The 72,089-nt window shown below is 41.8% G+C and overlaps 1 gene segment (V, D, J or C); it reads left to right on the top strand.

The window, feature by feature from the left end:
• The first annotated feature begins 17,779 nt into the window (after positions 1-17,779).
• On the top strand, positions 17,780-70,638 carry LOC128772890 (immunoglobulin heavy variable 3-74-like). The segment is given in 3 exon segments: positions 17,780-17,889; positions 54,477-54,823; positions 70,474-70,638. Coding segments are annotated over 3 exon segments (558 nt in total).
• The last annotated feature ends 1,451 nt before the right edge of the window (positions 70,639-72,089 follow it).

Raw genomic sequence — 72,089 nt, 5'->3', positions numbered from 1 at the left:
ACCTGGAGGAGATTCCTCTTTCCATGGTCACCATGGACACGTGCTATGGGGGCCTTGAAGGTATCATGAAGTTAGATGACCTTGCCTATGAAATCAGACCCCTCAGCCATTCCCAATGGTTTGAACACGTTGTTTCTCAGATAGTGGCAGACACCAATGCAACGGGACCTACTTATAACCTGGGATATGAGGAGGATAGGAACCCCCTGTTCTCTCAAGCAAATATCAGTGAAGCCCCCAGGATCTCTAGTAAGTTGTATTCATCCCATCATGGGATTTTGAAAGGACTTGTTCTCGGTTCCAAAACAATGTTTAGTGTGTTCAACAACGTGTCAAAATGTGCCCAATTCCTCACAAGGCTTATTAGTTTGACTGACTCAATGCTTCAAGGGATTGATGTAAGGCACTATATTTGATGTAAGGCCCTCTTGCACTGTTGGTGGGAATGCAAACTGGTGCATCCTTCCTGGAAACTAGTGTGGATGTTCCTAAAAAATTGAAAATAGGTCTACCCTATGACCCAGCAATAGCACTGCTAGGAATTTACCCAAAGGATACAGGAGTGCTGATGCATAGGGGTACTTGTACCCCAATGTTTATAGCACCACTTTGAACAATAGCCAAATTATGGAAAGAGTCTAAATGTCCTTCAACTAATGAATGGATAAAGGAATTGTGGTATCTATTCAAAATGGAATACTACCTGACATTGAGAAAGAATGAAATGTGGCCTTTTGTAGCAACATGGATGGATCTGGAGAGTGTTGTGCTGAGTGAAATTAGTCATATGGAGAAAGACAGATACCGTATGTTTTCACTCTTATTTGGATCCTGAGAAACTTGACAGAAGACCATGGGAAGGGGAGAAAAAAAAGTTATAGGGAGGGAGTCAAACCATAACAGACTCTTAATAACTGAATAAACTGAGGGTTGATGGGGGTGGGAGGGTGGGGAGGGTTGGAGATGGGTATTGAGGAGGGCACCTGTTGGGATGATCATTGGGTGTTGTATAGAAACCTATTTGACAATCAATTTCATGTTTACAAAATAATCTTATTTAATTGTCATTACTATGTTTTTTTAGTTGTATGTAAATTTTTTCAAATTCCATTTTATTTCCATCATTTTACTTTAGTCTACTACAGTATATTCACTTTTTCAAATTATCAAATTATTTCTTTTTTTTCTTTTCTTTATCTTTATTCTCTTTTTCATTTCTTTACTTTTTTCTTAAATACAGAACAAAAAATTCATAATTTTTATTAAAAATATTTTTATTTAATTTTTTCTACTGTATACTTTACTTTTGTCTATATTATTTTCAAATTCTATTTTACTCCCATCTACCCATTTTACTCTACATCAGTGTATTCATTTTTTCAAATTCTCAAATGATTTACTTTGCCCCCTTTTTTTTCCCTAATCTGTCAAACCACTTTCAACACCGAAACAAAACACACCTAGGATCAAGCATTAACTATTAGATTTGTGTGTGTGTGTGTTTAATTTTTAATTTTAATATTTTTGTAATTTTATTTGTTTTATCTCAATATTTCTACTTCATTAATTCCTTTTCTCTCTTCAAAATGACAAAACAAAGGAATTCACCCCAAAAGAAAGACCACGAAGAAACGACAGCCAGGAATTTAACCAACACAGGTACAAGCAAGATGTCTGAACCAGAATTTAGAATCACGATAATAAGAACACTATATGGAGTCAAAAATAGATTAGAATCCCTCCTGAAGAGTTAAGAGAAGTAAGAAAAAAAATAGCCATAATGAAATTAAAAATGCTATACCTGAACTGCAATCACGGATGGATGCAGCTGTGGTAAGGATGGATGAGGCAGAACAGAGAATCAGCGATACAGAGGAGAAACTAATAGGAAATAATGAAGCAGAAAAAAAAGAGGGAGATTAAGGCAAAAGGGCATGAATTAAGAATTAGAGAAACCAGTGACTCATTAAAAAGGAACATCAGAATCATAGGAGTCCCAGAAGAGGAAGAAAGAGAAATAGGGGTAGAAGGGTTATGTGAGCCAATCATAGCGGAAAACTTTCCTAACCTGGGCAAAGACACAGACATCAAAATCCAGGAAGCACAGAGGACCCCCATTAGATGCAACAAAAACTGGCCAGCAACAAGGCATATCATAGTCAAATGCACAAAATACTCAGGCAAGGAGAGAATCATGAAAGCAGAAAGGAAAAAAAAGTCCCTAACATACAAGGGAAGACAGATCAGGTTTGCAGCACACCTATCCACAGAATCTCAGCAGGCCAGAAAGGAGTGGCGGAGTCTATTCAGTGTGCTGAATCAGAAAAGTATGCAGACAAGAATTCTTTATCCAGGAAGGCTGTCATTCAAAATATAAGGTGAGATAAAAGTTTCCCAGACAAACAAAAATTAAAAGAGTTTTTGACCACTAAACCAGCCCTGCAAAAAATTTTAAGGGGGACTCTCTGAGGGGACAAAAGATGAAAAAAAATATATATATATATACAAATATATATATATATACATATATATATACATATATATATGTATATATATATATATACATCAAAAGCAAGAAAGATGAGAAACGACCAGAGCACACCATCAGAAACTCCAGATCTACAAGCATCATCATGGCAATAAACTCACATCTTTCAGTACTCACTCTAAACCTCAGTGGACTCAATGCCCCAATCAAAAGACATAGGGTAACGGAATGGATAAGAAAACAAGATCCATCTATATGCTGTTCACAAGAGACCCACTTTAGACCTGAAGACACCTTCAGATTGAACATAAGGGGATGGAGAACCATCTATCATGCTAATGGTCAACAAAAGAAAGCCCGAGTAGCCATACTTATATCAGACAATCTAGACTTAAAAATACTGTATCAAGAGATGCAGAAGGGCATTATATCATGATCAAGGGGTCTATAGATGAAGAAGACCCAATAGTTGTAAACATTTATGTGCCAAATGGGAGAGCACACAAATATATAAATCAATTAATCACAAACATAAAGAAACTCACCGATAGTAATACCATAATATTAGGAGACTTCAACACCCCACTCACAGCAATGGACAGATCATCTCAACAAAAAATTGACAAGGAAAGAATGGCTTTGAATGACACACTGGACCAGATGGACTTAACAGATATATTCAGAATATTTCATCCTAAAGCAGCAGAATATGCATTCTTCTCCAGCGCACATGGAACGTTCTCCAGAATAGACCATATACTGGGACACAAATCAGCCCTAAGTAAGTACAAAAAGATTGAGATCATACTGTGCATATTTACAGAACACAATGCTGTGAAACTCAAAATCAACCACAAGAAGAAATTTCGAAAAGTAAAAAATACTTGGAGACTAAAGAACATCCTACTAAAGAATGAATGGGCTAACCAAGCAGTTAAGAGGAAGTTAAAAAATATATGGAAGTCAATTAAAATGATAATACCACAACCCAAAACCTGTGGGACGCAGCAAAGGTGGTCATAAGATGAAAGTATATAGCATTCCAGGCCTTCCTAAAGAAGGAAGAAAGATCTCAGATACACAACCTAACCTTACACCTTAAGGAGCTGGAAAAAGAACAGCAAATAGAACCCAAAACCAGCAGAAGACAGGAAATAATAAAGATTACAAAAGAAATTAATGCTATCGAAACCAAAAAAACAGTAGACCAAATCAATAAAACCGGAAGCAGGTTCTTTGAAAAATGAACAAAATTGATAAACCACTAGCCAGTTTGATCCAAAAGAAAAAGGAAAGGATGCAAATAAGTAAAATCAAGAATGACAGAGGAAAGATCACAACCAAAACAACAGAAATAAAAACAATAGTAAGAGAATATTATGAGCAATTATATGCCAATAAAATGGGCAATCTGGAAGAAATGGGCAAATTCCTAGAAACATATACACTACCAAACGGAAACAGGAAGAAATATAAAAATTTGAACAGACCCATAACCAGTAAGGAAATAGTATTAGTAAACAAAAATCTGTCAAAAACAGGACTCCAGGGCCAGATGGCTTTCCAGGTGATTCTACCAAACATTTAAGGAAGAGTTAACACCTCTTCTCTTGAAGCTGTTCCAAAATATAGAAAAGGAAGGAAAACTTCCAGACTCTTTCTGAAGCCAGAATTACCTTGATTCCAAAAGCATACAGAGACCACACTAAAAAGAACTATAGACCAATTTCCTTGATGAACATGGATGCAAAAATCCTCAACAAGATATTAGCCTACCAGATACTACAATACATTAAAAAAATTATTCACCACGACCAAGTGGGATTTATACCTGGGATGCAGGGCTGGTTCAATATCTGCAAAGCAATTAACGTGATTCATCACATCAATAAAAGAAAGGACAAGAACCACATGATCCTCTCCATAGATGCAGAGAAAGCATTCGACAAAATACGGCATACTTTCTTGATAAAAACCCTCAAGAAAGTAGGGATAGAAGGAGCATACCTCGAGATCATAAAAGCCATATATGAAGGACCCAACACTAATATCATCCTCAATGGGGAAAAAGTGAGAGCTTCAATGTGCTTAGTGTTACTACAGTAGTGAAGAACTAAGGTTTCTCTGCACAGCATTCTGGGGCCTGAATTCCTTTTTCTGGTGCTAAGGACATTTCTCCCCTCCTGGTACAAAAAGGGTGTATTTCACATAGGAGATTTATATTCTGTTTAGGGAACAAAGGATGGTCAGTGCGTCTCTGCACTGACTGTTTCTCAAGCATGTTTCATTCCAGCGGCATATTTGGGGTGGCATATTCTGCTCCCCTCCACCATGTAATGCTGGAGTAGAGACACTGGAATAAATGTCCTGTGAGTCTTGACAGGAACCTCCCTGCAGGACTGGGCCTAGACTGCAGGGAGCTTTCAGTACTACCCAGCACCAGGCTGCCCCCCCCAGGTGAGTAGGAGCACAAGGGGTGAGGAAGGCTTTCCTGTCGGAAGCCAGTGTTTCCTTTTCCAGAAAGCAATCTAAAATATGAGTAGGATGAGGGATGCTAAAGGGTGTTTAAATATCCTGTTCCATCAGAGCATTTAATGAACTCATGCAGTGAGAATACACTTGACGCTGCTACTCCAGGGCTTTTAGGTATCTTCATCTTAGAGATGGAAGCCAGGACGCATTTATTACCCCATTTTGTGCAGCAGTTCGGAGACACGCTTCTCCAGGAATAAGACGTTCAGATATCAGAGCCAACAACAGGTTCAGGTGGTCTCTGCCTCATTCAATACTGGTCCACAATGGGGAGAATTTCCTGTAAGGTCTTATCACACAGTGGCAGGAGCTCACTCTGCACACAGTTCAGGAACCTGGCCAAGGACCCATGTCCTCAAACAAGGATTAGACTGGTGCTCTCTGAGTCACAATGTACACAGTCTCTGGGACCGTCTCCAGATGGTTCTGGTCCTGTGTATGAAATACTCTGTCTCATGGCTATGCAAATAGTCCTCAGAGCACTAGGTTAAGTATGGGTGTGTCTGTGCCCTGAGAGCATCACCGTACAATGCCATCCTCTACCGGAGACCCTGAGACACATCCCCTCACAATGGACTGGAGCTGGAGAATCCTCTACCTGGTGGCAGTGGCGACAGCTAAGGGTCAGCCAAGTCCCTGGACACAGGAGAGGACCAGGACCAGTCAACACTGATTTCATCCACTCTTGTCCCCTCTCTACAGGTGTGCACTCCCAGGTTTTGCTGGTGCAGTCTGGGGCTGAATTGAGGAAGCCTGGGGCATCAGTGAAGATCTTCTGCAAAGTATCTGGATACAGCTTCACTGATTACTATATTCACTGGGTGCGACAGGCTCCTGCACAAGGGCTTGAGTGGATGGGAAGCATTGACCCTGAAGATGATTCTACAAGCTATGCACAGAAGTTCCAGGGCAGACTCACTCTGACAGCAGACACATCCACAAACACAGCCTACATGGAGCTAAGCAGTCAGAGGTCTGCAGACACGGCCATGTATTACTGTCCAAGGACACAGTGAGGGGTTGTCAGTGTGAGCCCAGACACAAACCGCCCTGTAGAAGAAGATCAGGACCGCCAGGGGGTGCACACTATGCACCATTCTGTTTGTGTTCCCAGGAGCAGGTGCAGGTAGGGGTTGTTGGAAGGTTTTGTGCCATGGCCTGGGGCTTCCTCTCCATACAGCAGTTTCCCCCAGGAAGCCTCTCTGGACACATGATTCTGTGCTTACCTACTCGGGTCTGGTTTACAAAGTTTGTTTTACCAGGAACACTATACTTACATGAACAAGAGATAGAGTCTCTTACAATTGCTTACCCTTGTACTAAATATCAATGGTTTACACGTATCCTGATGCACATCAACTGAACATTTACAGGAGTCCCAGGTGCGCTCACTTTGCATCTAGGACCACAGGATCCCATAGCTCCTCGTTATCCTCACCCTGCTCTTGTCCCAGTCAAACACCATGACACTTCATTCATGTCACCTAGGTTCTCAGAACTTTATATGTGTTACAGTTTTCTTCAAATACTTGAAACTACAAGAGAAAAAGCATCTACATGTATTAGTCAGGATAATCCTGAGGAACAGAACACATAGCACATTGGCTTACATGACTAAATAGGCTGAGAAGTCCCATGATATACTATCACATGCTGGATACCCAGTAAAGTCAAAGGTGTAATTCTCATCTGATTCCAAACTAGTGTCAAGTCTGAGAATGTGGGGATCTGATGGTTTAACTTTCACTCCAAGGGCAAGAGGAAGCCAATGTTACAGCTCAAGCAGGCACACAAGAATAAAAACGAGAGAATCTGCTTCACTTTTATTTTTATTCTATTCATAACCGTAATGGATTGGGTGATGCCCACTTACCAAGACACCAAAACGCAAGAACACAGTGCACACAGCACTCACCGCAAACCCTTCCTGAAGCGCCAGTCTCCGTACAGCATATGAACTCTTCTTAATGTAGCCATGACTCTCAGAAGCAGAAAACATAACAGGTTTTCTAAAACACAGAAGAAGACAGAGACCTAGACAATATGAGAATATGGAGGAATTCATCCCCAAAGAGAGAACAAGAAAGGATCATATCCAGGGATCTAATCAAAACAGATATAAGGAATAGGCCTACAACAGAACTGAAAACAACAATAGTAAGGATAATGGATGGGCTTGAGAACAGCATAGAAGACATCAAGGATATGCATACCACAGATATAAAAGACATAAAAAATTGGTCAACGGTGAAATTTAAAAATTCTATGAAAGAGACATGATGCTTACTGCACATAATAATGGGTGGAAACAGCAGAGGAATGACTAAGTGATATAGAAGATAAAATTATGGAAAATAAGGAATCAGAAAAGAGAGGGTAAACTAACTTCTTGGGTTATGGATGTAGACTTAGAGAACTCAGCCACTCTGTACAGTGTAGTAAAATTCCTTTCTGAGGAGTCCCAAAAGAAGAGAGGGAAAAAGGGACAGAAGGTTTATCTGTGCAAATTGTAGCTGAAAGTTGCCTTAACCCAAGGAAGGAAATGAACATCCAAATCCAGAAGGCACAGAGAACTCCTATCAAAATCAACAAAAGTAGGCCATTACCAAGAGAAATCAGAAAATTGACATAATATAGAGATAAAGGAAAAATCCTAAAAGCAGCAAGAGAAAAGAAGTCCCTAAGAAGGGAAGGCAAATAAGGTTAGTTCCCTTCACAGAAACTTACCAAGAGAGAAGGGAGTGTCATCATACATTCAATGTGCTGAATGGGAAAAAAATGGGCAGGGAAGAATACTTTATCCAGGAAGTTTGTCATTGAGAAGAAGGAGAGATAAAGAGCTTCCCAGACAAACAAAATCTAAAGGAGTCTGTGACCCCTAATCCAACCCTGCAAGAAATACTAAAGGGGACTCTTTGAGTGGGAAAGGAAGACCAAAAGCAACAAACATTAGAAAGGAATAGAATAAATCTCCAGAAAAAAAATTACTTTACAGAAACATTGTGATAACACAATTACACTAATATCATATCTTTCAGTAATCACTGTGAATGTAAATGAACTAAAAAGTCCAGTCAAAAGGCACAGAGTATCAGAATGGATTAAAAAAACAAGATCCATGTATATTCTGCCTGTAAAAGACTCCTTTGAGACCTAGAGATACGTGTTGATTGGAAGTGAGGGGTTGCAGAACAATTTATCATGCTACTGGACATAAAAAGAAAGCTGTAGTACCATATTCATGTCAGGCAACCTGGATTTAAAATACAAAGCCTGCAAAAAGAGATGAAGAAGGGCATTATATCATAAAGTGGTCTATCCAACAAGAAGCACTAACAACTGTAAATATTTATGACCACATATTGGGGCACTGAAATATGTAAAGCAATTAATGACATAAAAAAACTCATTGATAATAATACACTAGGAGTAGGGGACTTTCACTTGTAAGTAGGGGACACCCCACTTACAACAATGAACAGATAGTGTAAGAAGAAAATCAAGAAGGAAACAATGGCTTTGAATGACACAGGTGCAGATGGACTTAACAGATATATTCAAAACATTCCATCTTAAAGCAGCAGAATACATTCTTGTCGAGTGCACATGGAACATTCTCCAGAATAGATCACACACTGGGTCATAAATCAGCCCCTACAAGTACAAAAAGATTGAGACTATGGCATGCATATTTTCAGATCAGAACACTATGAAACTTGGAGTCGACCACAAGGAAAAATTTGGAAACACCACTAATAGTTGGAGTAAAAGACCATTGAAGAATAAAGCGGTTGACCAGGAAATTAAAGAAGAAATAAAAATACATGGAAGCAAATGAAAATGTTAGCGTTGACGGTCCAAATCCTGTGGGATGCAGCAAAAGCAGGTTTAAGATGGAAGTAGATAGCAGTACAGGCCTAACACGATAAAAATAAAATTTTAAACACACAACCACTTTACACCTAAAGAAGCTAGAAAAGGAAGAGCAAATGAAGCCTAAAGTCAGACGAGGAGGGTAAACAATCATAGAGTACCTATAAATGGCATAGAAAGAAACAAAAACAGTAGAAGAAATCTACAAAACTTTTAGGTTGCTTTCTGAAAGAATGAATAAAATTGAACTTCCTGGACCAGATTATTCAAACAGAAAAGAAAAAGGACCCAAACAGACAAAATCATGAATTTCATGGGACAGATCACAACCAACACCAGAAATACAATCAATTATAAGAGAATATTATGAAAAACTATATACCAACCAATTAGGCCATCTGGAAGAAATGAATAAATTCCCAGAAACATGTAAACTACCAAAATTTCAACAGGAAGAATTAGAAAAGGATAATTACAGACCAATTGCCCAGGTGAACATGGATGCAAAAATTATCAACAACATACTTACAAATTGAATCCAACAGTACATTAAAAGAATCATTTACCAGGATGAAGTCGGATTTATTCCTGGGGTCAAGGATGGATCAATATTAACAATCAATCAAAGTTATACACCATATCAATAATAGGAGAAGATCCAAATGATCCTTTCAAAAAATGCAGAGAAGCATTTGATAAACTACACTATCTTTTCTTGATAAAAACCATCGAGCAAGTAAAGATAGATGGAAAATTCTTCAACGACATAAAGGCCATATACAAAACACGCACTGTTAACATCATCCTCAATGGGGAAACACTGAGTGCTCTCCACATATGGTCAGGAACATGACAGGGATATCCACTGTCACTAATTTTGTTCAACGTAGTACTAGAAGGCTTAGTCTCTGCAATCAAACAATGAAAAGAAATAAAAGGCATAGACATTTGAAAGGAGTAAGTCAAACTTTCACTCTTTGCAGATTACATGATACTCTATGTGGAAAATCCAAAAGATTCCACCAAAAGACTTCTAGGGTGGAGACAAAACTCAGAAAAGTTGTAGGATACAAAGACAACATCAAGTTATTGGCACTATATACATACACCAAAAATGAAGCAGAAAAGAGAGACATTAAGGAATCAGACCCATTGACAATTGCACCAAAAATCATAACATACCTAGGAATAAACCTAACCAAACATGTTAGAGATCTGTATGCTAAAAACTATAGAAAGCATATGAAGCAAATTACACAAGACACAAAGGAAGAGCATTCCATGGTCATGGATTGGGAAACAAATATTGTTAAAATATCAATACTACCCAAAGCAATCTACACATTCAATGTGATCCTTACCAAAATAACACCAACATTCTTCACAGAAAAAGAACAAAGAATTTTAAAATTTGTATAAAACCAGAAAACACCGAATTGGCAGAGCAATGTTGAAAAAGAAATCCAAACCTGGAGGCATCACAATTCTAGACTTCAAGCTGTATTACGAAGCTGTAATCATCAAGAAAGTATGGTACTGGCACAAAAATAGACGCATTCATGAATGGGACAGAATAGAGAACCAGATTTGCTGAACAGTCTGTTCAGCAAATGGTGCTGGGAAAACTGGATAGTAACATGCAGAAGAATTAATCTGGCACACTTTCCTACAGCAAACACAAAAATATATTCAAAATGGATGAAAAACCTAAATGTAAGACCAAAAAGCATCAACATCTATAAGAGAAAACAGGCAGAAACCTCTTTGACCTCGACCTCAGCAACTTCTTAATACACACGCCTCTAGAGGCAAGGAAAACAAAAGCAAAAAATGAACTATTGGGACCTCATCAACATAAAAAGCTTCTGCACAGTGGAGGAAACAGTCAACAACACTAAGTGGCAACTGACAGAGGAGTGAAGATATTTGAAAATAACATACATGGTAAGAGTTAGTATCCAAAATCTATAAGAACTTAACAAACACAGAAGAACAAATAAATATCCAGTGAATGGTCAAAAGACATGAGCAGACACTTTTCCAAAGAAAACATCTGGATGGCTAAGAGACACATGAAAAGATGCTCAACATCACTCATCATTGGGGAAAATCAATTCAAAATCATTGTAAGATACCACCTCACACATGTCAGAATGGCTAAAATGAACAATTCAGGAAACAACAGATATGGGCAAGGATGTGGAGACAGAGGAACCTTCCTATACTCTTGGTGGAAATGCAAAGTGGTGTGACCACACTGGAGAAGAGTTTAAAAAGTTAAAATAGAATTACCTTATGTCCCACCAATTTCTCTACAAGGTATTTACACAAAGGACACAAAAATTCTGATTCAAATAGCTAAACGGGTGATGGAGATTGTGTAGGTCACTTGTGATGCGCACTGGGTGTTAATGTATGTGATGAATCACTAAATTTTATTCCCAAAACTAAAACTACACTACATGTTAACTAACAAAGATGTAAATAAATAAAATCTTCATATATTAAAAAACAGGGGGAAAAAAGGAAGGGGACAAATGTTACAAATGGCCATAACCAATGGGATCTAGGGCAGTGAGTCTAACAACTTGCATTTACCCATTTTATCCCTAACTGGTAGTGGACATTAATTAAAAAACATACTCAGGATTCCCAATGTTGGTGCCACGTGAGTGGGAATTCAACCCCAGCTGCCCATCCCTGCTTCTCTGTGACCACATCTCATGGGCAGTCTGTCTAGACAGCTGGCATCTATGTACTGCCTGTGTGTAGACGTCCTTGCTCCTGGACCAGGCTCATTCACCCAGGTCTGCTGGGTACTCAGAAAGCACAGACTAGTGTCACCCGGCATTCCTTGTACTTCACATTCCTCTCTAGGGAACAAGCTCAGCCTTGAGGATGCATGGTTACCATGTGCTGTTCCACTGGTCTACACCACCTGACACCACCCATGTATTCCAGTACTTGCTTCTGAAGGGAATTTCCAAACAGATGACAATTTCACTAGTGATTTACACCAAAAAATTATTGGGTCCAAGTGAGGGCACAATATTGGATTTTAGCTGCATGTTAAGGGGAACTTTGCTTTCATTCTTAGAAGACAGAGAAGAGGTTTATACCAGAGACAAGGTCAGAAGGACGGATCCTCCCAGAACCAGCAGTGGACCATCGCCTTACTGAGAGAGGGTACATTTCACATACAATAGAAGCTGTGAATGTATAACATCTGGAGGGAGTGACCTCAGAGGGTGGAGGGGCCACAGGGTGGCCAGGACACCTCTTTACCCACAGGTGAGGGACCTCCCGAGTCATGTCACTTGTCCACAATACAGTCAGCTTTGCGGGTGGCTATGGTTCTGTTCTTACATCCCAGAGCCCAGTTTGTAGGGCTACCCCCAAACTCCACTGGCTAGTGTCCAACAACGTCCAATCAAGGCTGCAGAAAACAGGATGCATGTCAGCCCCACAAGTCCTCTCTCAATGGCAATGACTCCTTTATGTGACTTTCCTTGCTGTTATCTGTCTTTCTTCATGTTTCTTTCCTTACTGTTTCTCTTCACCTCAGAGCATTTTGGGGACATCCATGCATATCCACCTGGGTTCAGTTAGACACTCAGATCCAGAGGGAGACTTGAACTTCATGCAAGAAAGTGTCTGTGCCTGGTGATGAGGGGTTTCATCCCACAATTCTCAAGGTATTCCCTCCCACAGATGTGCTGTCTTCAGGACCCACTCATCTTCAGTTCCGAGACGGACACTTGGTGACTGCCCATCTGTGTCCTGAACGCCATCCCCAGACTCATACACATGGCAGTAATATCAATGTGTCAAAATTAATCTCATGTGACAAGTCCCTTTGGCCACATAAGTTATTCTACACAGGTTCAAGAATGACATAGATGACCACAGTCCACACTGATGTCAGGGAAAGTTCACCTCCATCCCACATGACACTCACATTACCACACCCCCAAATCCTGCAACATGTCAAATCATTACATATTAAGTCAAGTCCAAAACGTTCCTAAATTTCATTACCTCTAAAACCCCAAATCTAACCATGTAGCTTGGGTAGGGTGAGACCGTGGTGCCTTCCATCCTGGGGTGAAACCCTCTCCATCAGCCGACCTGCATTTCTAGAAAACCATTCATGTTCTTCTGAATGCTTCTGCATGGTAACCATAACATAACAGGTACTGACATTCCTATCCCAGAAGAAATACAGTGTAATTTAGAAGTGCATCACCAACAAGAAACAATTTGATTATTAATCTGGGGAAACCCGTTACGTTCAAAGACAGAATGCTCTGAATCTCAGACTCCAACGTGTCTCTGGGATTGACACTTCCTTTTTTCTTAAAGGTGGTACATGTCTGAAGCTGAGCACATTTATCCCAGTTTCATGAAGGTAGAATTTCTGAGCCCAAAAATCTTTCTTTTGTTCTCTCTATTATCAAATGAAAAGTTCTCCTGACTCTTGCCAGCTGATAAGGATAACTATTCAAGATTGTTCCTCACCAATGATTAAAGGAAATATAACTGTATATTTATAGGCAAGAAGCAGAGTGAAGGGTTCAAAGATGGAAAATATGTAGGAGGAGACATCCTGTGAACAGAAGGGTCTGCAGTGCTCATGATGGAAAGGTCTCACCCTTGCCTGTTGCATAAATGGGGAGGGGAATAAAGGAGTCACTGTATCTCTGCAGGGGTCTGTGAAACAACAGGAGCACGGGGACCACCGGGGGGCAATCACAAACACCAGGGGTAACTCAGAGACCACGGAGATCATGATCCAGGACAAGAGATTGGTTGAGGACTGGTCTCCTCGGAAGGGCTTTCAGATCCAGGCTCTGCACACTTCCTCTGACATGAACACAGCAAAGAGTTTGTAAAAGCTGTGGAAACACACAAGTGTCCTCCCTGTTTAAATAAACCATGATAAGGGGAATACACAATTTTCCCAGGGTCAGACACTGGGATAAATACATCTTTGATCATTCTCACATTAACAAGAGTTTAGAAGAATAATGATCTCCATTTCATAGATGAAGAAATATTTTTAATTAACATCATCCTTCCTGTTCTCAGGTGTTTTGCCTTCAACATATTTTAATAAAATTCAACCATTTTAACGTTATTGAGGCTTTCTTTTTTTAATGTTTATTTATTGTTATGGGAGGGAGAGACAGACTACGAGCGGGCAAGGGGAAGAGAGAGAGAGGAGACACAGTATCAGAATATCAAGCAGTCTCCAGGCTCTGAGCTGTCAGCACAGAGCCCGACACAAGGCTCAGACTCATAAACTGTGAGACCATGACCTGAGTCAAAATCGGACACTTAACCAACTGAGCCACCCAGAGGCTCCATATTGAGGGTTTCCATTGATGTCCACATAGGGTTCATGTGTAAATGACCCCTTGTGTTTGTAGAAAAACCCTGGCATCTCCATCAGCTCTGTGAGTCTCTGTCGAGGCTTCTCACTCTCTCCAATTTGTGACAGAATAGACCTGGCTTCCACCCATCACTCTCCTGGGACTTCTAGAAAGTCAGGAACCTGCAAACCTCACTGGGATGTCCAGCCTTGTCCTGCATGTGGTTCAGGAGGCCGGTGGGTCCCCTGATGGGGAGCACAGGTTCAGATACTGGGACTACTCGCACCTCATACGTGATCTTGGACACGCACACAATCCATATCTGCTGCAGTGTATCTGTTAACCTGTACAATGGTGGTATACTGATTCTTACCTCAAGTGTTTGGGTTCATATGTGAAAATAAGGATTATCATGGGTACTTATAATCACTGCAGCAAAATCACAAATTAATAAATCACAATGTCCTGAAAGATATTGTGACACCAAACACTGCCCCATCCCTTACACCTGCCAAAGGTCACTGGGTTCTTGAGGATTCTGTTGCAAAATTTGCTATATTGTCAAAGGACATCTGTATGCTGATTAAACCCTCCCATCCCTGAAACTGTAGCTGGGTGAAGAGCCCCAGCCCCTAAGTGTTCACATTCAGTGATCAGAACAGAACACAGACATCTCACCATGGAGTTTGGGTTCACTTTGGTTTTCCGTGGTTCTATTTTAAACAGTAATTCCTGATGAACAAGAAACACTGACTATGATAGTGGATATGAGTGAGAGAAACAGTGGGTGTGTGACATTTTCCTGACTTGTATCTGTAGTTGTCTTGTGTGACTTAGAGCTGTTCCAGTCAGGGGGAGACCTGATGATGCCTGGCAGGGGAGGGGGTCCCTGAGAATCTCCTGTGCAGTCTCTAGATTCACCTTCAGTAGCTAATTGATGAGGTGGGTCTGCTAGACTCCAGGGAAGGGGCTGAATGGGAGTCTACATATCTGTATGGTATAAGATAAGGACCAAATGTCATTATTTTACTCACTGGAATTCAAAACCATTTGTGAAAGAGGCCATTTTTTCCCTAATTTTAATTCTATGAAATCTCATGGAGGATTTGCTGACTGCATCCAGACACATTTCACTCTGGTCTCTGTAATCTGCTCCACTGGTCTGTGTGTCTGACTCTGTGCCAGCAGCACAGTGTTATAGACAATGTACCTCTGCAATATACTTAGAAAGGAGGACGTGTGCTGTCTCCAGGTTTGTTCTTCTTTCTCAGGATTGTTTTCTCACTTCTGTGAGCTTTGTGGTACCATATAAATAAGAATTTCCCAGATACATTCATTGGCATTTTTATTAACTCAACTAATATTAGAAATTATTAGAACAGATAAAAGGAATAAAAAGTGTAATAAAACAAAAAATTAACAAATTGAAATTGATATCTGGAAAGCTAAATGCAATTGAAAAAGCATCTCTACTAGGAAATAGGTAAAACTCAAACAGATACAATCAGAATTAAGGAGGGGACATAACTGATACCAAAGAAGTGAAAAACAATAACAGAAAATGCCTAGATAATTATAGACCCATTATTAGATAACTAAGGGGCAACTAGGCAGTTTCTAGAGTTATACAATGCGCAAGACTGTACATGAAGAAACAGAAAATTAACAGAATTAAAGCAAGTAAGATTGAATCTAAAATCTAATCATACACCGCCCCAAAAGAAAAAAGTCAGCTTGGTAACAGAGGACTTTATCTATGAATTATATCAAAATATAAAAGATATTTAATGACAATATCTCTCAGACTCTTACCAAATACTGAAAAGAAAGGAATACGCCCCAACTCATCTACAAGACCAACCTTACTATACTGCAAAATCGAGACACCGTAAGAAGGGAAACTAAAGGCCAATATCTCAGATGGACATACATGCAAAACTCCTAGCATAGTGAATGCAACAACACAATGAAAGGGTCATATGTGACAAGGCAGTCACATCTGTGGATCATCTAGATCATCATCTATTGATACTTATAAAACTAGACAAAATTCAACAAATTGTCATTATTAAAAAATCTCAGCAACTGAGGGAAAGAAAGAAATTACCTCCACAAAATCGTGGCCATAGATGAAAAGGCCACACCTGACAGCATATTTAACAGTGAAAAACTGAAGCTTTTCCTGTCACATTAGGAGCCAGGCAAGGATGCTCATTCCCTACATAGGTATTCCACATGGTAACATGAAGACCAGTAAAATATGGCACCCAATGTATGTCATCTTGTCACATGGCTTATTTGGAGGAAAGTCACTAGAGTACAGCTAGTCTAAGCAATCTGTGACCCTTCTTTGTCCCCCTGAGAGCAGGACATAAATCTCTCCTGGGAAACTTCCTTTCCCTCTACCAGAATGGGAGAACCATCCTTACACCAGAAATGGGAACTTTAGCACCAAGAAGGCTGTGCAAACAAGCCTTGTTAATTCCTCACTAATTGACTTGCCCAAACCCAAATCTCTGTCTTGTTAACTCTTCACAAATCCATTTTTTTTTCCTAAAAGGCACAAGGGCCACCTACTTTCTTCATTCTCTGGGTGTCATATTATTAGGAAGCTTGTGCACATGCAAAATGAGATTTATTCTCTTCTGTAGATCTGTCTTATGTCAATTGAATCCTTAGACCATACAAAGAACACAGAAGCAAAGAAGGAAAAAGCTTGCTGCTCCTATAAGTTGCAGATGTACCCATAAAAATTCGGTAAGAAAATGAAATAAAGACATGTAAATCAGTAAGAAGAAAATTATTTGTTTGAGAATCACATGAACTTACATATAGTGAAACCTTAGAATCTCCACAAAAAAAGTATTAGAACTAATAAACTCAGGAAAAGTTCAGGGTACAAATCAACATACAAAAATATGTTGTATTTCCACACACCTAAAACATAGTATATGAAAAAAATAACAAAATCACACAATTGAAAATGGCACAAAATGGAGCATCTGTGTGGCTCAATCCGTTAAGGGCCTACTGTTGATTTTGGCTCAGGTCATGATCTCCTGGTTCCTGAGTTTAATTCTAAGGCAGGGTCTGCAATGATTGTGCAGAGCCTGCTTGGGATTCTCTGTCCCCTTCTCTCTCTCTGATCTCTCTCTCCTTCCCTCTATCTGTCACACAAAAATAAACACACATTAAAATATATGGCACAAAATAAAGTATTTAGGATTAAATTTCACTAAAAAGTAAAATAGTATACCAAACATGATGTGCTGGGAGAAAGACATGTAAAATGGCAAACACAGATGAAAAGATCACTGTGTTCACAGATCAGAATTATTTATACTGTCACAGTCCCTTCTGCAAGAAGTGATCCAGAAGTGCCTCTCAAACACTGGTTTTTAATTTGAAACAAATCTAAGTCTGGAGCCTGATATAGAGTCAGAGGATATGCAAATAAGGCCCTCCCTGTGCTGATTAAACCAGTCCGGCTCCAACCCTGCAGCTGGGAGAGGAGCCCCAGCCCCGGGAGTCCCAGGTGTTCCCATTCTGTGATCAGCACAGAACACACACACCTCACCATGGAGTTTGTGCTGGGCTGGGTGTTCCTCGTTGCTCTTTTAAAAGGTAATTCATGGTTAATGAGGGACACTGAGTCTGTGAATGGATATGAGTGAAAGAGTGGATGTGTGACAGTTTCCTGACCAAGATGTCTTGCGTCTGCAGGTGTCCAGTGTGACGAGCAGCTGGTGGAGTCTGGGGGAGACCTGGTGAAGCCTGGCGGGTCCCTGAGACTCACCTGTGTGGCCTCTGGATTCACCTTCAGTAGCTATGGAATGCACTGGGTCCGCCAGGCTCCAGGGAAGGGGCTGCAGTGGGTCGCAAGCATTTATAGTGATGGAAGTAGCACATACTACGCAGACTCCGTGAAGGGCCGATTCACCATCTCCAGAGACAACGCCAAGAACACTCTGTATCTGCAGATGAACAGCCTCAAGACCGAGGACACGGCCACATATTACTGTGCAAGTGACACGGTGAGGGGACCTCACTGGGAGCCCAGACACAAACCTCCCTGCAGGGGGGATCAGCACCACCAGGGGGCGCACACTATGCACAATTCTCCTTTGTGTTCCCAGGAGCAGGTGCAGATGGAGGTTAAAGGAAGCTTTCCTGTCAGGGTCCCACAGGTACAGATTGTTCTCTCTGTGGGAGGGCTTCCTGAACAGGGGAGGCTGGGAACTCCAACTCAAGGGACTAGACAGGGAGCTGATGCCAATATTTCCTCCCACCAATCAGCATGGACAGAATTCAGTGAGCAGCACAGAACCTCCCAGTAGAAGCTAAGCCACTGACACCAAGCTATACCCCCCCCCTTGCCTTCCTCAGGTGCTTCCTTACTAGAGAAAGAGGGCCTGGAAACCAGATCAGCACCGCGCCCCTCCCTCAAAAGACGACATATACCCCCAAAGGCACCAAGTCTACTGACCATATAGTGAGGCATAGCTTCACCTCTAGGGGAAATAGGAATTAGCCTCTTTTAACAGGCAGAACAAACTCACCTGGTTAAAACTCACAACATTGTGGACAATGTCTAAACACTCATCGATGGAGAAAAGGAGAAACTCTGCAGAGGACTTAGCTGAGGGACAGAGCAGCCAATACACAACACCACAGTGCACACAGAATATGCAACAAATGCTTCCTAAAGAGTCAAGCCCTCAACAGCAATTGAACACTTTTCAATAAAGACACTACTCTAGAAGCAGAAAACAAAACAGGATTTTCTAAAACACTTAAGAAAGCAGAGACATAGACATACACCATGATGGAGGAATTCATCCCAAAAGAAAAAACGATAAAAGGTCATTGCCAGGGATATTATTAAAGCACATATAACTAATATGCCTCAAACAGAATTTCTAAAAACTCTCACAAGGAAATAGAATTTTTAACAACTATCATACGGATACTTGCTGTGCTTGAGGAAAGCATAGGAGACATGAAGGAAACCCTTACTGCAGATAGAAATGACCTAAAACCTAGCATGCTGAAATTTTAAATGCTGTAACCAAGATGTGAAACTGATGGTATATAATGACCTCAAGGCGTAAAGCAGATGAATGAGCAAGTGACATAGAAGATAACATTGTGGGGGAAATAAAGCAGAAAGGAAGAGGAAAATTAAAGTATTGCCTCACAAACATATACTTAGGGATCTCAGCAACTCCATAATGTGTAATAAAATTCTTTTCAAAGGAGTCCCAGAAGAAGGAGAGGGAGAAAACAAGGGAAGAAGAGTTATCTGAGTGAATTACCATGGGAAATTCCCCAAAATGGGGAAGGAAACAGACATACACATCTAGGAGGCACAGAGAATGCCATTATTTTAAAAAAGCAGGCCAACACTGAGACATATCAGAGAGAAATTGGTAAAATACACAGAAGAAGGAAAACGCTATAAGCACCAAGACAAAAGAGGTCACTAAATAAACAGGGAAGACAAAAGAAAAGATTATGGCAGATGTATCCACAGAAACCTTCAGGCAAGAAGGGAGTAACATGATATCCACAACATGCACAGTTGAAAATTATGCAGCAAGAATACTTTGTCCAGAAAGGGTCATTCGGACACAAGAAGAGATAGAATTTCCCAGAAAAGCAAAGACCAAAGGAGTTCATGGCCTCTAAACAAGCGCCCTGCAAGAATTATCAAAGGGGACTCTTTGAGTGGAAAAGGAAGACTAAAAGAAACAAAGACTAGAAATAAGCAGAGAAAATCTCCAGAAACAGGGACTTTAGAGATAACACAATGGCAAAAGTTTATATCTATCAATAATCACTGTGAATGTAAAAGGGAAAAATGGTCCAATCAAAAGACAAAGGATATCAGAATGGATTAAAAAAATGCAAGACCTTCTGTACACTACCTACGATAGACTCATTTTCAACCTAAAGCAACTGTAGATGGAAAGTGAGGGGAGGGAGAACAATTTATCAGGCTAATGGACATCAAAAGAAAGGTGTAGTACCATACTCATATCACACTAACTAGATTTTAAACCAAAGTCTGTTACAAGAGATGAGGAAGTCAGTACATCATCATGAAGGGGTCTATCCAACAAGAAGATATAAAGCTTTAAATATTTATACACCAAAAGGGTAAGCACTGATATATACATAAATCAATTAATAAGAAACATCAAAAAACTTATTGATAATAATAAAAGAATAATAATAGAGAACTTCAACACTCCACTTACAACAATGGACACATCACCTAAGCCAAAATTAATAAGGAAACAATGGCTTAGAAAGGCACACTGGACCAAATGGACTTAACAGATATATTCAGAACATTCCACCGTATAGCAGCAGAATACTCATTCTTTCTGACTGCACATGCAACATTCTCCACAACAGATCACATACTATGTCATAAATCAGCTCACTACAAGTTCAAAAAGACTGAGATCATACATGTACATTTTCATACCAAACACTATGAAACGTGAAGTCAACCACAAGAACTTTGGCAACACCACTAATACCTAAGGTTAAAGAACATTGTGGTAAAGAATTAATGAGGTTTTCAGGAAATTAGAGAAGCAATAAAAAATACATAGATGCAAATTAAAATGAAAACATGCCAGTGCCCCATCTGGATGCAGCAAAAGTGGTTGGAAGAGGGAAATATATAGCAATACAGGCCAAACTCAAGAAAGAAGAAAAATCTCAAACACACAACCACTTCACAACTAAAGAAGCTAGAAAATGAACAGCAAATGAACCCTAAAGCCAGCAGAAGGTAAATAAAAAACATTAGAGCATACAAATGATAAAGAAACAAACAAAATATTAGACAGATCAATGAAAATATAAGTTGGTTTTTGGAATCATAAATAAAAATGATAAACCCAAGGCCAGGTTTGCCAAAAACAAAAGAGAAAGGACTAAGTAAATATAACCACAAATGTAAGACGAGAGATCACAACTAATAGCACAGAAATACAATTAGAAGAAAATATTTTGGAAATTTATATGCCAACAAACTGGTCAATCTGGAAGAACTGGATAAATTCCTACAGTAATGTAAACTACAGTAACTGAAATAGGAAGAAACAGAAAACCTGAACTGACTGATAATGAACAAAGCAATTGATCCGTAATCAAAACTCTACTGAAACACAAAAGACCAGGGCCTGATGGCTTCACAGGTGAATTCTACCTGATATTTAAAGAAGAGTGTAAATAATCTATTTAAGTAGCATAGAATATTCTAGTCTTCTCAAACTGTTCCAAATAATAGAAATGGAAAGAAAACTTCCAAACTCATTCTATAAGAACAGTATGACCATGGTTCCAAATCAAATAAAACCCAACTAAAAAGGAGACTTAAAAGCCACTAGCCCTAATGAGCATGGATGCAACAATTATCAAGAAAATAATTGCAGCTTGAATCCAAAAATACGTTAAAATTATCATTTACCACGATCAGGTGGGATTCATTCCTTGGTTGTAAGGGTGGTTCAATATTCACAAATGACTCAATGTCATACAACACATCGATAAGATAAAGGATAAAAACTATATGATCCTCTCAATAGATGTGAAAAAGAGCATTTGACAAAGTACAGCAACCTTTCTTAATAAAAACCCTCAACAGGGCATAGAGGAAACACACCTTAACATCATAAAGACCATATATGAAAACCCCACAGGTACTATCCACAGTAGGGAAAAAACCTTTTCCTCTACTGTCAGGAACACAAGAGGGATGCCCACTCCCATCATTCTACTTAACATAGCTGGAAGTCTTATCCTCACAAACAGACAACAAAAAGAAATAAAGGCATTCAAATTGGCAAGAAAGAAGTCAAACGTTCACTCTTCACAATGACATGACACTCTATATAGAAAACCCAAGAATCCACCAAAATATTGCAAGCACTGATACACAAATTCAGCAAAGTAACAAGATACAAAATCAACATGCAAAAATCTATTGCATTTGTATATAGTAATAATGTAGAAACAGAAAGACAAATCCAAAAAAATTCCATCCCCTTTACAATTGCACCAAAAATAATAGGATAACTAAAGGGTTAAAAGATCTATACTCTGAAAAATACAAACACGATGAAAGAACTGAGGATGACACAAAGAAATGGAAACACAGTCAATGTTCAGGATTGAAGGAGCAAGTATTGTTGACATGTCTATTCTACACAAAGAAACAGGAGACTTTATGATTGCAGACTTCATGGTATATATTACAAAGCAGTAGTCATCAAGACAGTATGCTACAAGCACAAAAGAGACACACAGATCAATAGAACAGACTAGTAAGCCCAGATATGGACTCACACATGTATGGTCACCTCATCTTGAATGAAGTAGGAAAGACTATGTAAATGGAAAAAAAAAAAGACAGTCTTCTCAATGAAGGGTGTTGGGAAAACTGGACCAGAACATGCAGAAGAATGAAACTGAGCCACTTTCTTACACCATACACAAAAATAAATTCAAAATGGGTGAAAGACCTAAATGTGAGACAGGAGACCATCAAAATCCTAGAGGAGAACTCAGGCAGCAACTTCTTTGACATTGGACATCGCAGCTTCTTACTAGACGTGTCTCAGAAGGCAAAGGAAACAATAGCAAACATTAACAGCCAGGGCCTCATCAAAATGAAAAGCTTCTGCACAACTAAAGAAACAATCAACTACTCTAAAAGGAAACCTACAGAATTGAAAAATGTATTTGCAAATGATATATCTCATAAAGCCTTTCTATCCAAAATCTATAGAGAACATATCAAACTCAGCATCCAAAATACAAACAGTCCAGTGAAGAAATGGGCAGAAGACATGACTAGACACTTTTCCAAACAAAGCATCCAGATGGCTAATGAAAAATACTCATCATCACTCAACAACAGGGAAACACAAATCAAAACTTAATGAGATAGGACCTCACAAGTCTCAGAATGGCTAAAATTAACAACTCAGGAAACAACAGATATTGATGAGGATGAGGAGAAAATGGAACCCTTTTATACTCTTGGTGGGAATGCAAAGGGGTGTGGCCATTCCAGAAAACACTTTAAATACTTAAAACTGAAACTACCTTGTACTCCAGTAATTGCTCTACTAGGTATTCACCCAAAGGATACAAAAATTCTGATTTGAGGAGGCACATGCACCCCAATGTTTATAGCAGCATTAACAATGAGAGCCAAAGTGAGGAGAGAGACCAAAAGTCCACCGAGTGATGAATATGCATATATATGTATAGACTAGAATATTATTCGGTCATAAAAAAGAATGAAATCTTGCCATTTGCAAAGATGTTGACGCAGTTAGAGGATATCATGCTAAGTGACATAAGGCAGTCCAAGAAAGACAAGCATGATATTATTTCCTTATATGGGGAATTTAAGACACACAGCAGATGAACATAGGGGAAAGGGAAAAAAAGAGCAAGAAAAAATATAAAAGACTCCAAGGATAGAGAACGAATTGAGGGTTGCTGGAGGACAGGGGTGTAGGGGATGCGTTAATGGATGATGGGGATTAAGTAGGCCAAGTGTTCTGATGCGTACTGGATATGAATGTGGGTGATGAATCAGTGAATTCTACTACTGAAATTAATATCACACAGTATGTAATCTAATAAAAATTTAAACACAAACTTAAAAAGTTAGAAAAGTGGAAAAAAAGGAAGGGAGAAACATTGTCACAAATTGTCGTGAACATGGAATCTAAGGTAGTGAGTCTAACTTCTTGCATTTACTCATTTTATCCCTAACTGCTAGTGGACATTAATTAACATACTCATGACTTTTACAGTGGTTCCAGGTGGGCTGGAATTCAAACCACAGCTGCCCTTCCCAACTCCACTGTGCCGACACCCCATGGGCAACTTGTCCAGACACCTGCACAAGAACCCAGGTTGGACCACAGCAGGGACCCTCATCTGCAGGACTGAAAAGTGTGGAGAGATGACCATTCCTGCCAGGCTCTGGGTTTCCTCCCACGACCTTGCTGGCTCCACTCCCTTTTATTCCTTTCCCTTCTCTTTGAAAAGAAGCATGTCCCCTGTTTCTGGTGCATGAAAGTGAGGGGCTCTGTGTTCTATAAATGTTCAACATGACCGATCACTTACATGGGGACAAATAAAAACCCATATGGTGCAGCCTGTCTCATGGGCTCCTATCACCCAAAGTGGCAGAGTACAAATAAACCTAAATATGCACTTAGTGAAACACTGTACAGCACGTTGCAAAAGCATTAGGACATGAGAAGCCTGGAATAATTCCACAAATGCTGTATGAGCTCCCCTTGGAAGGAAGAAGAAATCTTATACTCCCAAACATGCAAAACAAAAAATAAATGCAGGAAATGATAAAACAGTTTCATGTGTTCTATTCATGAAGTGTCTGACAGTGACAATGCACAGAATGAATTGTCAGCGTTTCGCATAGAATTGTGAAGGAAACATCTTGAGTCATGAACTTGGTTGTGGGCACAGAGCTCAATGGCTCCTGACACATATAGAAACCCCAAAACTTGGAAAGGTTAACGTGTTTTTTGGCCCCGGAGCACATCTATCAAATCTGATAAACAATCTGTCCAAAAAGACACACACAACATATCTTGTGAAACTTGAGTTCAATTTCAGCATGAGAACAGAATTTCCATATATTATGAAAAAACCATGCCATGAAAATGAGTTACTACACACTATAAACTTAAAAACAAACAACAGAGACCAGAGACCAGTTAGCGAATAAGTCAGCATTGAGAGACACCAGAAAAAAAAAAAAAAAAGATTTTAGTTATATTGTAAATCAAGAAATTACTGGGGTGCCTGCGTGGCTCAGTCAGTTAAGCATCTGACTTCAGCTCAGTTCACAATCTCACGGTTCATGGGTTTGAGCCCCGTGTCTGTTTCTATGCTTACAGCTTGGAGCCTAGAGCCTGCTTCTGATTGTGTCTCCCTCTCTCTGCCTCTCGCCCACTTGCACTCTCTCTCTCTCTGTCTCAAGAATAAAAATTTAAAAAAAAAAATTATCAGTCACAAGCAATCAATCATTATGAAAACCAAAATTATACCTAAGAACCAAAGGCCCATAAAAAGAAATAGTATAAATGGGCTTTGTGAAAATCAAATAATTTTTTTTTCTGAACACGTGGCAATCAATAGTAGTAAGACAAGTTACGGAGGAAAAGACAATATTCACAAATTGCATAACCACCAAGGGACTTGCATCCCGAATATGCTAAGAACCCTCAACAGTCAATAGGAAGAAAGGAAACAACACTCTATAAAACAAGCACAGCCTTGCGTAGTAAACATCCCATCCTAGAGGTTAAGGACACATTAGGTAAGGACAGGAAAAGACTCTTCACACCATCAACTGTCAAGGAAATTCAAATCAAGAATGCAATAGATGCCCTATGCACTCATCCTGAGGGCTCAGGTATGAAGGGAACACTGGCAACACCATCCAGGTGAGTATCCAGCACACGTGGGGCCTCAAACACTGCAGGTAGGAATGAAACACGAACACCAGCTCTGGAAAACTGTTGGCTGTTGCTTATGTAATTATACATGGATGACTTAACATGTAACCTGGAAATACCACTCCCGAGTGTCTGCTCCAGAGTGAAATCCCATGCTCACAAAATAAATGGTGTGTAAATATTTATAGCATCTTAGTGTTAGAAGCTAGGAATAAGGCAAAAGTCTTTCTAAATAAAAAGGAATAAACCAAGTATGAAACTTCCATCAATGGGATGCTTTGCCACAGAAATGTGACGCTATTGATGCAGAATTGAAACTAGGAGAACCTCAAAGACATGATATGAGGGAAGGGAAGTCGTCTCAAAGACTACAGAGGTGGTGTGGCCTGGGACATTCACACAGCCAGCCCAGATGACAGTGTTTGGCTGGGTTTCTTTATCTCTTTCTGCCCAACATTCACATGATAAGTTCCTCTGCCTCATGTTGAATGCTGTCCTGCGCTCAACAATGCTCTCATGTTTCAACTCTCCACAGACTAAACCCTACAACCTCGGACTCCTCTGAATGGAGAGTTGTTGAGGCCATAATCTGACATGTGTTCTGACAGGAGCTGTTCCCTCCACTGTCCCTGGCTCTGGCTCTCTCCTGCAGGTGAGGAGGAGTAGGTTAGGAATACTCCACTGAAACCATCTGTCTCCTGCACCTGACTCTCCCACAACATGAGGCCCAGACCTTCCTCACCCTCATCTGTAAATGAAGTCAGTTATACTGAAACAGATTTGCACCTTGGTTTAGTGGATTGCTCCAGCTCCCCCCTGCCCTGGGCAAAACTCTGCAGCTGCAGGTGGGGACAAAATGAGGGATCAGTTTAGGGGTGAGTGGCAGCTGCACTTCTTTGAGCCTTGCTTGTCCTAGTGGCATGAGACCCCTGCCGTACAAGTCAGGTCTGGGGCGACCAGGCTCCCAGCATCCCGAGTGGACTGTGCCCAGGGCAGAGCTTCCTTCCTGGGAGTGGGGCTGCAAACAATGAGTGAGTCCCACATCTCAGTGGCACCTGCTGGGGCTTGGCCTCAACAGCAAACAGCTTAGGGCCACTGACATCCTGTCCCTCTGGGAAAGAGTCCTCTGAACAGGAGCTGGTCACCAGGAACCCTGGTATTGGTTGCAACAGTCTGGAGGGGAGGTTGCAGCCAGGCTCAGTGGCACATGCCTATAGTCCCAGCTCCTTGCACTGGAGTTTCCATTTGCTGAGCTGGGGTGGGGAAGGAAAGGCACATACCTTAGCTTAAAATTCTAGCTTTGCCGTCTGTCAGTATATTTTCTGGAATAAATGTTTCTTCATGGGCTCTATGCCAAGAAGGCCATTTGCAGACACTGTAAATACATCATTTGAGATTTTATTCATATTCCACATAGTAAACATTCAATGTAGTATTACTTTCAGGTGTAAAATATAGCGATTCAACATTTCCATACAACACCCAGTGCTCATTATGAGTGCGGCCCTGCAACCCCATCACCTACTTCCCCAAACCTCCTCCCACGTTCCCTCTGGTAACCATAAGTTTGTTTTGTATAGGTAAGAATCTGTTTTGTTGGGTTTATATGTTCCATGGCTTAAGCCTAAGACTCTTGATTTGGGTTCATGTCTTGATATCATGGATTCTGAGATCAAGCCCCATTTTGGTTTCTGCACTGACAGCAAAGAGACTGCTTGGGATTCTCCTTCCCGCTTCCTCTGCTCCTCGCCCCATTCTATCTCAACATAAATTTAAAAACATTGAAAAAAGTTTATTTCTTGGTGTAGCTCTTCTCTCTTCTTTGTCCCATTTCCCATTTGAAGTTTCTTAAATTCTACATATGAATGAAAGCATATATTTGTCTTTCTCTCACTTGTTTCAGTTAGCATAATACTCTCTAACTCCATCCATATCATTACAAATAGCAAATGTCATTCCTTTCAGGGCTGAGAAACATTCCAGTGTATGAGTATGAGTGTGTGTGTGTGTGTGTGTAGATATACCACATATACTTTATCCATTTATGAGTCAATGCTTACTTGGGCTGTTTCCATAGCTGGGCTGTTTTTGATAGGGCTGCTATAAATATAGAGTTGCAATCCCCTTTAAATTAGTACTTTTGTATCCTTTGGGTAAATACCTAGTAGTTCAATTGATCAATCATAAGGTAGTTATATTTTTAGCATTTTCAGGAATGCCCATGCTGTTTTCCAGACAAGCTGCACCAGTTTCCATTCCCACAAGCAGTGCAAAAGTGTTCCTCTTTCTCTGTATCCTCACAAACACCTGATGTTCCTTATGTAGTTGAGTTTAGTCATTCTGACAGGAGTGAGTTGATATTTCGTTGTAGTTTTGATTTATATTTCCCTGATGATGAGTGATGTTGAGCATCATTTCATGTGTTTATTGGCCATCTGTATGTTGCATTTTGGAAAGTCTATTCATGCCTGCCTTCTGCTCATTTTTTAATAGGATTATTCAGTTTTGGAGCTGAATTTTATACTACATACAGAAAACCTAAAAAACTCCACCAAAAAAACCCCACTAGAACTGATACAATAAACCAGTAAAGCTGCAGCATACGAAATCAACATACAGAAATTTGTGCATTTCGATACAACAATAATGAAGAAGGAGAAAGAGAAATCAAGGAATTTATCCCATTTACAATTACACAAAAAAACATAAGATACCTAGAAATAACCCTCACTAAAGAGTTACAAGAGCTTTACTCTGAAAAACCTGGGACATTTATGGTACAAATTGAAGAAGACACAAAGAAATGGAAAAATATTCCATGCACATGGATTAAAACAAAAAACATTGTTAAAATGTTGATACTACCCAAAGCAATCTAGACATTCAATGCAAATAATTCAATGCAAATATCCCTGTCAAATAATACAAGCATTCCTCACAGAGCTAAAACAAATATTTCTAAAATTATCATGGAACCACAAAAGACCTTGAACACCCAAAGCGATCCTAAAAAAGAAAAAAATGGAGGCATCACAATTCTGGGTTTCAAGCTATATTACAATGCTGTAGTCATCAAGACAGTACGGTCCTGGCACAAAAAGAGACACATAGATTAATGGAACAGAGTAGAAAACCCTTAAATGGACACATAACAATATGGTCAACTAATCTTCGTCAAAACAGGAAACAGTATCAAATGGAAAAATGACAGTCCCTTCAACAAAGGGTGTTGGGAAAACTGGACAGCAACAGGAAACTCTAATGGAACTGGACCACTTTCTTACAATATACACAAAGACAAATTCAAAATGGATGAAAGACCTAAATGTGAGACAGGAAACCATCAAAATCCTAGAGGAAAACACAGGCACCAAACTCTTTGACCACGGTCAGAACAACTTCTTACTGGACATGTCCCAGATGCAAGGGAAACAAAAGCAAAAATGAACTATTGGGACCTCAAGATAAACAGCTTCTGTACAGCAAAGACACAATCAACAAAACTAAAAGGCAACTGACAAAATAGGAGAAGATATTTGCAAATGGCATTATCAGATAAAGGCTTAGTATCCAAAATCTATAAAGAACTTCTCAAACTCGACACTGAAAAAAAAACAAATAATCTGGTGAAGAAATGGTCAGAAGACATGAATAGACATTTTTCAAAGAAGACTTCCAGATGGCGAAATGACACGTGTAATGAGGCTCATTGTCACTCCTCGTCAGGGAACATAAATCAAAACCACAATGAGATAACACCTCACACCTGTCAGGATGGCTGAAATTAACATGGTGGGAATGAAAGCTGGTGCAGCCATTCTGGAAAATAGTGTGGAGATTCCTGAAAAAAATTAAAAATAGAACTATCCTGTGATCGAGCAATTGTTTTACTAGCTATTTATCCAAAGGATACCAAAATGCTGATTCGAAGGGGCACATGGACCCCAATGTTTATAGCAGCCCTATCAACAACAAGCAAATTGTGGGAGAGCCCAAATATCCATCAGGAGATGAACACATAAAGAAGAGGTGGTAAATATATACAATGGAATATTACTCAGCCATCAAAAAGAATGAAAATGTGTGTGGAACAACAACGTATTAACCTAAGTGAAATAAGTCAGTAAGAAAAAGTCAAATATCATATGATTTCATTCATATGTGGAATATAAGAAACACAACATAGGAGAAGGAAAAATAAAATAAGAGAAAAACAGAGAGGGAAGAAACAGGAAGAGACTTAAATACAGAGAACAAACTGAGGGGAAGTGGGGAAGTTGGGCTAAAAGGGAGATAGGCATTAAGGAGGGCACTTGTTGAAATGAGAACTGGGTGTTATATGTACGTGATGAATCACCAAATTCTACACCTGAAATCAATACTACACTGTAGGTTAACACACTTAAATTTAAATTAAAAATATTACAAGAAAATTAAATACATACATATATGAACTCTTGGGAGTACCTCAAAATAGCAAATTCTGCACAGTGAAGGAAACAATAAACAAAACTAAAAGACAACCTATGGAATGGAAGAAGATACTTGTAAATGGCATATCCCCAGGGCTAGGATCCAAAGTATGTACATTTTTTTAAATTATTTTCACTTATCAGTACAGAGTGTGTGCCCATGCATACTTTGTGTGAGAAGCAAAACTCGTGTATTGTGGTAAGATCTCAGTGAAACTGAGATCCACCCTCTTCACTAAATTTTAACCGTACAGTACAATATTGTTAAGTACACATGTAATGTTGTGGAGAAGACCTCTAGAACTTAGTCATCTTGCATAACAGAATATCACACACCTTGATATCTAACCCTCATTGCGCCTCTCTGCCAGCGCCTGGCAACTGCCACTCCACTCTGTTTTATTGTTATCAAATCCCGAATTCAGCTACCTGTTGCTGGAAAGGTCAACATTCAAAGTTTGAGTTTTGGTAGGAAAGGAATTTGAGCTTTATGCACAAAGCCAGCCACTGGTAAGAATGCAGACTCCTGTCCAAAAGCCAACTCTGAGGTTTCTCCCTGACGCAGGGGGTTTTAAAGGAGGAGAGCATATTTAATCAAACAAGGGAGTTCCATGGTTGATAACGTCTTTTGATCATGTGCAGACTCCACGGTGCAAGCTGCCAAAGTTACCTCCACTCCCTGGCATCTCCAGCTGAGGAGGGAACCACACATGCATGGGAGGAGACTGCCAGAGGCCAGGAAAGAACCCCAATAAGGGATTAGAGCGGAAAACCCCTGGGGCTCACACATGGTCAGCAGTACTTTCTGTTCTCCCCAGCTGGCATAAAAAAAATACTAAAATACAACCTTGTACTTCACCAATCATGACAGAATACTGGGAAATGTTTCCTCAGTAAACTCAGAGGAAGCTTCAAACCAAAAACCAAAGGATCAAATGGCTTGAAAACTAATGTCTAACCAGAATGAGACATGAAAAACGACGAAGCTATTTTTTTAGTCACCTATAAAGGTAAAATTGACAATGTCCACCTCCACATCCCAAGGAAGTAGGAAGCATTGGTCTCCATAATGAGGAAAAGCAGTCATCCATAGAAAGTGACCCAGCAGTACCACAGGACATGGAATTGGTAGAGAAGTACAGGGTGTTAAAATTTCATATCCCATATTCACTAGCTGGAGGAAAGATGGAATGTGTTGAATACAGCCATGTCTCTGGGTCCAAGTCCTTACTATGTCCATGTGAGCACGGCTTGAACTGGCTCACCTACTTCTCCCACATCCACCCCAGCTGAACTGTTGTGCAGGGTCACACAATGCCACACCCTGGGAATGTTACCTAAACCCACAAGTGGATCCCAGGTGCAGGGGACTGGCCACCTGGTACAGCCCTCTGTTCTGTCAGATGGCCTAGACCTCACTTTGCTGAGGATCCTCCACTTATCCACTCTCACTGGCAGATGTCCCTGAGCAGGGGCATGAGGGTGGCAGAGGGCCAGGTCACCTTGAGGGCACCCCTCTTGCAGTTTGCATTCTGGGCAGTGCTGGCTCCTGTCCAGGGTTCTCAAGGTCGTCCCTCATGGCGCTACATCTCCTTGAGGTGGTAATTACAAAGAAGGAGCTGCACAATGGCAAGGGCATTCAGATGACTGGTTGGCTGTCCTGTAGCCTGTGTTTTGGGACAAGAGACCCGTTATCCACATGTGGCCAAAGAAACCCTTTAGGTCCAGACATCTGCTGATGATCACTCAGGATGATCAGGGAGACTTGCAGATGGACTACCCCTCCATGCCTCCAGACTGTTACTACCTCGGCTACCTGGAGGAGATTCCTCTTTCCATGGTCTCCATGGACACGTGCTATCAGGGCCTTGAAGGTATCATGAAGTAGGATGACCTTGCGTATGAAATCAGACACATCAGCGATTCCCAACATTTGAACACATTGTTTCTCAGATAGTGGCAGACACCAATGCAACGGGACCTACTTATAACCTGGGATATAAGGAGGATAGGGACCCCCGTTCCTCAAGGAAATGCCAGTACAGTCCTCAGGATCTCTAGTAAGTTGTAGTCATCCCATCACGGAATTCTGCTCTCAGTTCCAAAACAATATATAGTGTGTTCAACCACAGGTCAAAAGGTGCCCAATTCCTAATAAGGCTAGTTAGCTTAATTGACTCATTGTTTCATGGGATTCATGTAAGTTACTATATTGGTTTCATGATAATTTATAATGAGAGAGATCCAGCTAACATGGGCAAATATGTGTTGCATCAGAGTCCGTTTTTTTCGATACTATGAGTCCAAGGGTTTTTGAATTCTTAAACCACATTCATCCTTAGTTGTGATTCGAAATGGATCCCATGAAGTTAATTTCAGTCCAGTTGTATGAAGTATATGCCATCCACAAAGCCCCATCGTGATGGGTTATTTAGGCAGACATTATTTACTCATGTCTGTGATAGCAACACATCAGATTGCAAAAAATATTGGTTTGTGGGTTGACACTGATGAATATGCTTGCCAGAAAAGGTCCAACTGCATTAGGACCCAATTCTCTTGTATACCTGAAGCTTTCAGGAAGTGTTCCTTCATTCATATACAGCACAAAATTAGTGGCAGATTAGGCAAGTGCCTCTTCAACAACTGAATGGTGCATTGAAATAAAAGCCTGACCCACAATCATTTCGGAAACTACTTAGTTGACCCAGGCAAGCATTGTGACTGCAGCTCCTTAGAGCAGTGCTATAGCAATCTATGCTCTATGAGTGATAGTATTTTAACCTCTGGGGACAAATGTAATACAGGCAGATGCTATACAAACTGCACCGATTTCGATGCTGGGACACTTGGCAGGCCAATCCAAAATATATGTGATCTTCCAGAGTCCTGCCGTGGGGTGTCCTTGTCAGGCCCTGAGGACTTCCATATGCAAGATGGAACCCCGTGCACTGAAGAGGGCTGCTGCTATCATGGGAACTGCACTCACTGCATTATGCACTGTCAAGAAATCTTTGCAAAAATTCTGGAAAGGTGAAGATGTCTGCTAGACCATAAATCAAAAAAGCAGCTGACATGGACACTGCAGAAGACCCCGGGGAATTCAACACTGAACCCTGTTCCCACACAGACGTGCCGTGTGGAAGGCTGCAGTGTAGCAATATCACACATCTCCCTCAGCTGCAAAAGCATGTTGGATTCCATCCATCTGAGATCTCAGGGTTCTGGTGTTTGCGGCTGGGTTCATGTCATAGCACAACCGATATTGGTCATGTGAAAACTGATATGTCATGTGTTCCTGGAAACATCTGTCAGGACACCTACTGCAGTCGCCGTGTGGCTCAGCTGAATTATGACTGTATCCCAGAGAAATGCAGTCACAGAGGGTCGTGCGACACTAACAGGAACTGCCATTGCCACATAAGCTGGGATCCTCCATGGTGCACTGGACGAGGCACTGGTGGGAGCACAGGCAGTGGACCCCTCCAACAAGAATGCGGCCAGTGAGGCAAAGTCATGAATCCCTGTTATATCTCAGAGTGGTTTTTGGTCCCATTTAAGCCATAATAGTTGCATTCCTTGTGTTGTCGCCACAAATGTCAAATTATCAACCCCGAGAAAGTTAAGGGACTGATTGTTGCTGACGACAATCCATAATTAGCCTCCTCACTGCTGAACAACTACAGGCAGTCCAACTGGCACATGTGTGAAAATACAGTAATGAGGCTGCAGAGCTGATATCCACGTTTCGGGGGTCTGCAGGAGACACAGGGGTCCACAGGCACATCACGGCTCTGACACACATCTCTCATGGCTCACTGACCAGAACGCTGAAATAAAACTTAAACACTGCATGCTTGTGGCCTCTACGTATATATCTAAGCTTCCAAGAGCCCAAACTGAGCCCGAGATTATGTGCAGAGGACCTGAGTTTGCATCTGGGTCTTGAACTGAGGTATATGCTTCCAGAATTAAGAGACGTTCACACAAGCTCTTTCAGGGACAAACTCATGAGTTGTCTCCAAAACTGTGCGGTTGCACACTGAACATTTTCTCATTCTCCAGGTAATCTGTCTTCCCCCAGTCCCAATGTGGGTTCAGGATAATGGAGGGCTACCACCCACCCACACTGCCCGTTCCAACTAGAGTGTCTGTGGGCTATGAGGGAAGGGGACTGGCATTAGGTACCACCTAGCACAAGCTGTGCCTCCCTGAGGACAAAATTTCCAAATGTGGGAGACTGAGACCATGAGACTGAATGGAGCACCCAATGAAATGAATCAGAAAGGCAGGCACAAGTGCCTATGGATGACTCTGGCATCCAGTTGGAGCCCGATGAATGTGAATCCCTGCTCTCTTTCTCTTGCCTACTTTTCAGTGAGTTTAACCTTAGATAAGGATCTGCCTAGGATTCCCACTTTGGCTTTCTGAGAGCCTTCTTGAATAACCACACAGAGGTGAGCCTGTGAAAAGTTAGGGACTTCAGCCCCATCCATTCTCAAGTAATCAGGTACTTGCTACCCTGTTTTCTATGTCCTGATCACTGGGACTGTGGGAAGGAGGTCTGCCCTTCCCAAGGTCCTTGTGTACCCTTGCTTCTGAGCCCTGTGAGTCATAAATCCTGTGCCTCCATTTCCTTTGTTGGGGGTGCACTGAAACGCCACCTTGAGCCAGAGGGCCCCATGCATCTCAGGTATCCAAAGCCAGAGCTCAGATGCCTAGGGAGCCACCTGTCCACCCCCTGAGCAATGGCTCTTGCCTAATCCTTCAGCAGGATACAGTCTACATGTTCTTAATTCTGTACAACAGCTGGGGTCCCCAACACATTTGTCCCCAGGGATGGGATTGGGGGTCTAGGTGGTGCCCTCCAACAATGTGTTACCACTGAGAATGGCTCACTCGTTCCTCACCCCCACATCTCAGCTGCTCTGGGAAAGAGCTGGAGCTTGCTGGTGGTCTGTAGCTTTGCTTTGGGCTGATGCCACGTGTTGCCAGAAACCCCCATCCTAAGTTACCAGTGCCATAAAAGGTCAGACTCCCTGCAGAGACCAACAATCAGGCACCATCCTAGGGTTCCAGAGGTGTGTATTTCCTACTCATCTCCAAGTGAGATATTGCTGGACACCGAAGACCATATCCCTAGATTAGTGTCGAAGAAGACGCCAGCTGCTGGGTCCACTGTGTTGCAACCAGTACCCTGGTGTTGTGCTTGCTTAGCCATGCCTACCTAGTGATAGAGGCAACTCTACCAGGAGCATCATGTCTCCCTGGGCGGAGGACATGACCAAGGCAACCTCCCCCTACTGGCTGCATTCCTCACTGCTGCTGACAATGGCTCCCTACTTAACAGGTGTTGTCGGGGACACCTCAGTGTGGGAGGCCTCAGCACACGTGTCTGGGAAGAGCTAATTTCTATCCCAGGTCCTCCCTGTCAAGACCACTACACCAACATATCCATGGACCAGTGTGAAAGAGAGAAATGGTGACAGGCACTACACCATCATGAAAATGCAAGGTTTCCTGGAATCATTTATCCAAAGGGAGGGAGACAAGGACATTGATTGGCTCTAGTGGGTCTTCACAATTGGCTTCAAGCTGTTGCTTTAAGCACTTGACATACTACAGCTGTCTGGATTGGTCCAAGTGCCCCAGATTCATAAATCACTGAAAAGCTCAAGGTATCAACGGCCTGTTTACTTAGAGACAACCTACGGAGCTTCCAGTCTTTTCATTGTATCAAAAGCTATGGCAATCACCCCAAGGCACATGGCAAGAGACACACACCAAGGAAAAAGGGGAAGGCTCTGAGGAAGAGGCTCCCTAGGGCCCCAGAGTCCACAGAGGTAGGAAGAAAGAAGCTCTGATTCTCCGGACTTGGATTTTTATGGCACGACAGCACAGGCCCACTGGGAGAGGTCAAGCCCAGGTGATGCAATCCAACTCTAAGATAGAATGGGGACAATTCAATGGGTGTGGGTTTTGGGTTTTGTTTTGTTTTTGCCTTATGTCATGCGCCCATGAGCCCTTGTCCATTTCCACGTGGGGGAGAGGCACGTGACAACAGAATCTAAGGAGTTCTTCTTGAAGAACCACTCTGATCTTAAGCCTTGTGTCAATACAATTCATGGAAATACCAGCTGTAGTGTAGCAGGCATTAGCATGCATGCCATAGTCAGATGTGAAAAGGAGAATTTTCAAGAATCCCAAGGCTTCTTTGCTGCAAATGCTGATGGGATCACCACCTCCATAGATAGGAGCCCACAGGAGGGTCCCAGCAGTGCCCCATTCAAGGGGTGGAACTTCAACCCAGATCTCTTGCTCTAGAGATGATGCCCACACTTCTCTTTATGCACAGCTCTGAGAAGAGGGGTCCCTAGTGACTTAATCTCAGGACAGCCTGAACACAAGTCAGAAACTTTGATCAGACTCTTTGGGATCTTCGAGAGAATGCTGTTCCTACCCTTCGGGTGGGTGCCATCACATCTCTTGACAGGACAGCCCTGGTAGTAGGGAGCTGGGATCCCAGTGGGTGGGGAGATGCCAAGGCCCCTGCCTAGGGACCTGGAGGTTTGTGGAGTATGTCCTTCCTCCTGGGACAACTGCCCCTACACTTCTGTAATTACCGTGTAGGACACAGACACAGAGAACACTTTATTTCTCTCATTGACCCTGAAGCCAAGGTACAGTGCTTCCCAGGAACCCCTCCAAATATAAGTGTGGTGCCTTTTAGTTTACCAGGTATAAAGGGAGGGATAGTAGAAGGGTCTCAACATAATTTTGATGTCACTATTGGAAAAATCTTTACTGAATCTCTTTTACCAACGGTGGCCCCTTTGACCCTGCATTGTCTTCCTAATGGTGTGGATGCCCTCACATGCCATCAAGTCCAGTGGAAACAAACCCAGTGCCTGGCTTTCCTGGGGGGAGCTACATATCAAGAGTCTGTAGGACTGCAAATTGCACCCCCCACATCCATTTAAGACAGTATATGTACATCAATATTGTGTGCAATAGAGGACTGAGTAATTGCACCCCATAATTCAAGATTTCCTAAAGGAGCGGGGACATTAAGCACACCATTTCTCCTTTCAGTCTACCCACTTGACGGGCATTAAAGCCCCCTCCTAACAGGTGGCGCTTTACACTTGACTACTGAAATGTAAATTCCCAGCTGTCCATAAGATGGCTCACATTCCCAAGACTGTCTAGGCAGTTGAGGGTATCTCAAGAGCCACAGGGGAGACTCTGTCATGACTGAGCTAGCCAGTATGTCCCATTCAGCATCGATGACCAAGGAGTCCCAGCCACAGTCTGCTCTCAACCTGTACATCTCTATCCTGCTGCCTTGGGAATTCCTAACAGGCCAAAGAGTGCCAAGATGTTAGGCTGACCAGCTCATGTAGAGCCTGTCATGAGTTCCCACTGGTCTGGGCAATTGAGGGTCACTGTCACTGGTCAATTATCATACATTCCTGAAAGTTTGTGAGACATGGGAGGCCTGCAGTCCTTCAGCAGCTATAAGGTGGGTTTTGTCACCTGACTGAGCTACTCCAGATTTTCGGTCTACTCTCATATGACTTGTGCTGTTAGGCAGCCTTACCTGGAAGTGGCTGAGCTATGCCACTTGATGCACAGGTAGTCTGAGTGCCAATGAAACATTTTGGGATCTAGAAAGTGTTTGTGCCATGGGGGTTATGCTGGAGCACCTAGTGACCATCTGGCACCAGACTGCCTTGCTATGTCACCGAGAGAGAGAACATAGCACCATGACTGTCTTCATACAAAGGGAAATATTCTCTCCCAATACTTCACCTGAGCAAAGGACCATCCTGAAGCTTCCATCAAAGTTGTGGTCCCAATCAATGCAGTGGAAGGAAATGCAGAGAGACATTGTCGTTCTGGTTGTGGATACCACACCCTTCCATTTGTCCATCCACATGGTGCATTCACCTGCTTACATTGGCAGGAAATAACACTACTTTGGGTGCTTACTTGCTATCCCGATGACAAAACAATTGACAATCAGACTGATTATTTACTGTAGACGGGACTTGGAAAACTGGTGTAAGGGTCTGTGTCTGACCTGCTGAGATAACTACGCAGGTGAAAGGGGCAGATGCAGTCTGAAGACAGACAGTCATAGAGGTTCAGAGGGAGAGCAGGAAATGTAGTCAGTCTTTTAATAGTGGGGAAAAGGGTAGGCTCCAGTTTTAAAAGGTTTTTTTTTTCCTGACAGGAAAGAGCCGGAAGATGAAACTAGGTGGAAATGCAGTTTTTTGATCCATGACCTACTATGTGATGCCATGTGCTTCTGAAGCCTGGGAATTGGCTCTGGGAATCCTTACCAATGGTCATCATGGGGATGGTCATCCACGGTCTTGACAATGGCGATCTGGAACTATTTTGTGCAGCTTGCGTGAATCCAGAAGAATCTTTCCCTTATTCTGATGGCAGTGTAGTCGGTTAGGGGTTCGTCATAAGGTCCCTCTCAGCAAGGTGGCACTGGGTGCTCTCTGAAGACCTGATGAGCGTCCCATATTCTGTAGAAAGGGTGGCAAGGCTAGTCAGTGGCAGAGGCCATGTTCTTATTGTCTGTGGATGATATGACCCAAGGGTACCTGTTACTTCTTGGACATGGCTATGCATGGCATCAACTTGGTCATATAAGTTATCATGAAGTTCACCCAATCAGTAAAGAAAGGGTTAAGGATTCCTTTAGAAAATACTGTTGCAAAGGGGGTCAGTCCCTGCCTGCTATTTGGAGCATTCCAAATCTCATTAAGGGCCAAGGACAATGATTCTGGATGTTCCAGGCCCGTTTCCAGGCAGATTTTCCCTGAAGGAATTTTGTGTCTAGTTTTTCATGTTCCATATCTGTTCTCCTAATCCACACATCCTCATCGTCCTCTTCTGTGATGATTAAGGATGATGTGGGGTATGAAATTCTAATTATCACCCCCAAGTCTTTGCAAGTATGTAGTTTGTCTATGTGCTGAACTGAGTTCCTTGGTCTGGCTAAATCCATAATGGAATGGCAAATCCAGGAACCATTTCAGGCATTACATTCTTTACCACAGTCGTGGCATTGGCATGTCCAGTCAGACAGCATCAGTCCATCCACCAAACATGCAGCCATTAACCAAAGAGGAAGCCAATTTGTCAAATCCATCTGGAGAGCCCCAGTGGGTAGGGAGGGTCTAGAGGGACTCCCTGGGGCCTGCTGATATTACACAAAACTTGGAGAGATTTACAAGTAGTGCCCTGGGAAATAATTTAGTCAGAGGTTTAGTGGATGCCTGGGAAGAACCCGCTGTCTCTCTGTTTCTTAATTATCCCATCTGATGGGGCTGGTGCAAGACCAAAGGAGAGAAGAAAGGGGCCTCAGGAGGCCCACTCAACCCCGATGTACACCCCATCTGATCATTATCTGTCCACCTGTCTTTTCGCATTGTGAGGAACTTACATGATAAACAATAGTCCAAGTCAAGGAAAAAGGCAGGCTTCTAAAGTGAAGGAAAGGACAGGGGCCTCTGATCTTGGCTGTGTATTTGACAGCCTTGTGAGCTCTGTCAGTCGCTGGAGAGATAGTGACAGTCTCCTCACGGTTTGGGCTGGAGAGTGACTGTTAGCAATTTTAGCAGAAAGATCAGTTGCGTATAATAGGGCAGCAATTATAGGCCTGCTGGCAAAATGTCCTCTGTCCTCTGGTACTCATGGCGGTTAGGACCTGTTGGATCTCCAGAGGGTGCCAACAGCCCTGAGACTCCAGCGTATGTCTGAAATGCCTGTGAATAGTGGCGGTCTTTCCCTTTGCAGATGTGCAAGCTTGGGAAAACCTGGGAGTGCAGTGGCTTAGGCTGATTTCACAGCAGGCAGAGAGGACGCCTGGAGTACTTCTAGTAGGGACACTGGCCTGAGTGGCTCCTATGTTTCCCCACATACAGAAGCTGTCACAAAACAGAAGTCAGGGTGGGGCACCTGGGTGGCTCAGTTGGTTAAGCTATGGACCTCAGCTCAGGTCATGATCTCGCAGTTTGTGAGTTCAAGCCCTACATCGGGTTCTGTACTGACAGCTCAGAGCCTGGAGCCTACTTCAGATTCTATGTCTCCCCCTCTCTCTACCCCTCCCCTGCTCACGCTCTGTGTCTCTCTGTCTCTCAATAAGAAATAAATGTTAAAGAAAAAAATTTTTTTAAAAAAAATAGAACTCAGGGTTGACGACCAGATGTCCCGGAAACCATTCCTGTAGCTGAGGGCAATCGTGTGGAATGAAGTAGGGTCTCCCCTTTTAAATGTTTTTAATGTTTACTTATTTTTGAGAGAAAGAGTGTGAGTTGGGAGGAGCAGAGAGGGAGGGGGACACAGAATCTGAAGCAGGCTCCAGGCTCTCAGCTGACAGCACAGAGTCCGATGCAGGGCTCAAACTCACAAACCACGAAATCATGACCTGAGCTGATGTAGGATTCCCACCAACTGAGCCACCCAGGTGTCCTGGGTCTCCCTTTTTAGGGAGGGGAGTGGGATAGCCCGATTTAAACTGTTAACACGACACAAGATGATGGAGGGGTTGGTCAGTGGCCAGCTGGTAGGTAAGTGGTGGGCCTGGAAATTACAAACTTGTCAGAGAGGAATACAGAGGTGAGTGAGGATCCTAATGTATCCAGACAGCAGCTGTGGGGGTGCAAGCATGCAATGGGGCCTGATGGCCCAAGGTCTAATTTTCATGGGAAGAAAGTTATAGGACATATCCGAGAGGCACAGGTTGTCACAGGATACCTGCAGCCACTCCATTTCCATGGAATGAAAGGTGAAACATGTTGTTGATATACAGTTGAGAGTTTGGGTGTGCACAGAGCTAATATTAACACTTTAAAGTAGGTTAATGACTCTGAAAGCCACGAAAAGAAATCTGTGGCAGCATCAGGTAGGGGTGAGGGGCTCACAGAGACAGAGCAAAGGCAGTGAAGTTAGGGGTCCTTGGGAAGCAGTAGCCAGGTTTCCTTAGAAGCTTATGCAACTGCATTTTTGTACCGGTGAGAGGGATGTGAAAAACTGACAAGACACTTTGTGGGGATTTTCGAAGCACTGTGACATAGTCCTCGTTGGCAGTAGCTGTTTGCAACCATGGACATTAAGAAGACAGGAGGGTGTATGGCCCTGACCGGCTGGTGCTTTAGGAGGGTGGGGGAGTCTGCAAGGGCTCTCTGACTCCTTTGGTAATAGAGTGACAAGTCACAGACATACGAAACAAGAGTGCAGCCTTGGGTGAAGGCACAGAATGTAAGTTGGCTTCAAGAACTTGGAGTACTATTGAGCCCAACTTAGTTGCCTTCCCCAAGCATACATGAAAAGAGAACTTATGAATCAGAGTGCAATGGAATTGACAAGAAAGTTGAGCAGATGTTCATCCCAGGAATGCATCTTCATCACCAGGAATTGAGGCATGAGCGGCAGCCTGGTTAGGGACAAAAGATGGGGGGGGGGTAATAGATGACAAAAGACTTTATGGTTCCTACATTGTACAAATCAGTAGCTTTGATTTCCATCTGAATCAAATTCTGTTCTTTCTTTACTCACAAGATCGGGGTGTTACACGGTGAGGAGGTAAAGCAAGAACATCCTGCGGTAACAGAGTCTATTACAGGGTCAGGTCCTCCCTCTGCTGCAAGACAGGGCATCTGGCTACTGATGGGTGGGGGCAGTTCCTTTCTCAGGCCCCCTGAGCACAGGCTCTGCACTGGGGGCAATCCATCCTCTTGTGCATGTGAGGCCCAGACACCAGTGGGCACATCTTTAAGACTCATCCTCTGAGGAGCACTTTGAATGGAGGTGGGTCTCCAATAGGGAAAGGGGGAAGCTTGAGGTGTGGTCTGATGGCAGGGAAATGAGAACACCTTATTGTCCCTCCTGCATTTTGGATATTAACTCCTTTTCAATATTTTTTATTGTAATGTCTACCCTCCCATAGACTGCCTTCTAGCTCTGCAAATATTTGCTTGCCCCTTTTCTGGTATGATGTAGTCCCCCTTGCCTGCTTTGTTCTCTGTGACTTTGCTTTTATATCAAATCAATCATTCTCAAGTGAATGTCATCATGTTTATCTTTCATGTTTTCTTTGAAGGCATTTAGGTTCAAGTGTTCTTCTTAATCCTTCATCCATTTTGAGATTTTTTTGTGTCGACGTATATGTATGAAGCAAGATTATGGCCAAATGTTATTATTTGGCATGTATATATCAATACTATTTTTTAATTCTTACTTTGGTTTTGAGGGAGAGAGACAGATCATGAGTAGGGAGGCACAGAGATAGAGGCAGAAACAGAATCCAGGCCCCGAGCTGTCAGCAGGAGCCTGATGTGAGGCTCGAACCCACAAACCGTGAGATCATGACCTGAGTGGAAGTGGGATGCTTAACTTACGGAGCCACACAGGAGCCCCTAGTCAACTCCATGTTTAGGAGACACTATCCTCCCCCCACTGTGCATTGTTGGAAATCTCGTGGAGGATTTGCTCACTGCATCTGCAAACTTCTACTTCTGGGCTCCGTAATGAGCTCCACTGGCCTAAATGTCTCATTTGATGCCAGCAGCACACTGTTGTGGTTAATGTACCTCTGCAATATCTTTAGAAAGAGAGAAGTGTGATGTCTCCAGGTTCTCTCGACGTCATGATTGTTTTGTTGCTTCCATGTGTTGTGTGCTTTCATATGAATTGTATATTTTTCAGGTTCCTTAAAAAAGTCATTGGCATTTTTACTGACATAACAAGATAAACATAAAAATAACATAAAAATATAAAGCAGACAGAAAATAGAGACTATCACAAATACAGAAAACAAATCAATTACATAAAAATTTGTATTTGGAAAAGTATATAAAATTTGAAACAAATAGGTAGGCTGGGGAAATAGGGAAGACTCAAACAAATGCCATCAGAATTGAAAGAGGAGACATAACTGAACTAAAGACATGAAAAGGATCATTAAAGAAAAACTTAGGTATTTATAGGCCAACAATTAGATCACCAGGAACAAATTACACATTTTATGCCATAATGTAGTCCACCAACACTGTTTCATGGAAAAATACAAAAGGAACAAAAGAAAAATTAATAAGATTTCTCTATCTAAAACCTCACCCTCCAAAAAATCTGCCTAGGAGTCCATGGCTTTATTAAAACTTCTACTAAGCATTTAAAGAGGAATTAATGCCAATATTTCTCAAACTATTACAAACCACTGATAAAAAAACAGCACTCCCAAATGAAATTTGTGAGGACAGCATTGTTTTCACACCAAAACCAAAGAAAGACACCACAAGAAGGGAAACTACAGGTCACTATCTCAAATGAACATACATGCAAAATTCCTTCACAAAATCTGAGCATACTGAATTCAACAGAACATTGAGAGGATCATACAACATAATCCAGTGGGATTCATCCAGGGATGCAAGGATCCTTCAACATACACAGATGCATAAATGTGATGTCCTCCATTAACAGAGGGAATGAGTGAATCAAAACCATCATTAATTGATTCAAAAAAACATTAGACAAAATTCAACACATGTTCATCATTTAAAAAGAACCCAATTAAAAAGGGACTGAAGGAAATTACCTCCACATGATCATGGCCACTATGAAAAGCCCACACCTGACAGCATATTGAACGGTAAAATGCTGAAGGCTTTCCTGTCAAATCAGGAGCCAGGCAATGATGGTCACCCCTAACATAAGTGTTCCCCATGTAACGTGAAGAATACATATGCCACCTCAAACTATGTCATCTTGTCACCCTGCTTATTTGGGTGAAAGTCACTTGAGACAGAGCCCAAGTACACTCAGACTCTCCATCGTCCCTTCACAGCAGGATATAAATCTCCCTCCCGTGTACCAAGAGGGAAGAACCATCGTTAGCACCAGAATAAGGAACACAGGGACAAGAAGGCTATGCAAACAAACCTACTTACTTGGTGACTAACATAATACCCCAAACTTAACTCTTGCCAAACCCAATGTTTTTTTTGTCTGAAAGACACAAGTGCCACCTGCTTTGTCCTTTCTCTGGGTGTCATATCATTAGGAAGGCCATGCACTTACAAAATGAAATTTATTCTCTCCTGTAGATAGGTCTTATGTAAATTGAATCCTTACACTGGCTAAATCCCAGAAGAAAAGAAGGGAAAAGCTTCTTCTCCTACCACTGGAAGACATAACCAGAAAAAAATAGGGAATTAAAAAAATAAAAGACATTTAAATCAGTAAGGAGGAAGGAAAATTACTTGTTTGCAGGTGACATCGATCTTAAACATAACAAAACCCTAGAGATACCACAAAAAATATTAGAACCAGTTTTTTTAAATGAGGAAAAGAGCAGGATGTAAATGAACAAAGGAAATAAATAAAAATAAACCACCTGTGATTCTACACACCAGCATGAAAATACATGCAAAATAAATAACAAAATTATACAAGTGAAATAGGCACAGAATAAAGTATTTTGGGTTAAACTTCAAAAAGTATGTAAAACACTTGTAGAGTGAAAATGATCTATGTGGATAAAAGACCTGTAAAATGCACACAGGACTGCAAATACACCTGTACTCTCTGAATACAATTATTCAAATTGTCACAGCACCATCTACACAAACTAAACTACAAGTGCGTCCCTAAAACTGTAGTTCACTTTTAAAGAATCAAATCTAAGACTGGAGCTTGATATATATGTCAGAGCACATGCAAATGGGGTCCTCTCTGTGCTGATAAAACCAGCCCATCCCAGACTCTGCAGCTGGGAGAGGAGCCCCAGCCCCGGGAGTCCCAGGTGTTCCCATTCTCTGATCAGGACAGAACAGACACCTCACCATGGAGATTGTGCTGGGCTGGGTGTTCCTGGTTGCTCTTTTAAAAGGTAATTCATGGTGAACGAGGGACACTGAGTCTGTGAGTGGATATGAGTGAGACAGTGCATGTGTGACAGTTTCCTGACCAAGATGTCTGGTGTCTGCAGGTGTCCAGTGTGACGTGCAGCTGGTGGAGTCTGGGGGAGACCTGGTGAAGCCGGGGGGGTCCCTGAGACTCACCTGTGTGGCCTCTGGATTCACCTTCAGTAGCAACAGCAAGGACTGAGTCTGCCAGGCTCCAGGGAAGGGGCTGCAGTGGGTCTGACGGATTGATACTGATGGAGGCGGCCCGTACTTCGCAGATTCCGTGAAGGGCCGATTCACCATCTCCATAGACAACGCCAAGAACACGCTGTATCTGCAGATGAACAACCTCAAGACCAAGGACACGGCCACATATTACTGTGCGAAAGACACAGGGTGAGGGGACCTCACTAGGAGCCCAGACACAAACCTCCCTGCAGGAGGGGATCAGCACCACCAGGGGGCGCACACTATGCACAATTCTCCTTTGTGTTGCCAGGAGCAGGTGATGATGGAGGTTACAGGCAGGTTTCTTTTCAGGGTCTGGGCCTCCTGTCCACACAGCAGTTCCTCCAGGGAGCCTCTCTGGACACAGGATTCTGTGTTTACCTATTACCTGTGTGAATTAGATCATTGTTTTCATAGGAAAACTACCCTAACATGCACAAAGACACAGTTGTTTGCATTGCTTACTCCTGTCCCTCAACATGAGTGAATTACAGATTTCCTGAGGCACAACAGCTGAACATTTACATGAGTCCCAGATGCACTCCCTGTGCAGCCAGGACCACAAGCTCCCACAGCTCCCCATTATCTTCACCCAGCCCTGTCCCAATCAAACAAGGTGACACTTCCTTCAATGGCACTTTGCTACTCAGGACTTTAAATGAGCTACAGCTTTATTCAATTCCTCTAAACAAGAGATAAATCATCTCCATGTATTAGTCAGGAATCCCTCGAGCAACAGAACTCAAAGCACATTGGTTTCTGTGACAAAATATGTTGAGAAGTCCCATGATCTACTGTCACAAATTGGGGAGCCAGGAAACCCAGTGGTATAATTCTCGCCTGATTCTGAACTAGTGTCTAGTCTCAGAACCTGCAGAGCCTATGATGTAACTCTAAGAACAAGGGCAGGAGGAGACCAATGTTCCAGTTCAACCAAGCACATGGGAAGTAAAAATGAGGGAATTCTTCCCCCCTCTACATCGTATTCTACTCAGAACTGTGATGGAATGGGTGATGCCCAGGCAGAAAGAAACAACGGAAGGAAATGCCAATCTCTTCTGGAAACTCATCACAGACATACACAGAAACAGTTGTGAATCTGGACACCCATGACGCAGTCAAGATGACACATAAAGGTAAACATGACACGTCAACCTGCTGTAAATGTCGAGTTCAAAAACTGAAGATTTAGAACTCCATGCCATCACTGGGGTGGACCCTGGTGGGCATAGCAGTGCTCCTGTGGAGAAGGAGCCCCGAGGCCCATAGGGACTGCTGCGGTTTGAGGATCCCCTGGGTCATATCGGATGAGAAAGTTACCTTCTTGGAGTGCATTTAGGAGACAGGCCACTGCCTCTCATGGGGCAGGAGAGCTGACAGGCACCATTGCACTGCCCTGGTCATTAGCATAGGAGCCTCTGCTGAGAGCAGCTAACTGAACGATCCCTTCTTGTTCTTCCTCACCATGAACTCCAAGCTCCTAGTGTTCATGCAACTGCCCTTCTGGGATAACCAGCTCCAACCACATCACAGCAAGACACTGTCCCAGAGGATCAGTGGGGTCCCTGTCACATTGAGTTCAACAATTTGGTGTACTCAAACCCAGATAGAGCTCCTGAGCTAAAACATAAGAGCCCTGAGCTGCCAGGTGTGCCAATGGATTGGACAAAGGCAGGGTGAAGGCCAGGTTCTGAAGGAAGCCTGGGACCCATGAGTACAGACTGTTCTCTCTATGTGAGGGCTTCCTGAACAGGGGTGGCTGGAAATCCAACTGCAGGGACTAGAGAAGGAGTTGATGCCAATATTTCCTCCCACCAATTATCATGGACAGAATTCAGTGAGCAGCAAAACACCCCCCAGTAGATACTGAGCCACTGACACCAAGCCATACCCACCTTTCCTTCCTCAGGTGCTTCCTTACTAGGGAAAGAGTGCCTAGAACCCAGACCACCATTGCACCCCTCCCTCCAAAGACCACCATATACCCCCACAGGCACCAAGTCTACTGACCATAGAGTGAGGCATAGCTTCACCTCTAGGGGAAATAGGAATTAGCCTCTTTTAATAAGGAGACCAAAGTCACCTAGCTAAAACTCACAACACTATGGACAAAGTTGAAAAACTCTCCCCTAGAGGCAAGGAGAACTCTGCAGAGGACTGACATCAGGGACAGAGCAGCCAATACAAGACAGCACAGTGCACACAGCACATGCAAGAAATGCTTCCAGAATGTCAGGTTGTCAACAGTATGTAAACATTTCTCAAAAAAGACACTACTCTAGAAGCAGAAAACATAACAGGATTTTCCTAAAACACTTAAGAAAGAGGAAACATGGACATACAGAGTGATGGAGGAATTTATTCAAAATAAAATACCATAAAAGGACATTGCCAGGGATATAATTAAAGCACATATAAATAATAAGCCTCAAACAGAATTTAATACCTATCATAAGGAAACAGAACTTTTAAAAACTATCATAAGGATACTAGCTGTGCTTGAGAAAGCCCAGAAGACATGAGGGTACCCTGACTACAGATGGAAAAGACCTAAAACCCAGTCAGGCTGAAACTTTTAAAATGCTGTAACCGAGATGTGAACCTGATTGGATATAATGAACTCAAGGCAGAAAGAAGCAGATGAATGAGTAAGTGACATGGAAGATATAATTTTGTGAGAAACGAAGCAGGAAAGAAGAGGAAAATTAAAATATTGCATCACAAACGTATACTTAGGGAATCAGCAACTCCATAAAGTATAATAAAATTCTTTTCAAAGGAGACCCAGAAGAAGAAGGGAGGGAGAAAAAAAGGGGAGTTTTGTCTGAGTGCATTAGAGTGGAAAATTTCCACTAAATGGTGAAGGAAACAGACATCCACATGTATGAGTCACAGAGAACTCCCATTAAAATTTAAAAAAAAAAGCAGGCCAACTCTGAGACATAACATAGTAAAATTCACAAAATACACAGATTAAAAAAACCCTATAAGCATGAAGACAGAAGAGTTTGCTAACGAATACGGGAAGATAAAAAAAGACTATGGCAGAAGTGTCCACAGAAACCTGCAGGAAAGAAGGGAGTGGCATAATATCCTCAAATGTTCAATTGAAAATCAGGCAGTCAAGGCGGAAGGAGACAAGACGGCGGAACAACGTGGAAGATTTTTGTGTGTCTCGCGTCCATGAAATACAGCCAGACCAACACTAAACCATCCTACACACCTAGAAAACTGATTGAGGATTAACACAACAATCTGCACAACCTGAACCACAGAATTCAACAAGTACGTGGCGTGGAGAGGGGACCTGGGGGAGCAAGAAGCTGCAGGAAGGGAGGTGCTTTTGCAGGCGGAGAGAGGACAGAGACTGGGGAGTGGGGGAGAAAACAGGAAAAGAACCCCTCCCCAAAAGCAGCTGGAGAAAACGTGGAAAATTGGAAACAGCCACAGGGACTCAACTAAAAAGGGAGAAAGGAGAAAGGAGAGTATGTAAATTCCACTAAGACTGTAAACAAGGGGAGTGCAAAGGCTGCAACTCCACAGCTCGATACCTGGAGGTGCTCTGGTGGGAAGGGAGAATCCCAGGAACAGAGTGGGGTCCGGGATGTTCTCAGGCCACACCGGGAGAGGCCGTTGCACTGCTGGAAGGACATTTGGAGGAGACTGCCAAAGCCATCTGGTCCCAGTAGACCCCGGAAAACGGCCACATTCGCTGGTGCTGGAACAAGGTCGTTTAGGGTGAAGCCTGGTGCCAGACGTGTGTTGTGATTTTCCATAATCCACGAAACGCTGCTGCTACACTCTTGTGAACTTTTTCTGGGGTGGGCTGGCACCTGGCCACAGTCTCGGGACACCGACAACAACAGGGTCCAGCAAGCGTTCCTAGCTGCAGCCGATATTCGGCCATTGCTCATTCGGACATTGCTTGGTGAGACCCTCCCACAGAGGGGCAGAACAGGTCAAAGACGTGGTCCTTTGGATGTAAGGGACCGGGGAAAACAGCCGTGTCTGTGACAAAACTTGGGAGAGAGGTGCGGCCTGGGGCCTGGTCACAGAGAGTGAAGGAGCAGGGAGTGGACAAGGGCTGAAGACCGAGGATGGGTGCTCAATTGCTGATCCAGGACAACAGACTGGGTACCTGAGTGGCGCCATTTTCACTTCTCCCGCGCATGTGCATTCGCACCTACAAGCACCGCAACAATCCACCCCAGGAGCCTAAAATCGCCATCTAGTGGACAGGAGAGCCATTACACTGAACCCCGCCCAACTGGGCCAACAGGGCTCTTCAGGAACACAAGTCTCACTGACACTTACTTTATGGACTATAAAGAGCTACATAGACTGACATCTAGGGAATAACGAAGTAATTTCAGTCCTACTTCAATCTGTTAGCAGGTTCATCTAGTCAATTTTCTTTCTTTTTTTTCTTTTTCTCTTTTACACTTCTTTTCTTTTTCTTGAATGCAGAAACAGAAAAAATTATTTTTATTATCAATTATCATTAAAAATATTTTTCTTTAATTTTTATTACTATATTTTTTATATTTCTGTAATTTTTTTTCAAATTCTATTTTACTTCCATCATTTTCTTTTACTCTACTTCATTGTATTCCCGTTTTCAAATTTCCAAACAGTTTCCTTTTTACTTTTTCTTTCTTTTTCTTTTTTTCTCTTCTTCGTTTCTGTAGTTTTTCTGGAATACAGAATGAGAAAAAACTTCATTTTACTTTCAATTTTATTAAAAATATTTTTCTTTAATTTTTTTACTATATTGATTGCTTTTATGTAAATTTTTTCAAATTCTATTTTACTTCCATCATTTTATTTTAGTCTACTATGGTGTATTCACTTCTTGAATTTTCAAATGATTTCCTTTTTTTCCTTTTTGTATCTTTTCTCTCTTTTTTGTTTCCTCTCTTTTTTCTAGAATACAGAAAAAGAAAAAAATCACAGTTATTTTTTATTTTTATTAAAAATATTTTTCTTTATTTTTTCTACTATATGCTTTACTTTTCTGTATATTTTTTCAAACTCTATTTTCCTCCCATCATCTCATTTTAGTCTACTTCAGTGTATTCATTTTTTCAAATTCTCAAATTATTTCCTTTTTTTTCTCCCCCTCCCATTTTTTCTCTAATCTGTCAAACCACTCTCAACACCCAGACCAAAACACACCTAGGATCTAGGATATTCCATTCAATTTGTGTGTGTGTGTTTAGTTTTTAATTTTAATATTTCTGTAATTTTATCTTTTAATTTCAATTTTGTGACCTCATTAATTCCTTTTCTCCCTTCAAAATGACAAAACGAAGGAATTCGCCCCAAAAGAAAGACCACGAAGAAACGACAGCCAGGAATTTAACCAACACAGAGACAAGCAAGATGTCTGAACCCGAATTTAGAATCACAATAATAAGAATACTAGCTGCAGTCAAAAATAGATTAGAATCCTTTTCTGCAGAGATAAAAGAAGTAAAAAATAGCCAGAATGAAATTTAAAATGCTATAACTGAGCTGCAATCACAGTTGGATGCAGCGGTGGCACAGATGGATGAGGCAGAACAGAGAATCAGTGTTATAGAGGACAACCTTATAGAGAATAATGAAGCAGAAAAAAAAGAGGGAGATTAAGGCAAAAGAGAAAGATTTAAGAATTACAGAAATCAGTGACTCATTAAAAAGGAAAAACGTGAGAATCATAGGGGTCCCAGAAGTGGAAGAGAGAAATAGGGGTGGAAGGGTTATGTGAGCAAATCATAGCGGAAATCTTTCCTAACCTGGGCAAAGACACAGACATCAAAATCCAGGAAGCACGGAGGACTCCCATTAGATTCAACCAAAACTGACCATCAACAAGGCACATCATAGTCAAATTGACAAAGTACTCAGGCAAGGAGAGAATCATAAAACCAACAGGGAAACAAAGTCCATAACTTACAAGGGAAGACAGATCAGGTTTAGCAGACCTATCCACAGAAACTTGGCAGGCCACAAAGGAGTGGCGGGATGTATTCAGTGTGCTAAATCAGAAAAATATGCAGCCAAGAATTCTGTATCCAGCAAGGATGTCATTCAAAACAGAAGGCGAGATAAAAAGATTCCCATACAAACAAAAATTAAATGGGTTTGTGACCACTAAACCAGCCCTGCAAGAAATTTTATGGGAGACTCTCTGAGGGGAGAAAAGATGAAAATATATCTGTATAAATAAATAAATACCAAAATCAACAAAGGTTAGAAAGACCAAAGAACACCACCATAAACTCCAACTCTACAAGCATCATAATAGCAATAAACTCCTATCTTTCAGTACTCACTCTAAACGTCAATGGACTCAATGCCCCAATCAAAAGACATAGGGTAACAGAATGGAGAAGAAAACAAGGTCCATCTATATGCTTTTTACAAGAGACCCACTTTAGACCTAAAGACGCCTCCAGATTGAAAATAAGGGGATGGAGAACCATCTATCATGCTAATGTTCAACAAAAGAAAGCCGGAGTAGCCATATTGATATCAGACAATCTAGACTTTAAAATAAAGACTGCATCAAGAGATGCAGAATGGCATTATATCATTCATAATCAAAGGGTCTATCCACCAAGAAGACCTAACAATTGTAAACATTTATTCGCCAACTGTGAGAGCACCCAAATATAGAAATCAATTAATCACAAACATAAGGAAACTCATCGATAAGAATACCATAATAGTAGGAGACTTCAACACCCCATTCACAACAATGAACAGATCACCTGATCAAAAAATCAACAAGAAAACAATGGCTTTCAATGACACACTCGACCAGAAGGACTTAACAAATATATTCAGAACATTTCATCCTAAAGCAACAGAATATGCACTCTTCTACAGTGCACATGGAACTTTCTCCAGAATAGACCATATACTGGGACACAAATCAGCCCTAAGTAAGTACAAAAAGATCGAGATCATACCATGCATATTTTCAGACCACAATGCCATGAACTCAAAATCAACCACAAGAAAAAATTTGGAAAGGTAACAAATAACTAGAGACTGAAGGACCTACTAAAGAATGAATGGGCTAACCAAGCAGTTAAAGAAGAAATTAAAAAGTATATGGAAGTCAATGAAAATGATAACACCACAACGCAAACCTCTAGGATAGAGCAAAGGCGGTCATAAGAGGAAAGTATATAGCAATCCAGGCCTTCCTAAAGAAGGAAGAAAGATCTAAGATACACAACCTAAACTTATGACTAAAGAGGTGGAAAAGGAACAGCAAATAAAACCCAAAACCAGCAGAAGGCAGGAAATACTAAAGATTAGAGCAGAAATTAGTGCTATCGAAACCAAAACACAGTAGAACAAATCAATGAAACTAAAAGGTGGTGCTTTGAAAGAATTAACAAAATTGATAAACCACTATCCAGTTTGATCAAAAAGAAAAAGGAAAGGACCCAAATAAATAAAAACAAAAATGACAGAGGAGGCAAGGGGAAAAATAGCAAAAATGAACTACTGGGACCTCATCAAAATCAAAAGTTTCTGCATAGTGAAGGCAACAATCAGCAAAACTAAAATTCAACTGACAGAATGGGAGAAGATATTTGCAAATGACATCTCAGATAAAGAGTTAGTATCCAAAATCTATAAAGAATTTATCAAACTCAACACCCAAAACAAAATCCAGTGAAGAAACAGGAAAAAGACATGAATAGACACTTCTCCAAAGAAGACATCCTGATGGCCAACCGACACATGAAAAAATGCTCCACATCACTCATCATCACGGAAATGCAAATCAAAACCCTAATTAGATACTACCTGACACCTGTCAGAATGGCTAACATTAACAACTCAGGCAACAACAGACGTTGGCAAGGATGCAGAGAGAGGATCTCTTTTGCATTTTTGGGGGCAATGCAAGTTGGTGCAGCCACTCTGGAAAACTGTATGGAGATACTTCAAAAAACTAAAAATAGAACTCCCCTATGAAGCAGCAATTGCACTACTAGGCATTTATCCACGGGACACAGGTGTTCTGTTTCAAAGGGACACATGCACCCCCATGTTTATAGCAGCACTATCAACAATAGCCAAAGTATGGAAAGAGACAAATGTCCATTGATGGATGAATGGATAAAGAAGAAGTGGTAAATATACACAATGGAGTATTACTCGGCAATCAAAAAGAGTGAAATCTTGCCATTTGCAACTATGTGGATGGAACTGGAGGGTATTATGCGAAGTGAAATGAGTCACTCAGAGAAAGACAAAACTCATATGACTTTACTCATATGAGGACTTTAAGAGACAAAGCAGATGAACATAAGGGAAGGGAAACCAAAATAACATGAAAACATGGAGGGGACAGAGCATAAGAGACTCATAAATATGGAAAACAAACAGAGGGCTACTGGAGGGGTTGTGGGAGGGGGGATGGGCTAAACTGGTAAGGGGCACTAAGGAATCTACTCCTGAAATCATTGTTGCACTATACGCTAACTAATTTGGATGTTAATTTTTAAAACTAAAAATAAATACTAATTAATAATAAAAAAATTAAAATATTTTAAGAGAAAATAATGCGTGATCATGCTGTTGAGGTAAATATTTCTTAAAGATTATGCCGAAGCCTCCATTAATTAAGGTAAAAATCCAAAACTGAAAAAAAAAAGAATTCTTCATATTGTCACACCGCCATCCACACAAACTAATGTAGAAGTGCGTCCCTAACCCTGTCATTCACTTTTACACAATCAAACCTAAGTCTGGAGCTTGATATATATGTCAGAGGACATGCAAATGGGGCCCTTTCTATGCTGATAAAACCAACCCAGCCCGACCGTGCAGCTGGGAGACGAGCCCCAGCCCCAGGAGTCCCAGGTGTTCCCATTCTGTGATCAGCACAGAACACACACACCTCACCATGGAGTTTGTGCTGGGCTGGGTTTTCCTGGTTGCCCTTTTAAAAGGTAATTCATGGTGAACGAGGGACACTGAGTCTGTGAATGGATATGAGTGAAACAGTGGATGTGTGACAGTTTCCTGACCAACATGTCTTGTGTCTGCAGGTGTCCAGTGTGACGTGCAGCTGGTGGAGTCTGGGGGAGACCTGGTGAAGCCTGGGGGGTCCCTGAGACTCACCTGTGTGGCCTCTGGATTCACCTTCAGTAGCTATGGAATGCAGTGGGTCCGCCAGGCTCCAGGAAAGGGGCTGCAGTGGGTCGCGTATATTAGTAGTAGTGGAAGTAGCACAAGCTACGCAGACTCCGTGAAGGGCCGATTCACCATCTCCAGAGACAACGCCAAGAACACGCTGTATCTGCAGATGAACAACCTCAAGACCGAGGACACGGCCACATATTACTGTGCAAGTGACACGGTGAGGGGACCTCACTGGGAGCCCAGACACAAACCTCCCTGCAGGGGGGATCAGCACCACCAGGGGGCGCACACTATGCACAATTCTCCTTTGTGTTCCCAGGCGCAGGTGCAGATGGAGGTTACAATCAGGTTTCCTGTCAGGGTCTGGGGCTTCCTCTCCACACAGCAGTTTCCCCAGGGAGCCTCCCTGGTTATATGATTCTGTGTTTACCTATTAACTCTCTGAATTAGCAACTGGGTTGTCATAGGGAAACTAGACTAACATGCACAAGACACAGTTGTTTGCACTTGGTTACTCTGGTCCCTCAACATGAGTGAATTACAGATTTCCTGAGGCACAACAGCTGCACCTTTACAGGATTCCCAGATGTGCTCCCTGTGCAGCCAGGACCACAGGATCCCACAGCTCCTCCTTATCCTCACCCAGCCCTTGTCCCAGTCAAACAACGTGACACTTTCTTCATAGCCCTTTGCTACTCAGGACTTTAAATGAGCTACAGCTTTATTCAATTACTTCAAATGAGAGACATACAATCTCCATGTATTAGCCAAGATTCCCCTGAGGAACACAACCCAAATGTCATTGGTTTCCATAACTAAATATGTTGAGAATTCCCATGATCTACTGTCACAAGCTGAAGACCCAGGAAAACCAGTGATGCAATTCTTGTCTGATTCTGACTAGTGTCTAGTCTCAGAACGTGGAGAGATGATGATGTAACTCTCAGAAAAAGGGCCAGAGGAGACCAATATTCCAGTTCAAACAAGCACATGGGAAGTAAAAATGAGGGAATTCGTCCTCCATCTGCATCAGATTCTATTGACACACTTAATGGAATGGGTGGTGCCCAGGCAGAAAGAAACCATGGATGGAAATGCCAATCTCTTCTGGAACACATCACAGACATCCACAGAAACAGTGGTGAATCTGGGCACCCATGACACAGTCAAGATAACCTATAAAGTTAATCATGACAAGTCAACCTGCTGTAAACATGGAGCTCGAAGACTGAAGATTTAAAAGTCAATCCCATCATTGGTGTGGAGTCAGGTGGGCACAGCAGTGCTCCTGTGGAGGAGGGCAGAGGCCCATAAGGGGAACTGTGGTCTGAGTATCCCCTGGGTCGCATGGGGAGAGACAATTCCCTTCGTGGAGTGCATTTGGGAGACGGGGCATTGCCTCTCATAGGACAGGAGAGCTGACAGGCACCATTAAAGTTCCCTGATCATTAGCAGAGGAGCCTCTTCTGAGAGCAGCTAGCTGGACGCTGCCTTCTGGTTGTTCTTCACCATGCACTCCAAGCCCCTAGTATTGATGCAGCTGCCCATCTGGGGTAAATCAGCTCCAGGCACAGCACATCAAGACCCTCTCCCAGAGGATCAGTGGGGTCCCTGTCATATTGAGTTCACACAATTTGGAGTTTTCAAACCCAGCTAGAGCTCCTGAGATAAAACATAAGAGCCCTGTGCCACCAGATGGGCCAATGGCTTGGACGCAGACAGGGTGAAAGCAATTCTGACGGAAGCCTGGGACCCACAAGTGTTCTCGCTGTGTGAGGGCTTCCTGAACAGGGGAGGCTGGGACCTCCAACTCCAGGGACTAGAGAGGGAGCTGATGCCAATATTTCCTCCCACCAATCAGCATGGACAGATTTCACTCAGCAGCACAGCATCCCCAGTGCAAGCTGAGCCACTAACACCAAGCTCCACCTACTCCAGCCCCCATCAAGTGCTTGCTTACTAGGAAAGAGTGCCTGGCAACCAGACCACCACTGCACCCCTTCACCATAGGGTGAAGACCTACGTAGACCAAAGACCACCGTAAACCCCCACACTCACCAAGTCAGCTGATCATACAGTGACGCATATCCTCACCTATAGGGGAAATAGGAATTAGCCTCTTTTAACAAGCAGACCAAACTCACCTAGTTAAAACTCACAACACTGGGGACAAGGTCCAACACTCCACACTGGAGGCAAGAAGAAACTCTGCAGAGGACTGTCCTGAGGGACAGAGCAGCCAAAACACGACAGCACAGTGCCACGGAACATAAAACAAATGCTTCATGAAGTGTCAGGCCCTGGACAGTATGTGAACACTGCTCAATAAAGATACTACCCTAGAAGCAGCAAAGATAACAGGATTTTCTAAAACATTTAAGAAGGCAGAGACATAGACAAGAAGATGATGGAGGAACTCATCCTAAAAGAAAAAATGATAAAAGGTCATTGTGAGGGATATAATTAAAACACATAAACTAATGTGCCTCAAACAGAATTTCTGAAAACTCTCATTATGAAACAGGATTTTCAAAAAGTATCATAAGGATGCTAGCTGTGCTTGAGGAAAATATATGAGACATGAAGGATACGCTTACTGCAAACAGAAAAGACCTAAAAACTAGTCAGGATGAAATTTTAAATGTTGTAACCGAGATGTGAAACTGATTGGATATAATGACCTCAAGGCGGAAAGAAGCAGATGAATGAGGAAGGGACATAGAAGATAAAAGTATGGGGGAAATGAAGCTGGAATGAAGAGGAAAAGTAAAATATTGCATCACAAACATACACTTAGGGAAATCAGCAACTCCATAAACTGTAATAACATTCTTTTGAAAGGAGTCCCAAAAGAATAAGAGGGAGAAAAAGGGGATACAATTTAGCTGAGGGAATTATAGTGAAAATTTCCACAAGCTGAGGAAGGAAACAGACATCCACATCTAGGAGGCAGAGAGAACACCCATTAAAATAAAAAAATAAAATAAAAAGCAGGCCAACACTGAGACATGTCATAGGAAAATGGCAAAATATCCAGATAAAGAAAAACCATAAAAGCATCAACACAAAAGAAGTTGCTAACTAACAAGGGAAGATTAAAAAAAAACTATGGCAGGGGCGCCTGGGTGGCGCAGTCGGTTAAGCGTCCGACTTCAGCCAGGTCACGATCTCTCGGTCTGTGAGTTCGAGGCCCGCGTCAGGCTCTGGGTTGATGGCTCGGAGCCTGGAGCCTGTTTCCGATTCTGTGTCTCCCTCTCTCTCTGCCCCTCCCCTGTTCATGCTCTGTCTCTCTCTGTCCCAAAAATAAATAAAAAACGTTGAAAAAAATTAAAAAAAAAAAACTATGGCAGATGTCTCTACAGAAACCTTCATGCAAGTAGGGAGTGGCATCATATCCTCAACATGCGCAATTGAAAATTTTGCAGCTAAGAATACTTTCTCCAGTAAGACAGTCATTCAGATACAAGGAGTGATAGAATTTCCCAGACAAACAAAAACCAAAGGAGTTCATGGTCTCTAAATCAGCCCTGCGAGAAATTAAAGGGGACCCTTTGAGTGGGAAAGGAAGACTAAAAGTAACAAAGACTAGAAATAAACAGAGAAAATCTCCAGAAACAATGACTTTGGAGGTAACACTATGGCACTAAGTTTATATCTATCAATAATTACTGTGAATGTAAATGGGCAAAATGCTCCAATCAAAAGACATAGGATACCGGAATGGATAAAAACAAATACAAGATCCTTCTATACACTGCACACGATTGACTCATTTTCAACCTAAAACACCTGTAGATTGAAAGTGAGGGAAGGGTGAATAATTTATCATGCTAACGGACGTCAAAAGAAAGTTGTAGTACCACACTCATATCACACTAACTAGTTTTCAAACCAAAGTTTGTTACAAGAGATCAGGAAGGCAGTATATCATCATAAAGGGGTCTATCCAACAAGAAGATCTGAAGCTTTAAATATTTATACCCCAAAAATGTAAGCACTGAAATATATAACTCAATTAATAAGAAACATAAAGAAACTCATTGATAATAGACAATAGTAATAATAGAGAACATTAACACTCCACTTACAACAATGGAAAGACAATCTAAGCTGAAAATCAATAAGGAAACAATGGCTTTGAAAGACACATGGACTGAATGGACTTAACAGATATATTCACAACATTCCATCCTAAAGCACCAGAATACACATTCTTTTTGAGTGCGCATGGAACATTCTCCAGAACAGATCACATACTACGTCACAAATCAGCCCTCTACAAGTACAAAAAGACTGAGATCATTCCATGCGTATTTTCAAACCACAACACTATGAAACTTGAAGTTGACCACAAGAAAAATTTGAGCAACACTGCCAATACATTAGGTTAAAGAACATTGTAGTAAAAGCGGAATGAGATTTTCAGGAAATTACAGAAGCAATAAAAAAATACATGGAAGCAAATGAAAATGAAAACATGCCAGTTCCAAACCATCTGGAGGCAGCAAATTTGATGGAAGAGTGAAATATATAGCAGTACAGGCCAAACTCAAGAAAGAAGAAAGGTCTCAAACACACAACCACTTTACAACTAAAGGAGCTAGAAAAAGAACAAATGAACCCTAAAGCCAGCAGGAACAGGTAAACAAAAAAGATTAGAGCAGAAACAAATGATATAGAAACAAAGAAAAACAGTAGAACAGATGAATGAAACTATAAGTTGGTTTTTGTAAGAATAAATAAAAATGATAAACCCATGGGCAGACTCGGCAAAAACAAAAGAGAAGGGACGAAAGTAAATATAATCAGAATTTGAGAGGAGACATCGCGACTGACACCACAGAAATACGACTATGAGAAAATAGTTTGGAGATTTATATGCCAACAAATTGGGCAATCTGGAAGAAATGGATAAATTCCCAGAATAATGTAAACTACCTAAACTGAAAAAGGAAGAAAGAGAAAACGTGAACAGACTGATAATGAGCAAAGAAATTGAATCATTAATCAAAAATCTACTGACGCACAAAAATCCAGGGCCAGATAGGTTCACAGGTGAATTCTACCAGATATTTAAGAAGAGTGTAAAATATTCTATTTAAGTAGAATAGAAAATTCCTGTCTTCACAAACTGTTCCAAATAATAGAAATGGAAAGAAAACTTCCAAATTCATTCTATAAGATGAGTATGATCACGGTTCCAAACCAGATTAAACCCCACTAAAAATGAGACTTACAGGCCACTAGCCCTAATGAGCAAGAATACAATTGTCAAGAAGATACTTGCAGGGGCGCCTGGGTGGCTCAGTCGGTTAAGCGTCCAACTTTGGCTCAGGTCGTAATCTTGCGGTCCGTGAGTTCGAGCCCCGTGTCAGGCTCTGTGCTGACAGCTCAGAGCCTGGAGCCTGTTTCAGATTCTGTGTCTCCCTCTCTCTGACCCTCCCCCATTCATGCTCTGTCTCTCTCTGTCTCAAAAATAAATAAACGTTACAAAAAAGAAAGAAAATACTTGCAAATTGAATGCAACAAGACATTAAAAGGATCCTTTAACGTGACCAGGTGGGATTTATTCCTTGGCTGTAAGGGTGGTTCAATAGTCACAAATAAATCAATGTAATACATACCATCAATCAGAGAAAGGATACGAATGATATGACCCTCTCAATAGATGCAAAAAAAAAATTGACATAGTACAGCATCCTTTCTTGATAAAACCCTCAACAAGGGGTAGAGGAAACACACCTCAACATCATAAAGTCCGTACATGAAAACCCCACAGCTAATATCCTCAGTGGGGAAAAAAAAACCTTTTCCTCTACTGCCAGGAACACAAGAGGGATGTCCACACCCATCATTCTACTTAATACAGCAGTGGAAGTCTTATCCTCAAAAACAGACAACAACAAAAAATAAAGGCATACAAGTTGGAAAAGAAGAAGTCAAACATTCCCTCTTCACAGATGACATGACACTCTATATAAAAAACTCAAGACTCCACCAAAATATTGCAAGAACTGATGCACAAATTCACCAAAGTCACAAGATACAGTATCAACATACTGAAATCGGCTGCATTTCTACACAGCAATAATGAGGAAACAGAAAGAAAAAAAAAACTATCCATCCCGTTTACAATTGCACCAAATATAATAGGATACCTAAAAAGTTAAAATATCCATAATCTGAAGACTCTAAAAACGGTGAAAGAAACTGAGGATGACACAAGGAAGTGGAAACACCTTCAATGTTCATGGATTTAAGGAGCAAGTAGTGTTGAAATGTCTATGCTACACAAAGAAACGGGAGACTTCATGACTATGGATTTCATGCTGTATTACAAGCTGTACTTATCAAGACAGTAAGCTACAAGCACAAAAGAGACACATAGATCAAGAGAACAGAAGAGTAAACCCAGATATGGACTCACAAATGTATGGCCACCTCATCTTGGATGAAGTAGGAAAGACTATGTAATGGGAAAAAAGACAGCCTTGTCAACAGAGGGTGTTGGGAAAACTGGACGAGAACATGCAGAAGAATGAAACTGAACCACTTTCTTACTCCATACAAAAAAATAAATCCATTGGGTGAAAGACCTAAATGTGAGACAGGAGACCATCAAATCCTAGAGGAGAACAGGCAGCAACCTCCTGGACTTCAGACATAGCAACTTCTTACTAGACGTGTCTAGAGAGGCAAGGGAAACAACAGCAAACTTGAACTACTGGGACCTCATCAAAATAAAAACCTTCTGCACAGCTAAAGAAACAATCAACTAATCTAAAAGGCATTCTACAGAAATTAAAAAGGTATTTGCAAGCCACACATCTGATAAAGGCTTACTATCTAAAATCTATTAAAAAAACTTCTCAAACTCAACACCCAAAATACAAAGAATCCAGTGGAGAAATGGGCAGAAGACATGAGGAGATACTTTTCCAAACAAAGCATTCCGATGGCTAACCGACACAGACGAACATATGCTCAACCTCACTCATCATCAGAGAATTACAAATCAAAACTACAATGAGAGATGACTGCACACCTGTCAGAATGGCTACAATTAACAACTCAGGAAACAACAGATATTGATGAGGATGAGGAGAGAAGGGAACCCTTTTATACTCTTGGTGGGAATGCAAAGTGCCCGGACCATTCCAGAAAACAGTTTAAAAACTAAAAATTAAACAACCTTCCACTCCAGCAATTGCTCTACTAGGAATTCATCCAAAGCATACAAAACTTCTGATTTGAGGAAGTACATGCACCCCAATGTTTACAGCAGCATTAACTATGACAGCCAAACTGAGGAAAGAGACCAAAAGTCCACCATGTGATTAATCTGCTATATGTATAGAATGGCATATTACTCAGTCATAAAAAAGAATGAAATCTTGCCATTTGCAAAGATTTTGATGCAGCTACAGGGTATCATGCTAAGCAAAGTAAGTCAGTCAAAGATGACAAACACCATATGATTTCCTCCTATGGGGAATTTAGATCTAGGGGAAGGGGAAAAAGAGCAAGAAATCATAAAAATAAACTCTAAGGTTAGAGACCAAATTGAGGGTTGCTGGAGGGCAGGTGTGTGGGGGATGGGATAATGGGTGTTGGGGATTAAGGAGGCCACGTGTTGTGATGAGTACCGGGTGTTAAAGTAAGTGATGAACCAATAAATTCTACTACTGAAATTAATATTACACAATATGATAACTAACAAATATTTAAACACAAACTTAAAAAATTTTAAAAGTGGAAAAAAGGAAGGGAGAATTGTTGTCACAAATTGTCATGAACATGGAATCTAAGGTAGTGAGTCTAACGTCTTGCATTTTCTCATTATATCCCTAACTGATGGTGGACATATTAACATACTCATGAATTTTCACAGCAGTGCCAGGTGAGCTGGAATTCAAACCACAGCTGCCCTTCCCAACTCCCCTGTGCCCACACATCATGGGCAGCTTGTCCAGACACCTGCACAAGAACCCAGGTTGGGCCTCAGCAGGGACCCACATCTGCAGAACTGGAAAGTGTGGACAGTTGACGCTTCCTGAGAAGCTCTGGGGTTCCTTCCCCGACTTGCTGTCTCAGCTCCCTTGTCTTCCTTTCTTGTCTCTTGAAGAGAACCATGTCCCCTGTTAGTGGTTCATGAAAGTGAGGGGCTATATGTTCTATAAACATTCAATATGACAGGTAACATACAAGGGGACAAAAAAAAAAAAAAACATATGATGCAGCCTCTCTCGCGGCTCCTATCACCCAATGTGATAGAGTACAAATAAACCTAAGTATTCATTTGGTCAAAAATTGCACAGCACGTTGGGAAAGTATTAAGAGATGAGAAGCCTGGAAGAATTCCACAAACACAGATATGAGCTCCCCTTGGAAGGAAGAAGAAAAATTACAGTCCCAAACACGCAAGAGTAAAATGACTTTAGGAAATGATACAAGAGCTTCAATGCATTCTATTCATGAATTGTCTAAAATTGGCAATGCAAAAAATGGATTTTGAGGGTTTCACATAGAATTGCGAAGGAAAAATTGTGTCAAGAACTCAGTTGTGTGCACAGAGCTCAGCGGCTCCTGAGACATATAGAAAGCCCACCACCTGAAAAGGTAAACGTGATTTTTGACCCCAGGAGCATATCTATCTAATCTGATGAGCAGTCTGGCCAAAGAGACACAGAATGGCAACTCTTGTGAAATTTGAACTTCAATTTCCTATATTTCCACTTAACTTCCATATATTAGGAAAAACCATGCCACGAAAATGATTTGCTAGAGTCTATAAATTTAAAAACAAACGACAAAACTCTAAGTCACCAGAGACCAAATAGGGAACATGTCAACATTGAGAGAAACCAGAAAAAAAAAACAAGACTTTTAGTACATCGTAAGTCAAGAAATCAGTGGGGTGCCTGGATGGTTGAGTCAGTTAAGTGTCTCACTTCAGCTCAGGTCTCGGTGTCACAATTTGAGGGTTTGAGCCCCGTTGTCAGGCCCTATGCTGACAGCTCAGAACCTGGAGCCTGCTTCAGATTCTGTGTCTCCCTCTCTCTCTGCTTTTCCTCGCTCACGTTCTGTCTCTCTCTCTCTCTCTCTATCAAGAATAAACATTTTTAAAAAATATTAGTCATAAGCAATCAATCATCAAGAAAAGAAAAACTATAGCTAAGAACACAAGACCCATAAAAAGAAATGGTATAAATAGACTTTGTGAAAATCAATTCCGCTTATCTGCCCACGTGAATACCAATAGTAAGATAAGTTACAGAGTAAGAGACAACATTCACAAATTGCATAACCACCAAGGGACCTGCATCTTGAATATGCTAAGAACCCTCAACAGTCAATAGGAAAAAAGGAAACTAACCTCCATCAAACAAGCACAGCCTTGTGTAGTAGACATCCTATCCTTGAGCTTATAGACACATTAGTTACTGACTGGAGAAGACTCTTCACACCATCGACTGTCAGGGAAATTCAAATCAAGAATGCAACAGATGCCCTATACACACATCCCAATGGCTCAGGTATGAACAACTCAGACAACAAATCCAGGTGAGAATCCAGCGTACGTGGGGCCTCAAACAATGCAGGAAGGATTGACAAACAAACACCAGCTCTGGAAAACCGTTGGCTGTTGCTTATGAAATTATACATGGATGACATAAAAAGGAACCTGGAAATACCACTCCCGAGTATTTGTCCCTGAAGAATGAAATCCCATGCTCAGAAAATAAATGGTGTGTAAATATTTACAGCATCTTTCTTAGTGTTAGGAGCTCAGAATAAGGCAAAAGTCTTTCGATATATAAAGGAATAAACCAACTACGAAAATTCCATCAATGGGAGGCTTTGCCAGAGAACTGTGACACTACTGATGCACACCTGAAATCAGGTGAAACTCAAAGACATGATGTGGAGGGAAGGGCGGTAGTCCCATAATTACAGAGGTGGTGTGACCTGGGACATTCACACAGCCAGACCATGGTGACAGTGGTTTGGTTGGGCATTCCTTATCTCTTTCTTTCCCAAACCACAGGATGAGATACTCTGCTTCATTTGACAGCACTCCTATGTTCAACCACCCTCTGATGTATGGAGTCTCCACAGACTGAACCCTACAACCTCGGACTCCTCTGAATGGAGAGTAGTTGAGACCATAGTCTGATATGTGTTCTGACAGGAGCTGTTCCCTCCACTGTCCCTGGCTCTGGCTCTCTCCTGCAGATGAGGGTGAGTAGGTTAGGAATCCTCCACTGAAACCATGTGTCTCCTGCACCTGACTCTCCCACAACATGAGGCCCAGACCTTCTTCCTCACACTTAGCTGGAAATGAAGTCAGTTCTATAGGAACAGATTTGCTCCTTGTATTAGAGAATTACTCCATCTCCCCCTTACCCTGGGCAATACTCTGGGCAAAGGTCTGCAGCTGCAGGGCGTGTTGGGGACAAACAGGATTCCAAACAGTTTGGAAATTGAGGGCTCTGTTTAGGGGTGGCTGGCAGCTTCACTGCCTTGTGGCTTGCTTGTCCTGGTGGCATGAGACTCCTGCCATACAAGTCAGGTCTGGGGTGATCAGGTTCCCAGCATCCCTAGTGGACTGTGCCCAGGGCAGAGCTTCATTCCTGGGAGTAGGGCTGCCAACAATGAGTGAGTCGCACATCTCAGTGGCACCTGCTGGGGCTTGGCCTCAACAACAAACAGCTTAGGGTCACTGACATCCTGTCCCTCTGGGAAAGAGTCCTCTGAACAGGAGCTGGTCACTGGGAACCGTGTGTATTGGCTACAACAGTCTGGAGGGGAGGTTGCAGCCAGGCTCAGGGGCACATGCCTATAGTCACAGTTACTTGCACTGGAGTTTCTTCTTGCTGATCTGGGGTGGGAAAGGAAAAGAACATACCTTAGTTCAAATAGTCTAGGTATTCTTTCTGGTAGTATATTTTCTGCAATAAATGCTTCTTCATGGGCTGTATGCCAACATGGCCATTTGCAGGCACTATAAATACATTATTTGAGTTTTTCTTCAAATTCCAGTTAGTTAACATGCAATGTACTATTACTTTCAATTGTAAAATATAGTGATTCAACATTGCAATACAGCACCCAGTGTTCGTGACGAGCGCACCCCTTAATCCCCATCAACTACCTCCCCATCCCTCCACACACCCTCCCCAGGGTAACCATCAGTTTTTCCCCTATAGTTAAGTATCTGTTTCGTGGGGCTTACGTGGTTCCATGGGTTAGGCCCACGACTCTTGATCTGGGCTCTTGTCTTGATCTCATCATTCCTGAGATCGAGCCCCACTTTGGTTTCTGCACTGACAGCACGATGTTTCCTTGGGATTCTCTTCCCATCTGCCTCTGCCCCACCTCCCATTCTCTCTCTAAATAAATAAGTGAACATTGAAAAAATCGCCTATTTCTTGGTTTGCCTCTTCTCTCTTATTTGTCCCTTTGCCCATTTGTTGTTTCTTAAATTCTACATATGGATGAAATCATATATTTGTCTTTCTCTGACTTATTTCCGTAAATATAATACTCTCTAGGCCCATCCCTGTCCTTAACAATAGCTAATGTCATTCCTTTTACGGCTGAGAAATATCCAGTGTGCGTGGACGGGGTTATGTAGATATACCACATATTCTATACCCATTCATCAATCAGTGCATACTTCGGCTGGGTTGTTTCCATAGCTGGGCTGTTTGTGACATAGCTGCTATAAACAGAGAGGTACAATTCCCTTAAATTAGCATTTTTGTATCCTTTGGGTAAATACCTAGTAGTGCATTTGTTCCATCATAATGTAGTTGTATTTTTAGCTTTCTAAGGAATCTCCATGCTCTTTTCCATAGTGGCTGTGCCAGTGTGCATTCCCACCAGCACCTCCAAAAGGATCCTCTTTCTCTGCATCCTCACCAACACCTGTTGTTTCTTGTGCTGTTGAGTTCAGCCTTTCTGACAGTGTGAGTTGATATTTCATTGTAGTTAGGATTTATATTTCCCTGATGAGGAGTGATGTTGACCATATTTTCATGTGTTTAGTGAAAATCTATAGGTCACATTTGGAAAAATGCTTATTCATGTCTTCTGGCCATTTTTTAATAGGCTTATTAAGTTCTGGAGTTGAACTTTATACCATATATAGAAATCTTAAAGACTCCACCAAAAAAAAACCCCGCTAGAACTGGTACAATAAACCTGTAAATTTGTAGCATACAAAATCAACATATAGAAATTTGTTACATTTCTATATACCAATAATGAAGCAGGAGAAAGAGAAATCAAGGAATCAATCCCATTTAAAATTACACCAAAACCATAATATACTAGAAATAAACCTAAGTAAAGAGGTACAAGATCTGTACTCTGAAAAGCCTGGGACATTTATGGAAGAAATTGAAGAAAACACAAAGAAATGGAAAAAATATTCCATGCACATGGATCAAAAGAAAAATCATTGTTAAATGACAATACTATCCAAAGCAATCTAGACATTCAATGCAAATAATTCAATTTACTGTCAAATAATACCAGCATTTTTCACAGAGCTAGAACAAATAACTCTAAAATTATCATGGAACCACAAAAGACCCCAAATAACCAAAGATCTTGAAAAAGAAAAAAACCTGGAGGCATCACAATTCTGGATATCAAGCTATATTACAATGCTGTAGTCATCAAGACAGGATGATACTGGCAAAAAATAGACACATACATTGATGGAAAAGATTAGAAAACCCTGAAATGGACACATCACTATATGATCAACTAATCTTTGACAGAGCAGGAAAGACTATCAAATGGAAAAAGTCCCTTCAAAAACTGGTGTTGAGAAAACTGGACAGCATCGTGAACTTGTAATGAACCTGGACCACTTTCTTACAGTACACACAAAAATAAATACAAATTGAATGAAAGACCTAAATGGGAGACAGGAAACCTTCAAAATCCTAGAGGAGAACACAGGCACCAACCTCTTTGACCTTGGCCAGAACAAGTTCTTACTAGACATGTCCCCAGAGGCAAGGGAAACAATAGCAAAAACAAACTATTGGGATCTCATCAAGATAAAAAGCTTCTGCACAGCAAAGAACAAATCAATAAAACTAAAAGGCAACTGACAAAATGGGGGGAGATATTTGTATGACATCTCAGACAATGGGTTAGTATCCAAAATCTATAAAGACCTTACCAAACTCAACACTCAAAAAACAAATAATCCAGTGAAGAAATGGGCAGAAGACATGAATACATATTTTTCCAAAGAAGACATCCAGATGGCAAAAAGACACGAATAAAGATGCTCAACAACACTCTTCTTCAGTGAAATATAAAGCAAAACCACAATGAGATACCAACTCACACCTGTCACAATGACTAAAATTAACAATTCAGAACACACAAAATGTCAGCAAGGATGCAGAGAAAGCGAAACCCTTTCGCACTGTTGATGGTAATGCAAACTGGCGCAGCCACTCTGGAAAACAGTGTGGAGATTCCTCAAAAAATGAAAAACGGAACTATCCTGTGATCAAGCAATTGCATTTATCCAAGGATACCAAAGGTATCCAAAGGATACCAAAATGCTGATTCGAAAGGGCACGTGCATCCCAATCTTTATGGCAGCCTTATCAACAAAAAACAAATTGTGGAACAGCCCAAATATTCATCAACACATGAATGCATAAAGAAGAGGTGGTAAATATATACAATGCAATATTACTTAGCCATCAAAAAGAATGACATCTTGCCAATTACAATAATGTGGATGGAACTACAGTGTATTATGCTAAGTGGAACAAGTCAGTCAGAAAAAGTCAAATATCCTATGATTTCACACATTAGTGGAATATAAGAAACACAACATACAGAAAGGAAAAATAAAATAAATCAAAACAGAGAGGGAGGAAACCAGAAGACACTCTTAAATACAGAGAACAAACTGAGGGGAAGTGGGGGAGGTGGGCTAAATGGCATGTGGCCATTAAGGAGGGCACTGGGTGAAATGAGAACTGGGTGTTATATGTATGCGATGGTTCTCTACATTCTACCCCTAAAATGAGTACTACGCTGTATGTTAACAGATTGAATTTACATTAATATAATACAAGAAAATTATATATAGAGAGAGACTGCCTCAAAATAGCAAGCTTCTGCACAGTGAAGGAAACAATCAACAAAACAAAAAAGCAACCTATGGAATGGAAGAAGATATCTGTAAATGACATATCCTCAGGGTTAGTTTTCAAAACATATAAGTTTTTTTTTAATTGTTTTCAACTTATCAGTAGAGTGTGTCCATGCAGTTCAGCACACTGTTGTGTGAGAAGCAAAACTCGTGTCTTCCACTTTTATATTGTGGTAAGATCTCACTGAAAATGAGACCCAGACTCTTCACAAAATTTTAACCATACATTACAGTATTGATAATTACAGGGGTAATGATGTGGAGACCCCTTTAAAACTTGTCATCTTGCATAACACAAAATCATAGCCCTTGAGATCTACTCCTCATTGACCCTCCCTGCCAGGCCCTGGCAACTGCCATTCCACTCTCCATTTCATTGTTATCAAAACCTAAATTCATCTGCCTGTTGCTGGAAAGGTCAATGTTCAAAGTTTTAGTTTGGGTGGCAAAGGAATTTGAGCTATATTCAGAAGGCCAGCCACTGGGGAAAAGGCAAACTCTTGTCCAAACGCCAACTCTGAGGTTTCTCCCTGACCCAGGGCATTTTAAAGCAGTAGAGGGTACTTAAACAAGCAAGGCAGTGCCATGGTCAATACCATCTTTTGATCATGGGCAGACTCCATGGTGCAAGCTGCCAAAGTAACCTCAACTCCCCTCCATCTCCAGCTGAAGAGAGAACCAAACTACATGGGAGGAGACTGCCAGAGGCCAGGAAAGAACCCCCATAAGGGATTAGAGGAGAAAACCCCTGGGGCTCACACATGGTCAGCAGTACTTTCTGTTCTCCCCAGCTGGCATAAGAAAATACTAAAATACAACCTTGTAGTTCACCAATCATCACTCAGAATACTGACAAATGTTTTCCTCAGTGAACTCAGAGGAACCTTCAAAGCAAAAACCAAAAGGATCAAATGGCTTGCAAACTAATAGCCAAGGAGAATAAGACACACAAAACTACAAAGTGATTTTTTGCATCACCCATAAAGGTAAAATTGACAATGTTTACCTCCACAACACAAGGAAGCAAAAGCAGTGGTCTCTGTAATGAGGAAAAGTAGTCATCCAAAGAAAGTGACCCAGCAGTACCATAGGACATGGAATTGGTAGAGAAGTTAAGGGTGATATAACTGCATAGCCCATATGCAAGTAGCTGGAGGAAAGATTAAAGGTGTTGACTAAAGCCATGCCTCTGTGTCCAAATCCATACCCATGTCCATGTGACCACTCTTGACCATGGACCACCTGCCCCTCCCATATCTACCCCAGCCTAACTGATGTGCAGGGTCACACAATGCCACACCCTGGGACTGTTGCCGAACCCCACAGGGGGCCCCCAGGTGCAGGGTGCTGGCCACCTGGCACAGCCCTCTATTCTGTCTGATGGTCTAGACCTGCCTTTGCTGAGGATCCTCCATTTATCCATTCTCACTGGCAGATGTCTCTGAGCAGGGGCATGAGGCTGGCAGAGGGCCAGGTCACCCTGAGGGCGCCCCTCTTGCTCTTTGCACTCTGGGCAGTGCTGGCTCCTGTGCAGGGTTCTCAAGGGCATCCCTCATGGCACTACGTCTCCTCTGAGGTGGTAATTCCCAAGAAGGAGCCGCACCACAGCAAAGGCATTCAGATGCCTGGCTGTCTGTCCTATAGCCTGCGTTTTGGGGCAAGAGACATGTTATGTACATGCGGCACAAGAAACTCTTTTGGTCCAGACTCTGCTGATGATGACTCAGGATGCTCAGGGAGACTTGCAGGTGGACTACCCCTTCATGCCTCCAGACTGTTACTACCTCAGCTACCTGGAGGAGATTCCTTTTTCCATGGTCACAAGTGACACAGGCTATGGCAGCCTTGAAGATGTCATGAAGTTGGATTAACTTGCCTATGAAATGAGACCCCTCGGTGATTTCCAATCATTTGAACACTTTGTTTCTCAGATAGTCGCAGACATCTGTGCAATGGGACCTACTTATAACCTGGGATATAAGGAGGACAGGGGACCCCCTGTTCCTCAAGGAAATGCCAGTGCAGCCCCAAGGATCTCTAGTAAGTTCTGTTCATCCCATCACAGAATTTTCAAAGGACTTGCTTTCAGTTTCAAAACAATGTATAGTGTGTTAACCACGTGGAAAAAAAGTGCCCAATTCCTAGTAAGGCTAGTTAGCTTAATTGAGTCAATATTTCATGCTATTGATGTAAGTTATTGCTTTCATGGTCATTTATAGTGAGAGACATCAAGCTCACACAGGCAATTATGTGTTGCATCAGAGCCCCTTTTTTTCCTCTTCAATAGTATGAGTGAAAGTATTTTCGATTTCTTAAAACACATTCACCCTTAATGTGATTTGAGATGGGCCCCATGAGGTTCATGGCAGTCCAGTTGTATATTCTATATGCCATCCACCAATGGCTTATATGCCATCATTCTGGGTTATTTAGGCAGACATTATTTACTCTTTTCTGTCATACCAACGCATCAGATGGCAAGAAATTGTGGCTTGTGCATTGACACTGATGAATGCGCTTGCCAAAAAAGGTCCAGCTGCCTTAGGACCCAACTAACTGGTATAATGGAAGCTTTCAGTAACTGTTCCTTCATTCATATGCAGCACATAATGAATTGTGGAACAGGCAAGTGCATGTTCAACACTGAAAGGGTGCATTTAAATAAAAGCCTGACCCACTATCACTATGGAAACTACATAGTGGATCCAGGAAAGCAGTGTGACTGCGGCTCATTCAACCAGTGCTACAGCAATCTAGGCTGTATGCGTGATTGTATCTGAACCCCTGGGGGCAAATGGAATACAGGCAGATGCTATACAGACTGCACCAACTCCGCTGCTTGGACACCCTGCAGACCAATCCAAAATATACGTGATCTTCCAGAGTTCTGCCATGGGGTGACCTTGGCGTACCCTGTGACTTCCATATGCAAGATGGAACCGGGTGCACTGAAGAGGGCTGCTGCTATCATGGAAACTGCACTGACCGCACTATTCACTGCCAAGAAAGCTGTGGCAGAAATTCTGGGAAAGGTGAAGATGTCTGCTATACCATAAATCACGAAGGCAGCCGACATGGACACCGCAGAACACCCCGGGGAAGTCAACGCTGAACCTGTTCCCATACAGGCGTGCCGTGTGGAAGGCTGCAGTGTAGGAATGTCACACATCTCCCTCAGCCGCAAGAACATGTTGGATTCCATCTGTCTGAGATTCAGGGTTCTCATGTTTGGGGCTGGATTCACAGCGTAGCACAGGAACAACCCAGATTCCTCATGTGAGAACTGGTACTTCCTGTGCTTCTGGATAGTTCTGTCGGGATA

The sequence above is a fragment of the Panthera pardus genome, unplaced genomic scaffold (assembly GCF_024362965.1).
Source record: "Panthera pardus isolate Hobbes unplaced genomic scaffold, ASM2436296v1 HiC_scaffold_24, whole genome shotgun sequence".
Classification (NCBI taxonomy): domain Eukaryota; kingdom Metazoa; phylum Chordata; class Mammalia; order Carnivora; family Felidae; genus Panthera; species Panthera pardus.
This window is presented reverse-complemented; position numbering and strand designations above follow the sequence as displayed.